The following is a 72,089-nucleotide window of genomic DNA, read 5'->3' as shown; positions in this document are numbered from 1 at the left end:
CCTCAGGTCCAGGCCCTGGGATCCAGGCCGTGTCGAGCTCCCTGCTCAGGGGAGGAGCGCCTGCCTCTCCCTCTGCCTGGGTCTGTCGCTCTGCCTGCTTGGGAGCTCTATCTCTCTGCCCAAGAAGTGAGTGAATTTGTTACAAAACCAATAAACAAGTTAATGAAAAGGAAACGTAAAGGAAGATATTTTATGAGTTGTGCAACGGACTACGATGGGAGGGGGAACAAAACCAAACGAGTGCCAGCATACGTTGACACACGACAATACCATCGTCATGCTGCTTCAGGTAACACAATTAGAGGCTTTTATCGAATTGATATCTAAATAGATCATTTTTCTGGCCCAGTTTTGGAAACCTTTCTTAATGAGGCTATGAAAATATGTACCTTTTAGAAATTATGTTTTGAATAGGTTAAAATATTATATATGAAAAATGAAAAGTACCAGAATAGTGGGAACAAATTTAAAGTAAAAGTTGTATCTGTGAAGTAGCAGTGGTTGTCCTCTCGTCTATTTTTTTGGGGGGGGGGTGCTGGCTTTCTGGGCGAGGTGCCTGCTGCGTGGGTTTTCAAATTATGATGTTCCTAGAGTTATGTCCTCCTGCCCCCATCAAGGATGGGGGCTCTGAGGAAACCAGTTTTTCAGGCTTTTGTTCTCTGGAGGTTTTTCTTGTTTGCTTGTTCGTTTGTTTTCTCTCCCCTTGGTGGCTCTTGATGGTTTTTGGAGGTTTAGAGGAAAGCAAACTGCACCCAGACCTCCCTCTCAGAGAGAAGCCTCAGTGTTCCCCTCTGGGTGCTCCAGAGCATATAAATTCCCCCTCGGCTGCTGGCAGGGCATGTTTCCAGTCATGGTCTCTAGGGTCACAGGAACTCCGCTTGAACCCAAACCTCAAGAAATACTAGCCGCAGCTGTCTGGGCAGTTCCAGGCTGCCAGAGAGGTCCCAAGCAGAGATAGCGCACTGAGATTTTCACACTGGCCGGGCTGGGAGTGCTCAGACTTTCCAGGGTCTGAGAGAGCACCAGCTGGCGCCAGCCCGCATCTCTCTCAGGGGAGGGTGTAGGGGGCGACTTAGACTCTGGTTGCGCATCATGAGCGTGGAGAGTGCAAAAGGCTGTGGTTCTGCCTGCTGGCTGGCGAGGCTCCCTCACCCTCATGGGTGCTGCCACCCAGACACTTTCAGGCTCCCGGTGGCTCAGGGACCAAGACCTGGCTGCTTCGCTGTACTCTGTCTGGCTCAGCACCTGTGGTGGCGTCTTGGGTTGGCTGGCTTAAGCCCTTGTCCCTATCCGCCTGATTCCCCCAATTTCCCCCTACGATCTTTGCTCTTTTTGAGTGCTTTCAACCAGACTCCAAGTTAATGCTGGTCCCCAGACACAGGGCACTCTCCTATTGGGGTATTACTTTCCAATGGGTCGCTTCTGGTGCCTCCCTCCCCCTTTTGTTTATCTTCTGATATCAGTCCGATGTTCCCACTCTGCTTTACCTTCCCACTGGCATCTTCTGCCCCCGTAGAGATCCAGACGTGTATAATTCTAATCTCAGGCTGATCTCATGGGTGATCAGAGTCCTTTGCTATGGTAATCAGCTCACTTTAGGGGACAGTTTGAAATGGCGCCTCCTCCTACTTCTCCACCATCTTGTCTCCCCTAGAATTATCTAGTGATATATTTTTAAAGAGCTAGTGTGAAGAGTGTGGTTTTTTTTTTTTACATTTTTTCACCCTTCTTTTTACATTTATATTTTAGTTTTATTTTCATTCAAGTTAGCTAACATACACTGTATTGTTAATTAGGGGGTAGAATTTAGTGATTCATGAGTTCTATATAGCACCCAGTGTTCATGACATCAAAGTCCCTCCTTAATGCCCATCAGCCAATTACCCCATCCCCCAACCCACTTCCCCTCCAGCAACCCTCAGTATATACCCTATTTAGTTAAGAGTCTCTCATGGTTTATCTTTCTCTCTGTTTTTAGCCTGTTTTATTTTTCTTTCCCTTCCCCTTTATTCATGAGTTTTGTATATTAAATTGCACATAGGAGTGAAATACTAGGGTATTTGTCTTTCTCTAAGTGCCTTATTTCACTTAGCATGATATCCTCTAATTCCATCCACACTGTTGCAAGGGAAAATATTTCCATTTTTTGTTTGTTTGTTTGTTTGTTTGTTTGGGTTTTGTTGTTGTTGTTGTTGTTGTTGGCTGAGTAACATTCCATTGAGTATGTATACCAAGTCTTCTTGATTCATTCATCAGTGAATGGATATCAAGGCTCTTTCCATGGTTTGGCTTTTGTGGACGTTGCTGGAGTAACATTGGGGGCATGTGCCTCTTCTAGTCACTATATTTATACCCTCTGGATAAATACCTAGTAGTGAAGGGCTGGGTCATAGGGTAGTTCTATTTTTATCTTTCTGAGGAACCTCTGTACTATTCCCAGAGTGGCTGCACCAGTTTACATTCCCACCAGCAGTGTAAGAGGGTTCCCCTTTCTCTGCATCCTTACTAACATAGGTTCTTTCCTGAGCTGTTCATTTGAGCAATCTGATTGGTGTGGGGTGGTATCTCATGATGGTTTTGATCTGTGTTACTCTGATGAAGAGTGATGTTGAGGATTTTTTTTTTCCATGTGTCTGTAAGCCATTTATGTGTTCTTTGCAGATTTTTCTGTTCATTTCTTCTGGCAATTTCTTGATTGGGCTTTTTTGGGGGTTGATTATTGAGTTTGATGAGTTCTTCTTAGATTTTGGAGGCTAGACCCTTATTGAGGTCAGTTGCAAATGTCTTCTTTAATTATGTATTCTGCCTTTCAGTTTTGTTGATTGCTTCTTTTGCTGTGCAAAAGCTTTTTTTCCTGATGAAGTCCCAGTGGTTCGTGTTGGGTTTTGTTTCCCTTGCCTCTGGCAAGAAGTTGTATTGGCCAAGGTCAAACACGTTGTTGCTTGTGTTTTACTCTAGGATTTTGATGGATTCCTTCCTCACAGCTCTTTCATTCATTTTGAGTTTGTTTTCATGTATGGTGTAAGAAAGTGGTCCAGGTTCATGCTTCTGCCTGTGGCTGTCCAATTTTCACATCATTTGTTGAAGAGACTTTTTTTTCCCCATTGGATATTCATTCCCCTTTGTCAACGACTGGGAGACCATACAGTTGAGGGTCCATTCCTGGGTCTTCCAATATGCTCCATGGATATAGGTGTCTGCTTTTGTGTGAGTACGATACTGTCCTGGTAATTACATCTTTGAAATACAGCCTGAAGTCTGGAATTGTGATGCTTCCCATTTTCATTCTTCTTGTCAACATTCTGTTGGCCTCTTGGATTGTTTTTGGTTTTACACAAATTTTAGGATTGTTTGTTCCAGTTCTCTGAAAGATGTTGAGGGTATTTTGATAGAGATTGCATTGAATATGTAAATTTTTTTGTGTAGCGTAGATATTTTAATAAAATTTAATAAAATTTAATAAAATTTGTTCTAATTCTAATTCTAAATTCCATGAGCATGGAATATTTTTCCATTCTTTGGTGTCTCCCTCAACTTCTTTCATAAGAGTTCAATAATTTTCAGAATACAGGTCTTTTACCTCTTTGGTCAGGGTCAATCCTGGGTATCATATGTTTTTTCATGAAATTGTAAGTGGAATCAGTTCCTTGATTTCTCTTTTTTCTGGCTCATGGTTAGTGTACAGATATGCAACTGACTTCTGAAAATTGGTTTTATATCCTGGGACTTGCTGAATTACTTTATAGGTTTTTAGCAATTTTGGGGTGGAGTCTTTTGGATTTTCTACATAGAATAGCTTGTCAACTGCAAAGAGGAAGAAAACTGACTTATTTGTTGCCATTTTGGGTGCATTTATTTATTTTTGTTCTCTGATTGCTTAGGGTAGGATTTCCGGTACCATGTTTCACAATAGTGGTGAGAGTGGACATCCTTGTTGTGTTACTGGCCGTAGGGGAAAAAAAATCTCACATTTATTCTAATGAGGATGGTATTTGTGTGGTCTTTCATGATATTGAAGCATTTTCTTCTTTCCCTACATGGCAGGTTGTTTTTATCAAGAAAAGGTACTGTATTTTGTCAAATGCTTTCTCTGTATCTGTTGAGGGGTCATATGGTTCTTATGTTGTATCACACTGGTTGATTTACAGATGTGGAACCACCCCTCCATCCCAGGAACAAATCCACCCTTGGCTGTGGTGAATAATCCTTTTAATGTACTTTTAGATCCTGTTAACTGTTTTCTTGGGGAACAGGTTTCCATCCATGTTCATCAGCGATATTGGTCTGAAATTCTCCCTTATGGTGGGGTAAATGTCTGGTTTTGGGATCAAGATAATGCTGCCCTTCTAGAATGAATTTGGAACTTTTCCTTCCATTTCTATTTTTCCAGAACAGTTTCAGAAAGATAGCTATTAATTCTTCTTTAAATATTTGCTAGAATTCCCCTGGGAAGCCATCAGGGCCAAGACTGGTTTGTTGGGATGTTTTTTATTCCATTTCTTTGCTGATTGTGGGTCTGTTTTGGTTTTCTGTTTCTTCCTGTTTCAGTTTTGGTAGTTTATAGATTTCTAAAAAGGCATTGATTTCCTACAGATTGCCTAATTTCTTGGCATTTAATTGCACATAATATTTTCTTGTTTGTTCCATGTTGGTAGATAGCTCTCCTTTTTCATTCAAGATTTTATTTATTTGGGTCTTTCTCTTTCAATTTTGAGAAGTCTGCCTAGGGTTTCATCCATCTTATTCATTCTTTCAAAAAACCAGCTCTTAGTTTCATTGATCTGTTCTACTTTTTAAAAAAAATTCTGTTTCATTGATTTGCACTCTAATCTTTATTATTTCTCTTCACCTGCTGGATTTAGGTTTTATTTGTTGTTCTTTCCTCGGGTACTTTACGTTTAAGGTTAGGTTGTGTATTTGAGAATATAATTTGTTTCTTGAGAAAGGCTTTTATTGTCATTACTTCCCCCTTGGGACCACCTTTGCTGCATCCCAAAGACTCGGAGTTGTCCTACATTCATTTTCATTTGCTTCCATGTAATTTTAAATTCTTGTTTAATTTCCTGAGTCTCCATTCATTCTACAGTAGGATGTTCTTTATCTTCCACAGTTGTGGTCCTTCCACATTTTTTCTTGTAATTAACTTCAAGATTCATAGTACTGTGGTCTAAAAATATTCATGTTATGATGTCAATATTTTGGTACTTGTGAGACCTAATTTCTCAGCTAGTATGTGATCTCTTCTGGAGAATGTTCCATGTAACCTCCCAAAGTATGTTTTTTCTGATGTTTTCAGAGGCAGTGCTCTGCATATCTCCGTGAAGTCCATCTGGTCCAGTGTGTCATTCAAAGCCCATGTTTCCTTGTTGATCTTCTGCGTAGATGATCTGTCCATTGCTGTGAGTGGGTTCTTAAAGTCCTCTTGTATTACTGTATTCTTATCAAGGAGTTTCTTTAATTTTGTAATTCATTGGTGTGTATATTTGGCGGCTCCCAAGTTAGGGGCATACATGTTTACAATCGTTAGATCTTTTCATTGGGTACGTCCTTTTTATTATGTTATAGTGTCTTTCTTCATCAGTTATAGTAGCCTTCAGTTTAAAATCTATTGTGTCTAATATAGAAGGATGGATCCTCCAGCATCCCTTACATGCCCATTAGCATAATAAATGATTCTCCATGCCTTCAATTTCAATCTCGACGTGTCCTTGCCTCTGCAGTGAGTCTCTAGTAAGCAGGATATTGATGGTTCTTGTTTTTCTTTTAATCCATGTTTATACACTATATCTTTTGATTGGGGCATTGAGTCCATTTGCACTCAGAGTGTTATTGAAAGGTATGAATTCAGTGCCATTGTATTACCAGTAAAGTTGCTGTTTCTGTAGATTGTCTCTGTTCCTTTGTGGATTTTTGTTACCTTTGGGCTCTCTCTACACTCAGAGGATCCCCAAAAATGTTTCTTTCAGGGTTGGTTTAGTGTTCACAGTCCTTAAGTTTTGTTTGCCCTGGAAAACTCTTTATCTCTCCTTCTACTCTGAATGACAGGCTCCCTGGACTATGTATTCTTGGCTGCACAAATTACCCATTTTGCACATTGAATATATCATGCATTCCTTTCTGGCCTTCCCGATGTCTGTGGACAGGGGTGCTGCCACCCTTATGTATCTACCCTTGGTGGTTAAGTTTCTCTTGTCCTGAGCTGCTATCAGGATTTTCTCTTTATCACTGCACTTTGAAAGCTTGACTCTTACATGTCAAGATGTTGACATATTTTTATTGATTCTGAGAGGAGTTCTCTGTACCTCCTGGGCTTGAGTACATGTTTCCTTCTGCTAGGTGGGAAAGTCCTCAGCTCCAATTTGTTGAAATCAACCTTTCCCCCTTCTGTCCCTCTTGTCATCTTCTGGTACCTCTATTATCTGGATATTATTTCACTTTATGGAAGTGCTGAGTTCTCAGAATCTCCCTTGGTGATCCAGTAGTTTTCTTTCTCCCTTTTTTAGCTTCCTTATTTTCCATTATTTTATCTTCTATATCACTGACTTCCTCTTCTGCCTCATTCACAATCCTTCCCATAGTCTTCATTTGGGACTGAATCTCTGTAATAGCATTTTTAATTTAAGTCCGTCTAGATTTGTGTTCTTTTATTTCTACAGTGAAGGATTCTCTGTTGTCTTCTATGCTTTTATTAGCCTGTCTAGTATCTTTTGAATCATTGTTTTAAGTTCTAGTTCAGATATTTGAATTATATCCATAGTGATACAATCCCTGGTAGTGAGTACTACCTCCAGTTCTTTAATTTCAGGTGAATTTCTCCATCTCATTATTGTGTTCAGAAAAGAAAAGAAGAAAGAAAAAATAAAATATAACGAGATGAATAAAACTAAATAAAATTTTTAAAGGACTAAAAATTATTAGAAACAGATGAAAAAGAAGGAAAAAACCTGAAAAAATAAATAAAAGACTAAAAAATAAAAATACAAAGAATGCTACCTCGTGTTTTCCCTTAAAGTTGAAGCTTTGCAGCCCTCTATGATCAATAAACTTGAGAGGAGTGAGGCATTTGTGATGGTCTTCTGGGGGAGGGGTCTGTGGCACTGATTCTCAGGTGTGCTTCAGCTGAAGCAAATGCACCTCTCCTAAACAGAGACAGACCTCCAGGTAATCCACCCTGGATTCCAGTATGTGGCCCTCTATTACTCCCTGAAGACTTACAGCACCAATGGGTGGGATGAATATGGCTTCACCCTGCTCTCTACCCAGAAGCTGAAAATTTGCCCCCCAACTCTTCAGTGAGCTCTCACAGGAAAGCAACCCATCAGTCTTATCTCCTTGGTTTCTGTCAGAACTCTGTGTTCACCCAGCCAGTGACAAAGCATTTTTATCTCAGGCATGCAACTGAATTCCAACTCCAATTTCTATGGGTTTCTGTGGCAGAGTCATGCTGTACCTCCCAGAAGTTAGAGGTCTTGCCATGCTTCTGCCTTTTTTTTTTTTTTTTGGTGGACTCCTCCCAGGAATGTGGCCGCCCAACTGTGCTGTGATTTGAAGTTTAGGACTACATAGAGTAAAAAGCCAGCACCTAGCCTCACGGTTTTCAGCCACCTTTCCCCAACTGATATCTGAGGACTCTGAAGCATTCAGGCCCCAGCTGTTCTCGTGACCCCCAGGATCCTCATGCTGCCACACCTGGGATTCTACCCTGCTTCACCACCTTTAATCCAGGGACATCCCCCACAGTAGTAAACTTAAAAGTTTCAGTTGTGTACTTTTTTGTTGATAAAACTTTGTGGTAGCCTCCTTAGCCCAAGCTCCTCCCCTCTGCTGTATCCACACCTGTATCACGCACACAACTTATTTCCACCCATGCCACCCAAACTCTGAAGCTGATACATGCATCTCAGTAGGAGATGGAGGTAACTCTTGAACTGGATCAGGATCTTGTTCTGGGGCTGGTGCTGTAGCTTCATGAAGAGAAAGTATCCACACCATGATTGACTTTTTGTGTCCTTATAAATAAAGGAAACGTTTCCCATCACTCAATATTGTCTGAGCCCATAAAGGAATCCCTGGGAGGTCTCTCCTGATAGCTGGTCATGGGCACAGGGATCTGAGTTTACTCATTACTCCCAGCCTACCACAGTTGGTGGAGACTTGCTCTGTTTGGCCCAAGCTGTTCCAGTCCATATAAGGCAACCCTTGTCCTCCTCACCTCAGCAACTCTCTGGTTATCCTCCCCCTGCAACACCCCCTTTCTTGTGTTCTTTTCTCTCTAATAAATAAAATCCTAAAAAAAAATAAAGATTGAGCATAAAGGTGTATATTTAGGCCTTCAAAACCCGAATGGAAACAACCTCCTATGTGTACTCGTCATCTTTCCCGTAGTGCTGGTGGTGTCAGAGGTGCAAGACAACCCATGGAGTGAGAAGGCCCATGGTGGAGGAACTTTTGGTTCCTGAAAGACCACATGAAGGAGCTTTGTCTCCAAACTGAAGATCCACTCAGCACTGTCCTGTGGGGAAATCTATGGTAATAGATTTCTGGGGAGTTATTTGGTAATTCAGCATAACATAATATACCTACACCATGTTGAAATCAACAAGTAAACATTGTTACCGGCCTAGAACCTATAAAATATGACCAGAGAAGCACTCGGCTTCCTCAGCCAGTAGGGCATGTGGTACTTGATCTCAGGGTCATGAGTTTGAGCCCAACATGGAACATAGAGTTTCCTTAGGGCAGGGGGAAAAAAGGTCTTACACATGATGAGAATCAAATAGTCTTCGGCAATAGAGCTGGTCAAGGCGGGCTGGATCCTCTAGGCTGTTCATTTAGCCACTGGGCCCTGAGCACTCAGATGGTGCCAGTGTTTACCAGGCAACCAGTTTCTCTCTCTAGGGGCTCAGGGTCTAGAGGGGAAGATGGAAAAACATGAACCAAAAAGGTGAATGAAAAGAGCATTTGCCCCATAAGGAAAGAGCAAGGGACTATAACTGGGTCCTGAGCTCCACCAGGTGAGGGGTGTGAGAAGACTGTGCTGAGATGAGATTGAGAATTCCTGTGGCAGGAAAAGAAGGAGATAGCCCTGCATGAATCAGAGTATATTTAGCCTGGCAGAGGGCACCATGGTGCAGAGGATTGGAAACAATATGACATTCCTGCAGTGGAGTTAGAAATAAGGGGATTGGCAGAAGCTGAAGAGAGGAGCAGAGAGGAAGGGGAGGAGGGCCAAGGCCTGGGGCAGGTGGACAGTATCAGTACCCTGCTCCTAGTTCTGTGTGACCACATTACCCCACACTCAGTGGCTTAACCAACAAAAAATTTCACACAGTCTTAGAGGATCAGGAATCCATGAGTGCCCAGCTAGAGGCTCCTGCCAGAGCTTCTCAGTACTTTGGGGTTGTTGAAAACACCAAGGCACGACCTGACTCACTGAGAACCTGAGCTCACTCAGGGTTGTTGGCGAGATTCAGTCCGTCTCAAAGGCCTGAGTTCTTCTGTCTCTTGTTGCCCTCACTGGGATGTAACGTGCACATGTCTGGGTCATGGTTCAACATAGGGGCTTGTACTCCTGAGTGAAGATCTGAGAGAGAATAGGGGTCAGAATCAGCATGGGGCTGTGCAATTAGCTTTTATAACTAAATCTCAGAAGGGGCTTGTGGGTCATGTAGCCATGTTCTGTGGAATGGTAGGAATCACTAAGTCCAGACCACACTCCAGGTGACTAGGTTACACAAAGATGTATAAACAGGATATGGGATTTCCCGGAACTACTGAGAGGAGAAGGTGAAGATCTCAACAGGGTTAGGGCATTTCCCAGAATGGTTAGAAGGCTGAAACAGGCATGAACCCAGCTCTTTGAGTGTCCTCAAAGTAGGGACCCTGGATGCATGTAGCCATTCACCGGAGGGCTCTGGGAAAAGTTGTGTTGAATGAAGTGGCTACAGACATGGAGATGGTATAAGGGTGAGTGTGAGCCTTGATATACAAGGTAGGAGGCATTCCAGCGAGTTCTTGTCTGAGGGGCAGCCCAGCTCATGGCAACACACTGAGTGGAACCCTATCCACATCACACCCAATGGAAAGAAGTTAATGGTTCGCAGTACAGAGTATGCAGTCTCTAGGCATAGGGGTGAATTTTGAACTTCAGAGGCCAAGGCTCCCATTCCTTCTTGCTTTTAAAATTAGAAAGTATATGATCTTGGGAAGCTATTATCCACTCCTCTGCAGGTGAGGCTGCCATCTTCTGGGACTCCAGAATTTGAGCACTGATGAACACATGTGTACACACATGACAGAGGGTGTGTGTGCGCACACGCACACACACACACATCAGTAGGAACTCTAGAGTGAGATCTGACCAATAGCAGACCCAGGGAAGATAAGAAGAGGAAGAAAATATGGTTGGAGCTATTTCTTACACGTGACACCATTCCTCCATTATCACAGATACTATCCCACAAATGCCTATGGACATCTGGAGGAAGTACGTGCTAGAAGCTTCTGTATTGTACAGACAAGATGCAGACCACCCCTGACAGGGATAATGTCTTATCCAGGGACACAAACAGGTAAGATTGGGGAGCTGTTCCTGAAGACACGTGTGTTTCCAAGCTGGGGCCCTGGCTGCTCCCAGACCTTCCTTAGGGGCCTGTGGAGAAGGGTGTGTTGGTGTCACTGTGTACAGATCTGGCCTTGCATGCAGAATGGGGATGAGCAGATGGAAACCCTGAGCACCGTTTGGTGTCAATCCAGGAGTGGACTTGGGTAGGTGATCTCAGGCAGTGAAGTTACTTCCTTGACTGCAGACCCCAACAGAATTTGGAACCCCCGCAAACAGTCTTCCACATTCTAGTGTAGTACGGTTACTTGGCTAGAGACATCCAATATTGAAAGATATTCTCCTGCTGTTTGCCTACTTCCCAGGACTCTATCTCCCAGAAGACCCAGGGGAATGACTTTTTCACATGCTGCAGATATTGGCTCAAACTTCATGGGCAAAGCCTCAGGGCATTTGGCAGGAGGTTCGATAAGGTAATACAGAACAGCTTATGCTAGGCTAAGCCACACCTCTGAGCCATCCCAGGGCAGCCTCGTCCTCTCCTCTGAAATTTCTGGCAAAGAGAGATATGTGGGGTTCCTGCCACTGGGATGGAGGGGGTTGCAAGATAGTGGATACCCTGGTGATCCCTTTATGTTCACACCAGTGTCATCGTGGGCAGGGTGGAAAGGATTCCTGAGGTGCATCTTACCTCTTTCAGAGCTCATCCAAGGCCCTGAAGCTGTGTCACATTTCTCTTCTTGGTGGATCTGTGTGCATACTGGGGTGTGGTGTGTCTGGAATGGAGTGCCCTGGGTCTGAGGACCAGCAAAGGCAGCCAGATAGGGTTCTGAGGCCTCTTGCCTGGTTGCTGGGCACTGTCTTTACAGAGCTCCACACAGGAGATTGGGCAGGAGCTGAATGTTGAGATCCTCTGCTCTACCTCCTTGAAGGACAAAAGGTGCCCCCAAATGCCAACAGAGTCCAGCGCTGGCTCAGGGTGAGTGCAGGTGCTGGGGACATCCATCCCGCAGGGTCCCAGTGGAGCAGAAAGGGACCCACGTCCCAGAAGCCAGCCTAGTACTGCTGTGGGCTCCGTCCTACAGTCCTGAACCCGCATGAATCTGCATCACCATCTCCTTTTCAAACCTTCCCTCATTGCCCTGCCCCTACCTTGGCCAGATGTAGAGTCAGTGTCCACATATTTGTAATAGTACCAGAAAAGAGACTTTAAACTATGTCTCACGCCATTTACCTAGAATCCTTGTGCTCCCAGGTGTCCCCACGGACCTGACAGTCCTCCCCAAGTTCTGCAAGTCTTGCACATGATCATAGTGAGTTGGGAGACTTTTACCCAAAAGGACGTGTTGCCAATGGTTCTATGTCTCTTGCTCTGCCTTTTGGTTTTGAGGAAACACATTCTTGGGCCCCCTCCAGGGTCAGGATCAGGGGCTTCATTCTGCTGCACAACATTCCAGAAGGCCAGTCATTTGTCACAGCGACTGAGCCCTTCACTGATGCAGGACTTTGATGGGATTCTCTTTTGTTGCTAACTCATAGTGCTGCACTAAACATCGTACATGCCCTAATATCCTGAGCTGTCTCACTTAAGAAAATGTCTCTGTGTTCTCATCTCAAGAATGGAATCGATTATCAGAAACCACAAGATTAATACTATTCATGCAGGAGGTTGTTATTAATACTCAGTTCCCAATCTGACCTGAGATACTATCAAGGTCAGACTTCACCGACTTCAACTCTTTGTATGTCTACCAAGAAAGGTTTTTCTTTTTCCTTAAAGATTTGTTAATTGATTGATTGGTTGACTTATTTGAGAGAGGCAGGGGGGAGTGGGGAGAAGCAGAGGGGGAGACAGTATCCTCAAGCCAACTCTTCCCCTAAGTACACAGCCCTACAAGGAGCTCCATCTCAAGAAATTGAGATGATGACCTGAGCCAAAACCATGACTCCTAGGATTAAGCCAAGGAACCACCCAGTCACCTGATTGTTTTTATGACTGTGGGACCTCTTGTCCCACCTCTTGCCATAAGCCACAGGCATCTTGGGGTTTCGATCTGTGCTCCAACCCCTAACCCTCCTGGTGGCTACAGAACTGACTCGTGTCTCTTCTGTTTCACATCAGGCGAAATATGGATTACTGATGAGGAGGAGTGAGACCTGTGTGCTATGGACAAACCGGGCCGACCTGCTAAAGAATCAGATACAACATCTGATGCCTAATTTCCTAGGAAGAGACCTCAGCTATACCTCCATGTTCCTGGGCACATAACGAGCCATTGCCACTACCCAGGAGGTGTTGGACTTCCTCTTTGCAAGGTGAGCACCCTGTCCCTAACGGCCCAGTTGGATTTGGCCACCACTTCCTGTGAGTCATGGAAATGTCCCCAAACTTCCTGAGCCTCAGTTTGCCCCTCTGACTGGGCCAGAGTTATGTTAGGGACTCACGAAGTCTTGAAAGGAAAGTGCACCTGGGTGCTTGGGTCTGTGCAAAGGTCTGCTAGAGAGCCTGTGGTTGTACTCATTTATTGTTGTCCTGCTTGCCATGATGAAGCCTCTGCCACATCCCTATCACTATGATCTTGAGTTGGGCTGTTTTGCCATTTGAAGGAGATCCGAGACTCATTTGGGGTCTGTGTCTGGGTGAAAGCTAGGATCCCCGGGGTTCAGAGGTGTTCCAAGACCCACTCAGATACCTGTGACGGGCTAGTTGGGGCTCTTTCATTCAGCAAGTATTCAGGAAGCCCCACTAGGTGCAGGTGCTTCTCTAGGACTTGACTGCGATCCCTGGGCAGAGCAGACGGCAGCCCAGGTCTCCGGAGTAGTCAGGAGTCAGACAGTGATATTGGGCACAATGAGAGGTAGCATCCACAGGACATTTCATGTAAAGCCCCCTGGCCTCCTCTAGATATGGGTGCATTTCCTCTAGCTGTGATGAAGTGGGCAGAGCCCAGGAGCAGTGAAACATGAGTGATCTTCGTCTGGCACAGGAGGGCCTTCCCTCTCCACCAGAGCAGCAAGGGGACTGTGAGTTGGAGGGATTCTTGGACCCTCATCACACACATCTGTGATTCCTCCTTAAGAGTGAAGGTCTGAGAGTTTCTTCTGGAGAAAGGAAGGGCCTGCGGGAGCTGTGGGTATAAGTACTGTGGGAGAGCAGAGGGGAAGGGAGGACAGCTTTAGCCCCTAAGAGAGTCATTCCCCATCACCGCGCCCTCCCACCTGTGTCTCTATCCAAATCCTGGGACCTAGAAGAGGGTCTGCGGAACCAGCACACTCAGCAATATGTTGGAACCTGGTCACTGGGTGCTCAGAGGGTGCTCAGAAGACCCAGTGAGAGGATAGGCACCAGATATTCCAAACCCTGTGGGAGATTAGTGTCAGTGGAACGAGACCCACTCATGACACCCAGTGAATAAGGAAGCACATGGGCACAGGAGGTAACTTTTGAAGCAGTGGGAGGGCACAGGGAAGGCCTGGCTAGAGACAGAACCCCTTTGCTCCCTCCTTGGTTGGATCTTCAGAGAGCAGTAGCGTGTGCAATCAAGGTAATTAAGAGGCCAGACACCACCGCTTCCTGGACAAATGCAGTTTAGTTCAAGTGGCAAGTGCACAAGGAGACAGACTGAGGAGTGTGTCCAGATCTGCCATGAAGGACAGAAATGGTCCCACCATTCGTCAAGATCTCCCACTCATTGAGGCTCTTGCCAGCCTGTTGTCTGTAACCAGGCCTGTCTCAGGCAGGATTGCCAGATCACATGTAGACAAGGAATAGGACTGGTCTCTGATGGAAGCTGGATGCCCAATGACCCAGGTTCCCACAGGGTTCCCTGGGATATTCATTTGGGAGGGTGCCCTGTCCTCTGATTCCTCTTCCTAACAGTCTATCCCCGGGGCCATCTCCTCCATCTTGAACACATGGCTAGAAAAATATCCTGAACATCTTTACAGCCCCCAGATTTTCCCAGCCCGAATATGCTGCTGGCATACATGGGGCTCTATGCCAGGCTCAGACCTGGAGCACCGTGCCCAGCTTCTGCTCACACAGTTGCAACACTTTGAGCCCACGGAGCCAGAATCTGTGGGTGAGAGGGACTGGTGGTGACTGATGTGGCCTGAGGAGGGGGCAGGGTGGGCCACACTGAGCAAGCCTCCGTAGAGTGCAGTCGGGCGGAGAGCAGTAAATAGTCTCAGATCCCGGTCCCGGTGGTCTTCAGTCACCCCAGTCCCAGCAGCCACTGCTTTTCTCTCTGTCTTCGGTACTTTACTTCATCTGGGATTTTCATGTGCCTGGTATCCTACGTTATGGCCTTCTCTGTCTGGCTACAGAACATAGGAAAGATACAAAAATCTTTTTTTTTTCAATTTCTTACTAAAAAAGCATTTTATTACACCTAATGTTTCTGAAACAGCAATGATCATGGGAAGCCCCAAAATGAACTACTTTCATTATCTGGAATTGTGTTCCCTTTCATAAGGACACCTTGAAAAGCAGAAACCAGGGAAATGTCTGGGTCCATGAGACACCTTTAAATTATTTCATTTTCCTGCATAGGCCATGTTTAAACTATTTTAGTGGGCATATTATAAAAATATTAACATTACATCTTAAATCTTCCCATTTTTTACTAACAAGTCAGGAAATAAAGTAAATAGATCTTTAGGTTTAGGCAGACAATATTTATGTAGTAAAATAATGATTTAAATATGAATAAATGAAGACACGTTACTTCTTCCATGAAATAATCACCCATAATGGATGGTGTCCAGTTTCCGTGCTTTTCACTCTGGATTTAGTGTGTGCTTGTTTGCACACACGTGTGTGTGCAAAGACGGGGGAGGGGCGGCAGGGAGAGTTTAGGGTCGGGCTCTGGTTCTACCTGATGTCCCTACAGTGGATAAGCACGGTCGCTGCTGTCCCCTGGGACATTCTCAGTGACAGCGCTCAGAGCACCATCTGTTGAACAACCGAGCCATTTCCAATTATTTGACTCACATCATTAAAGTAAAAAGTACATCTGTGTCACAAATCTCTGTTCTTTATATTTGATTCCTGTAAGCACCATTGCTGGAACACACTTCAACCACATTTTTGGAGGACATGCTGCAGGCTCCTCGATCTACGCTCTCTTTATCCAGCGGCAGCCTTCCTCGGGAAAGGAGGAATCTGGAGCTATAGATGAGATCTGAAACCACAAGGAGGAGGAGCCAGCAGTGAGTCCATCGGTAGTGGGAGTGACCATAGAGCAGGGAAGAGCTTTTCCACACCCCCCTCATGTGTCATCCCCCACAAGCATCCCTGCCCCGTGTCCTGGAACACACACCACCCAGGCCCTGTCCAGTGATACACTCCAGCCACTCCAGCCCCTTGTGTTCTTTAACTCAGACTCTAACTTGAGCAACCACACCCTGCTCCAGGCCAGCAGAGGAGTGCAGAGCAGGTCACTCCTATCAGGTTGCTCCCTGTATTTCCTGGCTGGACCACATCCTCTGAGGGAAGAACCTCTAAGGACAGCGCAGGTCAGTGAGTTAGACTTGTGTTCATCCAGATGTAGTTTTAGGGGCAACAACAAAAGCCACTTGAAACTGTGTGAACAAGAGAGGCCCTTACAAAGCACATTGGCTGCTCATGGACTGCAGGATGGAGAGAACATCTACCAAGGGTTTTGGCACTGGATATAGTTTGTCCACAGCCCTCGGGCTCCCCTAGCCATGGCCCTGTACCCCTGCCTGCCCCAACCTCGGTATCCCTCAAATTCAGCTTGTGTGAGAGAGGAGGCTGTGCTTCCAGCTCAAGACACCATGTGAGAAGAAGGGGCGGATCCGTCTCCTCCCACAATGTTGGGTAAGGGGCGTCCACGTAATCCGAAGCTGCTGGGGAGGCCATGGTAGTAATCCCTGTCTCCTCTGCCACAAGATGGAGCTAACCAGGCACAGAAGGTACATCTTCAGAGAGAGGACATCTGGGGCTCTCCCTGCAGGAAGAGAGAGAAACACCAGTGAATGGGGACTCAGTGAGAAAGGAGAGCTCTGAGCACTAGGGGAAGGGCTGCCATGGGCTGGGGCACTGCGCTACTGGTCAGGGGCACAGGCTCTGTGTAGGTTTGTAGGGAGTGGTCAGGCTTCCTCCTACCAACAGGTCCATCAGAAACCAATCCACCTCCAGAAAATACTTTCAACTCTGACCATCAAAAGGTTCTGGTATCCTGGCAAGCAAGGAAGCCTAAGATGCTATGTACCAACGATTATACGATACAGTGAGATAGGAGACAGTCGTGACGGAAGTGAGGGCAGCTCATTTGCCTGCTTTGGAGGGAAAGAGCACCATAACAAGGCACCCCAGCATTTGTTCCAAAAACAGATGACAATTTAGGAAGCTCCAGACTGACAGTCTCCAACCAAGTATTGTCCATGTCCAGGGCACAAGCTCTGGGTGAGATCCTTACCCGGAGCTGGCCTGGGTCTGATGGATGAGGACCAGTGTTGTGGGATCCCAGCTGAGGGACAGGTCACCCATACTGGAGGGGATGAAGGCTTTCTGGAAAGACAGTTGAGTCAGGGGAAGTCAGGCTTGCCAGGCAGAAGGGACAGAGTAAGGTAGAGGCCCAGAGCCCACGGCAGCAGTGGGCTCACAGTGGGTAATCTAAGCAGGTAGAGCTAGGGATGACTGAGGGTAAAAGAGAGTCCACTTGATCTGACGCTGTAATAGAGGCCATCATCAGTCATTCCTGTCTTCTCTGCCATAACACAGAGCTAACCAGGCACAGAAGGTACATCTTCAGAGAGAGGACATCTGGGGCTCTCTCTGCAGGTAGAGAGAGAAACACCAGTGAATGGGGACTCAGTGAGAAAGGAGAGCTCTGAGCACTAGGGGAAGGGCTGCCATGGGCTGGGGCACTGCCCTATTGGTCAGGGACACCGGCTTTGTGTTGGTTTGTAGGGAGTGGCCAGGCTTCATCCTACAGATAGGTCCAACAAAAACCAAAATGACGTCCATAAAATACTTTCAACTCCAACTACAAAAAGGCTCTGGGACCCAGGCAGCCAAGGAGGCCCAAGATGCTATGTACCAGTGATTACACGGTGGGGGAAAAGTGAGACAGTCATGATGGAACTGAGGGCAGCTCATTTCCCTGCTTTGGGGAGAAAGAGCCCCATCACAAGGCACCCCAATACTTGTTCCAAAAACAGGTGACAGCTGAGGGGGCTCCTGCCTGCCAGTCTCCACAGTGAGGATTGTCCATGTTCCGGACACAAGCTCTGGGTGACATCCGGTCCCAGGGCTGGCCTGGGTCTGATGGATGAGCCCCAGTGTGTGGGATCCCATACTGGAGGGGATGAAGGCTTTCTGGAAGTACAACTGAGTCAGGGGAGCCTGGATTGGCAGGCTGAAGGGACACAGTAAGGCAGAAGCCCAGAGCCCATGACAGGAGTGTGCTCCCAGTGGGCTAATTTTAACAGGTAAAGCTAAGGATTACTGAGTATCTTTTGAGAGCATGAATCACGTCAGTCAATCCCCCTAACAATTCCATGAGGAAAGTAGAAATGCTGCCTGTTTGATGAAGAAGGAAACCAAGGTTTTAAGAAACTGCTCCTTTCCATGCTCTACATTGAGACACAGGCAGGATTTGAACCCAGGGCTTCCAGTGTTATGGGCCTGACCTCACAAGAAGGTTCCATCCAGATGCTTCAGAAGAGACTTCTCAACTCTGAGGTTACATGAGCCTTTGTACCCAGGGAGAAACCTCCTCCTACCCAGACAAAGGCTGGCTGGTACTGGGAGAGTCCTCAGTGCCAAGGCACAGCATTGTCAGACAACAGACCCAGGACAAGCCCCAGTCAGACGTGGCGCCACTGCCCCTTGAATTCGGTGAGGACACCAGGCCTGTGGATCTTTCTGCACCTCCGAGTTCCAGGAATGAGTTGTGCATGAACACAGAGTCCAACGGCAGAGAGATGGCAGTTCTAGCCCCCCACTCAGCCTCTTTGTCGCTGGGTGACCCCAAGCAGGGCTCTGAAGCTACAGACCCCATCCCTAAATTGGAGAATGTAATGGGCACTGCCAAGTGGGATGTAGAAAGAAATGAGTCGTGCAGTTCCTGCCTGGTGCCTGGGAGCATGTGTGGAGCCCAGAGGGAAGGCATTCGTGTCAGCGACCAGTTTACCCAGGCACCTGCTCTTCCACTTGTCGGTTCTGGCGTCGTCATAAGAAACAGATGCCGAAGCTGAGGTCGGGAAGATTTCTTCTTAGGTGTTCTTCTCTGAGGTTTATCACTTTAGCTCTTAAATTTACATTGTGACCCATTTGGGGTTCATTTTGTGTCTCCTCTGAGGGCAGGGTCCATGGACCTTCATTCAGTCATTTATAATTTTATGTATTTGTATGTGTAAGAAGGGACTGGTCAATAGACTTGCAAGAATTTGTAGAATAATATTTATTCTATCCTTGAAGAAATTCGCTGAGATTGTGAAGAAGTCCAAAAGGAGGTTAACTTGTATCTTGTGTGGAGGTGGAGCAGTGTCCTTGTTAAGAGCACACACCCACCTCTGGTGGCCACAGGAGACATTGCAGGAGTTCCCTGATGTGTCTGCAAAACAAGCCACAGTCAATGTTGGGCATCTTCAAGGATTCACAGAGAGATCCAAACAGTTCTGTAAAATTCAATGTTTTGGAGGGTGTCTTCTAGGAAATCTGTGAAAAAAGTGCACTATTTCGAGAAATATTTTCTGAGAAGCCGAGTCAGGCCTTGGGTTCCAGGATAGAAAGTAGGGAGAATGGTGGATGCTTCCCAAGACGCAGAGGGTGTACGGTGGGGTAGTGTGGGAGATAACTGGTCTACACCACAGCTCTGTATATCCAGTTGAAAGAAAGCAGTAAAAGAAAACAAGCCATATTTATGGATTCCTGTGCTTACATTAACCATAAAATATTTTAGAAAAATTGAAAACTATCACTCAGCATATCTGTATTCTCTTTTCTCAGTTAGATGACATCAACTTATATTCCCAGCTTATTTTTTACTTATTAGGAGAAGATGATGTCATATATTGAGCCCTTAATGACTCTATAAAAACCCTTGCAGAACTAACAGATGGATTAAGTCTTAAACTTAAGAATACAGATTTAATATGCAAAAATGAGTTTCATCTCTATACACGAGTAACATGCTATCAAGGACAGAAATTAGGAAAATAGTTTGTAATTGATAATCATTCAAAAGAATAAGATACATAGGAATTATTTTCACCCAGAGGTGAAAGACCTGCATACTGAAAACTTAAATCATTAATGAAAGAATTTGAAAAAGCCAGAATTAAGTCTGAAGACACCCCATGCTAATGGATCCCTAGAATATATGGAATCCAAAGGTCCACACTGTGTAAAGCAATCTAACTATTCAGTGCAAACCCCATCAAGATCTAATGGCATTTTCAGAAATAAAACCAATAATCCTACAAAGTGAATGATACCACAGAAGGCCCTGAATAGACAAAGCCATCTGGAGAAAGAACAAAACTGGAGGCATCATGCTTTCAGAGTAGAAAATCTAGCAAAAATCCCGCACATATGTAGTCAATTAATTTAGAACAAAATCTCCAAGAATATAAAATAGGGAAGCAACAGTCTCCACCAAAAGTGGCTTTGGAAATACTGGGCAACCTCAAGTAAAGCAATGCAACTGAATGTCTGTCCCACCTGATCCACAACAACAAAATCACAACGTGGCAAGGACTTCAACAAAACAGCTACACCCATGAAATACGTAGCTGAAAATGGGGCAGAATGTTATTAACACCCCTGATTTTTTATAATAAATTCCATGAACAAAATTTGAACTCCAGATTCTGAGATCAAGAGTCAGATGCTGTGCTAACTGAGCCAGCCAAGAATCTATTAAAACAATGGGGCACAGAGCTGTCAGCAGAAATCTATTCATTCATCCCCCTTAACACATTTTTTTTTTTGAAGAACGTTTCTTGAGTTCCTTCTTGACACTGATTTTTGGATTTGACATCGGAAGCAAAAGCTAGAATGAAAAATAAAATGGGACTGCATCAAACTAAAAGCCTTCTGTACAGCAAAGGAAATCTCAGTCATCAACACACTGAAGACAACACACTGAAATACTGAAGAGAAGAAAATATTTGCAAACTACCTAACTGTTAAATGTCTCATATCCAAAATATTGAAGAACTCATATCATCAGGGAAATGCAAATCAAAGCCCAAAATGATGTCACCTGTCACCTGTCAGGATGACTAGTATCCAGAAGACCAAACAAGGAGGTTTGCCAAGATGTGGAGGAAAGGGAACTGTGCTCTGTTGGTGGGACTGTAAGTGGGTGCAGCCACTGTGGAAAACAGCATCAATTTTTCTAAAAAAAAAAAAAATTCAAAATAGGGGCACCTGGCTGACGCAGTCAGAAGAGTGAAAGACTCTTGGTGTCAGGGTCATGAGGTTGAGCCCCACATTGGGGATAGAGAGTACTTTAAAAATGGATATAGAACAACCATATCATCCAGCAATTCCCTTACATATTAGAATGAATCCAAGTTTTCTCTCTTCTAAAATGAAGGTGTATATGGGTGCCTGGGTGGCTCAGTCGTTAAGCATCTGCCCTCAGCTCAAGTCATAATCCTAGGGTCCTGGGATCGAGTCAACATCGGGCTCCCTGCTCAGTGGAGAGTCTGCTTCTCCCTCTCCCACTCTCCCTGCTTGTGCTCTCTCTTTCTCTCTCTCTTTCTGTCTCTCGCTGTGTGTGTCTCTCTGTCAAATAAATAAATTAAATATTTAAAAAAATAAAATGAAGGCATATAGTTTTATGTGCCCCACTGTTTCATTCCGCACTGAGAGTCTCTATACCTTTGAAGTAGACTGTGAAGGGCCCTGGCCACCAAGGCTCAGATAAACTGCCCTCCAGAACTCTACTCAAACCCCGAGAAGTTAGCTCTCAGTCTATTCCCCTTGTACCCACACCTCTGTCCTCCCCAGTCTTTCAAGACCCAGCCCACCACCCCCTGGGAACTTGACAAAGGCTTGTGGTTTGGCTGACCCAGGACTTGCTGAGTCAGCACTGCCCCAAAGCTATGTCCTGAGCTTCTCCCTACAAACATGCCTGGGTCACAGGAACTTACTAACTACTTAGCAGAATGCTTTCACAAGCACAGGTCCCCAACCTGTATACTTGCTGATCAGGGAGCATGTTCCGGCCATTGCTGTCCCACTGTATCCAACGAGCCATCAGGTGTTCTGTGCAAATTTCTTCCACGCTTGTCCCTCAAGCAGCCGAGTCAGATGCACATGATCACCAAAATCTTGCCGGCTTTAAGTCTCCTGCTACTCATGCAGATATTTCCTTCCCACCTCAGCAGTATCTGGAAGTGAGGACACTACCAGGTCTTATGTTGCCTGATTTCAAGCTTTACTACAAAGCTGTGAACACCAAGACAGCATGGTACTGGCACAAAAACAGACACATAGACCAGTGGGACAGAGGAGAGAGCCCAGATGTGGGCGCAAAATTCTATTGTCAAATAATCTTTGACAAAACATGAAAAAATATCCAGTGGAAAAAAAGTCTCTTCAATAAATGGTACTGGGAAAATTGGACAGCTATATATAGAAGAATGAAGCTTGACCATCCTCTTACACCATACACAAAGATAGACTCAAAATGGATAAAAGACCTCAACGTGAGGCAGGAATCTATCAAAATCCTAGAGAAAATAGGCAGTAAGCTCTTCGACATCATCCACAGCAACTTCTTTCAAGACATGTCTCCAAAGGCAAAGGAAACAAAAGCAAAAATGAACTTTTGGAAAAGAAAAAATGAAAAGATGGGATTGGGAGGGAGACAAACCATAAAAGACTCAATCTCAAGAAACAGACTGAGGGTTGCGGGGGGAGGGGGGACGGGAGAGGGTGGTGGGGAAATGGACATTGGGGAGGGTATGTGCTATGATGAGTGCTGTGAAATGTGTAAACCTGACGATTCACAGACCTGTACCCCTGGGGATAAAAAAAATGAACTTTTGGGACTTCATCAAGATCAAAAGCTTCTGCACAGCAAAGCTTCTGCATAGCAAACAGTCAATAAAACAAAGAGGTAACCCACGGAATGGGAGAAGATATTTGAAAATGACAGTAGAGACAAAGGCTGTTATCCAAGATCTCTAAAGAACTCCTCAAACTCAACACCAAAAAAGCAGATAATCTCGTCAAAAAATGAGCAGAAGACAGGAACAGACACTTCTCCAAAGAAGACATACAAATGGCTAACAGACACATGAAAAAATGTTCATCAACATTACCATCAGGGAGATTCAAATCAAAACCACTTTGAGATACCACCTTATACCAGTTAGAATGGCCAAAGTTAACAGCACAGGAAACAACAAGTGTTGGAGAGGATACGGAGAAAGGGGAATCTTTTTCCAGGGTCCTGTCCCTCGAGATCTCCAATTGGGGAACCCTGAGTCACACCTCACAAGTGCACCTTCCACCCAGGCAGAAACAATGCCTTTTGGAGCTGTGGGAAAGCCTCAGATCGAGAGAAACCTTTGTGACCCAACAGGGCCATATCCAAACTCTGGCACCACGGTGGGTCAAAAGTCGGAGGCTGACGCCCAACCACAACTCCTCCCTCAACTCTGCTCCGGGAAAGCTCCCCTGCGCCGGGGCCCCCGGGTGGGCCCCGTCGTCTCCACAAGTTTTCCAGGTGGCCGAGGCATGCCCCGAGCAAGAAAGCGCTCTAGGCCACAGGGGACAGGGCCGTCAGAAGGGCTGCCAAATGCTGGCCAATTCTCACGAGTTTTCTGTCCAAATCGATGTCAATTTGGGCAGAAAGCTCCTAAGAATTGGCCAGAAAACCCTGGCAAACTCACTTCATGTGACGCATGTCTGCCTGGCCCAGGATCCCGAGTTGTCCAGGCTTGAACCCTGCCAGAAAGCCCTCTGTGAGTCAGGTGGAGGCGAGGCCAATGCCTCCTGTTCCTCAGCCTCCAGGGGTCCCCTCCCTGGCGCTGGCAGATGGGGCCTGCCATGCCCCTAGGCCCAGGCCTGAACCCTCGCCTGGTTTTTCAGTCTTCCTTTTCCAGGGCCCTGTCCCTCGAGCCCTCCAATTGGGGAGCCCCAAGTCCCACGCCATGAGTCCACCTGCCACCGAGCCAGAAATGGTGCCTTTCAGAGCTGCAGAAAACCCTCAGAGCGAGAGAAATCTTCATGCCCCCACTGAGGACATCCCCGAACTACAGTGCCACAGCGGGCTGGAAAGTTGGAGGCTGACACCCGGCCAAAACCCCTCCGACAACTCTGCTCTGGGAAAGCTCCACTGCGCCAGGGCTCCCAGGTGGGCCGCGTTGTTTCGGTGCATTTTCCCAATGGCCGAGGCAGGCACCAAGCAAGAAAGCACTCTAGGCCATGGGGGACAGGGTGGTCCAAAGGGCCGCCCAACACCGGCCAATCCTCACGAGCTTTCTGCCCAATTAACGCCGGCCAATCCTCACGAGCTTGCTGCCCAAATCAATTGGGCAGCAAGCTCGTGAGGATTGGCCGGCGTTGGGCAGCCATTGGGACTGCACTGTCCCCTGTGGTCTAGAGCGCTTTCTAGCTCGGTGCATGTCGCAGCCATCTGGAAAACATGCTGAGAACACGCTGCCCACCCGAGGGCCCCTGCGCAGGGGAGCTTTCCGGGAGCACAGTTGAGGGAGGGAGTGTGGCCGGGTGTCAGCCTCTAACTTTTTGGCCCAGTGTGGCACCAATGGTTGGAGATGGCCTCAGTGGGGACATGAAAGTTTCTGAGGGTATTCCACAGCTCTGAAAGGAACCATCTCCTCCTGGATGACATGTGGACCCACAGGGTGTGACTCGGCGTTCCTCAATTGGAGGTCTCGATGGACAGGACCCTGGAAAAGGAAGGCTGCAAATCTAAGTGAGGGTGAGCCCAGGCCACATCTGCCTGTGCCAGGGAGGGTGCCCCAGGAGGCTGAGTAGCAGGAGGCGGTGTCCTCACCAGTTCCTGACTCACTGAGGGCTTTCTCACAGGTTTCCAGCCGGTGGAACTCCGGAGGCCGGGGCAGGCCCAGGGGGCAGTGCTGCACACTTGCAGCACATGAAGAGTGTTTGCCGGGTGTTTTCTAGCCAATTCACAGGAGCTTTCTGCCCAAATCCTTCTCTCTTCACAGATGACATGATGAGAGGTAAGGTGTTTAACGATCCTGACTGTGCAGAAAAATGAGACTGTTAATCCACCGTGGAGGAAATGGAGGGCATGTCTGTAGTATAAGAGATTCCTTTGAACTACCAAGCCCTGGGACGAAAGTCAGTGAAAAACGAAAGCTGCCCAATCCAGGCAGGACTACTGGTAGTCCAGAAAACTCAGGAATGAAGGGTTGGGTCACTCCACCAGATAAAGAATCATGACCAGGTGAGGTGCTTGATCACAGCAAATGTAATGTAGAATGAGCAGCCGAAGTAGCAGGTAGAATACCAGCTATGACCCTGTGACCAGTTACAGAAACAAGGACTCTAATTCTTTTTTTCGTAAGATTTTGTTCGTTTGTTTCTTTGTTCAGAGTGGAAGTGGGGGGTGAGACGGAGGCAGAGGGAGAGAGAATCTCCAGAGATTCCATGCTGAGCACAGAGTCCTATGTGGTGCTCAATCTCCCGACACTGACATCATGACCTGGGCCAAAACCAAGAGTCGGATGCTTACCCAACTCAGCGACCCGGGCATTCCAGGACTCTAATTCTTATGAGTATTTCTTCCTTATTTTGTTATGAGTATTTTTGTGTTGATCCATCTGTTTTCTTCCTTCTCGTGGTCCCTTATCAGAGAACATACGATGCATGGAGTTTGCACCATAGCATTGAAGTTACAGGTTATCAGGGAGAAGAGGACTTTGTATCCTCTGCTAGCGAATGTATTAGTGCATTTTAAGTTGTATGTAAGACAGTTGCGTCATGATAGACAGAAGTATAACCTTGTTATTGTCTTTATTTGGAGATTAAGCATGACTTGAAGAGACGTGTATGGGTCCTAAATTGACAAGGGTTAATTGTGATGGTTAATTCTATGTGCCAACTTGTGTAGGCCAGAGGATCCAGATAGTTGATCAAATACATGTCTGGATGTAACGGCCAAGGTATTTTTTTATATGTGATTTTCACTTAAATTTTGAAAAAAAGCAGATTATGCTCCATAACGTGTGTGGGCCTCATCTAATCAGTTGAAGGTCTTAAGAGAAAAGATTGGGGTCCCCAAGTGTGAAGGAGTTCTGCCTCCAGGCAGGGATCAGACTCAAATTGCCACATCAGCTTGGTCTGCCACCAATCTTCAGAATTCAAACATGCCAGCTTTCACAGTCAGCAAATTCTTTAAAATAAATCTCTCTCTCTCTGTCTGTCTCTCTCTTTTGCTCTCTCAGAGAACACACACACACACACACACACACACACATTCTAGAACCCTACTACAGAAGGTACTTCACATTTGTAATTAAGAAAATGATGAATAAAGAATGGGAGATGGGCATCATATTTACTCAGAAATTATTGGCATGTGCCTTGGTTATTAATTATAAAAATTCTAACAGAAGTCTCTAGTAAACTCTCAACAAGCACCTTCAAAGAAAGTATAGAAAAGGACTAGGCTATATACCAAAACCCAGAAAAAACAAAAAACAAAATGAAAATCCAGTAACTGCATGAAGTAGTAGGCAAAGTGATCGTAAGAATAAAATTAATCAAATAAGAAACATACACAACTGCAACTAAGAAGGGACATATAACCAGATATCAACAAAACATGAGCATGGGGTTTGCTTCTCCTGGAGGCAAGGGAGCCAGGATGCTGGGTTTCTCCAAATTCTGAGCAGGCCAGTCTGGGTTTGATCCTCCGGCAGAGAGCTACCTGCTGAAGAGCTCAGCCGTGGTTTTCTCTCCTTCAGAGAATTGCTGATGGACCATCTGTCACACACTCAGCCTGAGCCTGAGCATAAAGAAAGGCAGCGTCAGCCACAACTGTGATTCTTAAGAATGACTCTCACCCCCAAGCTAGTGCAGTATCCTCTCACGGAGAAGCACCTTGTTAGGAAGTTCGGAAGCCAGGCGACTCACACTGGAATTCACACCGGGCCAGGGTGCATGGCTCTGGGGTCAGCCGTTCCCAGGATGGATTGGGAGATCTGACTAGCTCCCTGATCAGTGTAAGAAGTGGGTCAGATTGAGCAGGGTGGAGATGCGTATCAAAGAGATAAACGTGGACACCCGTGGCTGGCTGATACTCAACCTGGATGGCTCAGTGGGTTAAGGGCCTGACTCCTGATTTCAGCTCAGGTCAGGATCTCGGGGTTAGCTTGGCTAACCAGCACTAGCAGGGAGTCGGCTGGAGATTCTCTCTCTCTCTCTCTCCGCTCCTCCCCCGTGTTGCGCTTTCTATCACCCTCTCCCAAATAAATATATAAATCCTTTTTTAAAGAAAGAATGATAAGAAAGGCTGCAGAGTTAAACAAAGTGAAAGGCCAGTGAGTCATCATGACATCTCAGATTTTGAAACGATAATGAAGAAAGTCGAGAACAACCCATCCTCCAAAACATGCCAAACTCCAGGGGGAAAGAAAAAAATCTGTCGCCTTTAAAAAAATGTACCCTTGGAAAATATTTCCAAGGACATCTTCTGTTACCCACTCATTGGGTTTCTTCTGAATATTTATGGCACAGGTATGGAACGAATGCCGTTACATAGAGCATGGACATGAAAACAGGCAGGAGCCATGAACCCGGCACCAGAGAATGCATTGCTAAGGCAATGTCTGGCGCTTCAGGATTTCTTGTCAATTTGGCTGTGACTGTGATGGTGTCTGTGGGGGTGCTGTCTCCTTATGGACACGGCTCAGGGGCCAAGCCATGGACTACAGCTTCTCTTCCCGGGTCTGTTTAGAGAGAGGGCCAGAGCTCAGAATTGTTAAGTAAATTGCACATTTGTATTAAAGCAATAATCTTTGAAGAGCTTAAATACGGTTTTCCATTTTGGATGTTATGTACCACCTGAAGGGACAGTCCGCACTTAGCATCGTGGGAAACCTGGGGGTGACCCATGGGTTTATGCTGTTGAATAAAGCTGCAGAACCTCTGGGAACTTCAGAGAAGCACACATTTGCTCCAAATAATTTTTTTAAGTGAAACTGTATTAGGAACTAGTTTCAGTCCATTTCTGGCTCACATTGGCCATTTTAAAAAAGGGGTAGAGGGAATGTAGCCACAGCACGGATTTATCCATTTCCACACCAGACCTGGGGAAACTCACGCTCTGCATTCTGTGTTCTTGAGAGAAGGACGAGCACCGCTGTGATCCACAAAGCGTGACCACACAGCATTCCCATACTTTCATGTACGGCACAGGTGGAAACACACGTGGCCAGCCAGTCGGGCAAGTGACTGTAGCTGGGGTCACTGGGGCCAGGGAGTTAGTCTGAGTCAAGTCTGCCCACGGAAGTGCATTTTAAAGGAAACTTGCTGTGATGGGGTGTAAACAACGGCAGAGAGAGGAGCCCTGGCGACTTCCAGCTCCTGCCCTTTACAAATACCAGTGACTATCTCACTGTCAGGGAAGAGCCATGCATCATTTGTTTTCTTGTAAATGGCAGAATCAGAATCTACAACTGCCTTGATGTAATAGAAAAGGTCTTATCAACTTGACATTCAGCACGATCCAATGTCCTAGGACAGCCTCCTTCAGGTTCACTTGAACTTGCTTGGACTTCTGAGGATCCAAGGAGCTAATTAGTACCATTTCATAAAAATTTCCTAATGGGGGGTCAGGGCTTGGATGGTTAAGTGTCTGCCTCTGTCTGATCTTCAGATCCTGGGACCCAGCCCTGTGTCGGAATCCCAGCTCAGTGGGAAGTCTGTTTCTCCCTCCCCCTCTGCCTGTCCCCTGTTTGTACTCTCTGTCTCTGTCTCTGTCTCTCAATTGAATAAATAAAATCTTAAAAAAAAATCTCCCAACATCATATCTAGGGAGGGACTGTCACTTCCTTGTCAGTTAAAGATGACAATAACCCAAATTGTTGAAACTTTGGTGCATATCCCGCTCTGATCCTGGGATAATTTGGTAGGTTGTCTTCATCATGTTGATGGTTTCCTTTTCTGTGCGCCATACTTTTCAGTGCTCTGAGAACATGCACGTGAGCCCATTTTTAAAATTTAATAGCTCCTCCTGGAATATTCTGGAGTGGATGACCACCACTCACACCTCACCAGCACATATGAGAGCACCCGTGATCCTGCTCCTTCCCCAGCATCACTTTTTAGCTTAGCCAATCTGATGATTGAAATGCGTTATCATATCCTCCAATGTGTGCAGTTCACTCTGTCGATGGAAGACTCAGGTAAGAGGCAAAGTGGTTGCAACTTCACTAATCCTAGAAAGCTAAAAGGCTAGAGAGCATATGAAGCAGAAGCATCCTCTGTGTAGTGAAAGGGGCCACAAAAATCCTTCAGGTCTCACTGAACTGGCTTTACTTACAAAAATATTTATATTGGAAGCTAAACTCCTTCTCTAGATACTAACATAAGTATTAAGAAGGTTTCACTATAAGACTGGGAGAAATGCAGAACCATTTGGAAGTTAGTGTCTTTTTCAGGGAATGTTCTATAATCTGGGGCTTGTGTGTCTCCAGCCCAGGGTTTGGGCAGGACCTCAACTGACCTTCCCGGATTTGAATAGATGACACAGAGACACAGGTGTGCTCAGTGCTACAACCTGGGCTGTTGAGTGAGCACTCCCAGGTAAAACATTTCTCAAACCTTGGCATTCATCACAGAAAAGGCAGGGTGGTACACCCTGTGTTCTATCATTGGAGATTTTATAATGTATCAGATGAAGCACAAGGAGGAGGAAAACAGGAGTGGAATCCATCTCTGTGAGCATCAGTGTCCTTATGAGGCATGTAATAGTGCACTTCAGATGTCTGCCCAGCGTAAATACATGGAAACATTGTGCTTTTCTTACAAAAAGATACATATTACACCTAAATGTGTAGATCAGTGCTTATAACCAAACACGCAAAATGCTCCAAACATGAAAGTCCCATCTACATTTCTCCAAAAGCTGCTATGTATCTCAAATGTTTACTTCCCCCCATGTTTTATTTATGAAGAGCTCCTTTTTGTCCATCACTTGGCAAGCTCAGGGCTTGTTAGCCTGAAAGTCCCTGTCCTAAATTCAAATGCATTTTCACCTCCTTTTCTTTGATTTAATAAAATCCATCCACAAGGGTGAGGCCTGGTCTGATCTGTTTTCTGTCGAGTCACGGTCACCTTGCTCCACGAGCCCGGGTGGTGGGCCAGCCAGACCCAGGCCCTGCTGCCTGGCACAGTCAGAATGCAGCCCACTAACAGCCGCAGCCCAATACCTGCATTTACTGCTGAAAATCTCCAGCCGGGAGGAAGCGAGCACCATCCACTAAGAATCAAAGGTCTGCATTTTGTTCTTTTAGGTTTCGGAACCATCAGAAAGTGACCTTAGTTGGATTCAGCTTGTCATAAACGGGGCAGTGGGGAGGTTTCAAAACTGAAAGTCACGCTGGGATCTTTAAGGTCTTGGCAACAAAGACCCCTGCAGGGGACAAAACATCTTACAATCGGTTTTTCTCCTCCCTTCCTGTTGGTCATTTTATTTTTGCTATGTCTAATTTTATTTCCAAAAGGGTTGTTTACATGATAGTGTATCTTAGTGTTTAAAAGCTACATGCTGACATTTATGAATTACATAGAAGATGTAAGGACTAAGGAAAAGAAACCCGTACACATCCCAACCGTTCTAAGAAATGTGGTATCATCCACATCTTTGGAGTCGTCTGTACATCCCTCCCCCTGTCCATCAGTCCTGTTCGCTATTCTCTGTGTTTACTTTACATTTTTACCAAAGTAAGTGCATCGCTAAATCGTATTTGATTTCGTATGGTTTTGAAACTAGAACAAATGCAACCATCCTGCACCATTTTTCTGCAAGTCGCTTTTGTCTCTCCTCGGTAGCATGTCTACGTAATTCACACTTACGATGTTTCACTGTAGTTCACCGTAACTTGAGCATGATACTGCAGAGAACATACCTTCCACTCCATGGGACTGGGTTGGTCCCCGTTTTTTACTACTACAAAATGGCGGGGTTTCTCTAGCTCTAGCAGCAGAATCACTCTTTCAAAAGGCCTGCTCTCTTCAGCCTGGCCCAGGTCATGGTGAAGCATTTTCAAAAGCGGTGGCTCTAACAGCCCTACCACAGTTAGAGCCCATGGGCACAGGCGTGACATCATCACACAGGCAGCTTTCCATGATGTCAGCAAGACACTCCATACCCAAAACATTCTCAGAACTGACGCTACTTTCTAGACACCAATGTGAATGTTGAGAAACTTGGGCTCTCGCGTAGCAATTCGCTGCAAGCCTGGGAGAAATGTGGACTCATTTGGAAGTCCTTACCTACTTCCTTAGTGTTAGGGTCCGTGATCAAAGGAACGGGACTGATGCAAAGCGAAAGTCAAGCAAAGCTTGATTTTGCGCCAGCATCAGAAACCAACCCGGCCGGTAGGGGCCGTCTCTTACGAAGAGGTGACCACGATGACCCCCGTGAGGCCGCTCGCCGGACGAGGCCGCTCCCAACGAGGAAGAGGCGACGACGACGAGGACGACTACGAGGACGACAGCCCGATGACGCAGACTCTGCTCCCCATGACGCTGCTCCCGGCGAGGCTACTCTGGACAAGGCTGCTCTAAAGACGATGCCACTGTGGACGAGGCTGATCTGGACGAGAATGCTCCAGAGGAGGCTGCTGCCGACGAGGCTGCTTCCCAGACGAGGCCACTCTCGGAGGGAGGCTGCTCTGGCAAGGCCCCTCCCCGGAGGGGAGGCTGCTCTGGCAAGGCCACTCCCCGACGACTCTTACAGCTCCTGCTGACAGCTCTTACTGCTCCGGCGAGACTGCGAGACTGCCTCTACTAGCCTCGCAAACCAACTTTTATAGAGGCACTTTTAGCCGGGCTAGACACAGGTAGCCAATGAGATTGCAATACACAGAGAAAACTGCACAGTCATGCTAGATCTGCCACACACACACAAAAACTGCTAGGTTACACACGGGCCCCCAATCGAATTTCAATTTACCCTAGTAGACATATGCGTGCCCCTCTGATTGGATGTCTTCACCTGGCCTGACCCGCCCTTGTATCTAGGCTTTGCAAGGAAGTTCCTCTGGGAGGGGCAGGGTCAACCTAAGTTCACTGCAACAATATGGCTCCCTCTGCTGAAGTAAGCCCTTACAATGACGAACGGGACGAAGACCACGATGCTCCCGCCGACCATGACGACGCTCCGAGGACTACCCTACCACGGCTATCCTGACGGCTCTCCCTGACTAACGGCTCTCCCTGACTAGTGGCTCTCCCTGAGTAGCTCCTCCTCCTCCTCCTACTCCTCCCCCTACCCTCCCCACCCAGCCTCACAAACTGACCTGTATAGAGGTGGCCGAGCCCGGCCCACACACAGGCAACCAATGGGACTTCAGCCCACCACAGCAAATATATGCGTGCCCCACTGATTGGCCGTCTCCATCCGGCCTGGCCCGCCCCTACATCCGGGGCCCGCAACTAATTCCAGGCCCCTGCACTTAGCTTTGTAAATTTTGAATAATCATTAATTTTCTAAGTCCCTTTAGCTGAAGTTAGTGAAGGTTAATTGAAACAAAACATCTTAAGATGTTTTCAAAATGCACATGGCTAAAGAAGCACAAAAGAAATTTGAGTTTCTTTTGTACTAGGGTGATGCAAGGCAAGAACATATGATGTGGGGAGACTGGAGCTGCAGACAGAGGACAAAAGTTCCTGGGATTAACCAAAATTTCAAGGACAACTCCAGATTTTTAAAAGCTATGAAACTGATGGAGCACAACTGGAGAGCTCAAGGGGAACAGGTATTCTCTGAGCTCCACGCAGGATGAAAGGCAAATTGACGAAGGGTCTGTCTCTAGCACGGTGAGCGGGTAGGAGTGTCAGGCCTGGGAGGGTGGAGGGGTGACAGAGCTCCAGGGCTGGCGGTGGAGAGGGGATGTGGTCCGGCTACCTGCGTCCCTTACCTGTCCTCAAGGGCCCTTTGTGACCAGACCACAGCTCTGTGATGTGGGCGTGGGGCTTGTGTCTGCACATACACACCCAGGGCTCAGTTGCCTGAGGGCAGCAGTGCGATCGGTCACTGACTCTCAGGGCTCGGTTACCTGAGGGCAGCAGTGCGATTGGACACTAACTCTTTTCCGAGGGAAGAGATGGAGAACTATCTCTTCCCTCAGGAATTCCTTACTGATGGTTGGCTGAGCCCCAGTCCCACTATCTTGGCAGTTAATGGCATCCTTGCCTTTATATGTGGACTGGGGCTCGTCGCCTTCTTATTTTCCTATTTCCAGCCTGATCCATCCTCACCACCAGGCAAGAGACACAGGAAGAGCAGGAAGGTAAGGAACCCTCGGCCCAGACCCAGCAGAGTGTAATCCTATCATCTTTTCTATTATTCTTTCCACTTTTCCGAGTCACTGGGGAGACTCCTGAAGTAGGAAAGACTAGAACGGGTATTCTCAGGAGAGAGTAGACCACCATTCATCCAGGACAAGCCAGACCAGGCAAGGGTTAGAGGGACACGAGGATTTCTCCCCGAAGATCTTGGGCCGGAGTCCAGGTGTGGTGGAGGGGCCCAGGACAGCGTCCCAAGCACAGTGGCCAGTGGCCGAGGACCAGAGGTTAAGAGCTGCCTCTCTAGCGGAGGTCAGGCCCCTGAGCACTGGGTCACCTGCTGCTGGGGTGGGGGTCCGAGCCTCCCCGTGTTCTCTTTTATCTCAGTACCAACCGGAGCCATGGGGAAGGAGCAACAGAGGTAAGAAAAATCACACCCTGAAAGGTGAGCATCTGCCACTCACCCCTGCGTGCCCGTTACACTGTGCCCCCCGCTCTGAAGGCCCAGCCCCACTGTCTCCAGGACACCAGAGCCCGAGCCCATCCCTCAGGAAACAGAGCCCTGGGTGGGGGTTGGGGGCTCCGAGGAGGGAGAGCGAAACCGGAGGCTTCCCAGATTCTGCGCCAGAAGGAAGCCCTGAGGGGCTGGAAACCAGTATGGCTCAGCAGGGGCCCCAGGGCCTGGACTGGGGGCGGGACCTCCCACTCCCACTGTGGACAAGCTGTTCAACTGCGCTCAGATTCCTCTGGAGGCTACGCGGTCCTTCCTCCCCCAGCAAGGTCATGAACGGGGAAGCCCTTTGGAAAAGACAAAGCCATCCCCATCATGAATCCTGTCATCACCGTGCGGGCATGTGGCCTTGGACAGTGCTGTTTGGGGCTCCCGAGTCCAATCCCCCAAAGGTCTCCCCTAAGGGGACATTGTACCCAGCCTCCCGTAAGATCCCTGGACCCCGCCTTCTGCTGTGACCCGGTCTCCTGTTTCCAGGCTTCAGAGAATTTCTGAAGAAACTCCAAGAGGTTCAGGACCTGTTCTCCCTTCTGGAAAGGTAAAGAATCTGCCCCCTTCTCCCCTGGGTGGGCCCCCCCGAGTCTATGGTGGGACCCCTGGGCTGCAGGGAACAGCCTCTGGGGCTGTTCGGAGTGGGGCTGGGAGGAGCCGTGGGGACAGACTGTGACCAAAGCCCCGGGCTGAGGGACAGCAGGAGCATTGTGATGTGGGTGTGGGGCGTGGAGGGGCGTGGAGGGCCGTGGAGACGGCTCGCGGCCCCAACTGCTACAGCGGCCGCTCACGCCTCCTGTCTCCCACAGCCACCTGGAGAGGCTCTCTGACCAGGGGGGCTTTCACCACTTCTTACATCAAGCAGCCCCTGCGCAGGTGCGCCGAGTGGTGCCAGCTGGAGCCCGTCAGCCATGCAGGGAGCCTGTGGAAGATACTGCTCCCGCTGTGGCCCCATCACCTGCCCTAACTCCACTGACGGGGTCCCCTCGGCCTCTGGCCTCCACCCTGCCAGCAGGACCCATGACCTCCTCCTTTTCTGTTTGTCCACGCTCCTCCCTGAGTACTTCCTGGCTGGCAGAGCCTTTCCTCCCCCCGGATGGTTTTTCACACCAGCCCCTTGCTCTTCCCCCTTCCCCGCCATGTGTCCCTCCTTCGGAGGCCTCCCCTGGGCCTCTGACAGCCTCCTTGGCCCCAGAGCGGCCGGACTCTCCTTTGACTCTCCCTCAGTGTGACTCAAGGACACCCCCGCCGTGCCCCATCCCACAGAGCTCGGCTCCGCACACGCCTTGGTCCGCTGACAGGTCAGCGTCTCCTGTCCCAGCCGTCTCGGGCCTGGGCCGCTCACGCAGCCCCATTTCGGCCCTGTCCTGGTGGCGGGCGGCGGCCAATGCCTGGAACCTGTCCACCTCCACACGCCTGGAGTCCCATCAAGCGCCTCTGTCCCACGACCCACCAGAGGCCTTGTTCTGGGGAGACGCCGCACGCAGACAGAAGGAGACGAGGATCCCCCCTTCCACCAACCCGGACGTCCAGAAGCTTCTGGAGATACTCATTGCCAGGAGAAAAGAGCTGAAGTTTTGGAGGGAGAAGGAAAAGAAAGAAAGGTCAAAATACCAGCTGACTTCTTTCGGGAGAGCGTTCAAGTCTCCAGGTGACGGGCAGGACACCATGGGCTGCCCATCCTTCTGGAGCATGAGGGGCAAAGCAAAACAGCTACTCGGTCCTGAGAAGCCCCCACATCCCAAGATTCCAAGGGACAATTTGGAGCAGAAATGCAGCCAGCTCTTCTGGGGTCTCCCCTTTCTGCACAGCGAGTCCCTGGTGGCCACTGTCAGGGTGACCGATCCCCCACTGGAGTTCCCCTCTGTCATATTCAATGAGCGCTCTCATGCCTTGCCACTCCAGATGCAGGGCAACGTGGCTCCACGCCTCTCCCTGACCCAGGACTTACATGACCCTTCGGTCCGGCCCAAATCCTTGACCCAGAGATTGTCCCAGTCCCTGCCCCTGTCTCTGGCTCAGCCCCAGCCCCAGGCCCTGCCTCTGACTCAGCCCGAGCCCCTCCCTCTGGATCAGCCCCTGCCCCAGCCCCTGCCTCTGACCCAGCCCAAGCACCTCCCTCTGACTCAGCCCCAGCCCCTCCCTCTGGATCAGCCCCTGCCCCAGCCCCTGCCTCTGACCCAGCCCAAGCACCTCCCTCTGACTCAGCCCCAGCCCCTCCCTCTGGATCAGCCCCTACCCCAGCCCCTGCCTCTGACCCAGCCCAAGCACCTCCCTCTGACTCAGCCCCAGCCCCTCCCTCTGGATCAGCCCCTGCCCCAGCCCCTGCCTCTGACCCAGCCCAAGCACCTCCCTCTGACTCAGCCCCAGCCCCTCCCTCTGGATCAGCCCCTGCCCCAGCCCCTGCCTCTGACTCAGCCCAAGCACCTCCCTCTGACTCAGCCTCAGCCCCTCCCTCTGGATCAGCCCCAGCTCCCACCTCTAACTCAGCCCCAGACCCAGGCATGCCTTGCACGCTCTGTCCCAGTGGGACCCCCTTCTCTGCCACCCGAGATGGGGAGCTGCAAGGTGTCTTGCCCTGTAGCCCAGAAGACACCGTCTTACGTGTCAACTGCTGTTCAAAACCTGGAAGGTCGCTTTCTGGAGAAGCAACTAGAAAGCGGCAAGGTACCCCCTGTGGTGAAACGATCTCAGAAAGTCTTTAGCCCAGGTCCTCGCGACCTTCAGCAGGGTGGCCAGGCCCCCGAGGGCCATGGGTCAGGCTCTGTCCTTCCTGGAGAATTGATCGACTCTGAGCTCTGGGAGCAACCGGATTGGCACCTTTGGGAGAGGCTCATGAAGCAAGGAAGGGGCCCGTCCTGTAGGATCCAGCTATCCCTGAAGATACAGCCTCACCAAGAGTTCCAGAAGGTGCCCCAGGCACACAGCTGGCACAGTCCCACGCCCGAGTCTGAGTCTACAGATGGAAGCTGCCAGGCCACACAGAAGACTGGGTCCAGGTACCCAGGAAAAAGACTGGGCAAGGATTCAAGGTCCAGTGCAGGGTGGATCCAGAAAGACCCACACAGGGGCACAACGAGCGCTCCAGGGAAGGCTCCAGGAAGAAATCGTGAGGAGTCAGACACAGACCTGAAGCCCTCCACAAGCAGCACAGACGAGAAGCGTCCAGAGAACGACCTGAGAGCCCATTTCAGGAAGTTGGAGCAGTTCAGAGAGGGCCAGATGCCTTTCGATGTTCATCCTCCCAGGCTCGCTGCCCACGCCTGGGACCTTCCCGGTAAGCCAAGCCCTCATGGGAAACCTGGAAAGCCAGCGCGTTCCAAGTGTTGGGAACCCTCCCACGATTTCTCCATCCTCAGTCCATATGCTCAGCGGATGCTAGAAGCACACATCATAAGGCTCAGGGTGAAGCACCGGTGGGGCCTCCCCCTCAAGGCTCTCAAGACCATAAACCTCTTCAAGTTGAAGAAGGGCTTCCTCCTCTCCCAGTCCTTCCCATCCCACTCAGCCACCTGCATATCCAAGGCCGGCACGGGCACCAAGTTCGTGGGAAATCCTCCTCAGCCCTACCAAGGAGAGGTGATGAAAGAGTCTTACCCCACCTGGGGGGGTCCCCTCGGTGCTCCCCAGCCTACGTGTGAGGAAATCCAGCAGGCTCTGGAAGGGACCTCACCTGGCGGTGGTCCTCCGGCTGGACAGGGGACCAGGCCACCTTCTCGGACCTTCACATACAGCTTTGTGGGCAGAATCTGGCACGGTGAGACTGCCTCGAGGACTCTTATGAACAGCACCTTGGAGTCAAGTCCAAGTCCGGCAACGGCCACGAAGGAGCCAAGGAGGGCGAACGGGGGTCGGGCCTCAAGGGATGTGACCGTGCTAGAGCTCAACGTAGAGCCCCAGGATTTGAGTGCCGAAGAGCCCGGGGAGGCGGGGGAGGTCAAGGAGGCCCCTGCCTGGGGAGTCACCTTAGGACCCCGTGTGCTGGCCAACAACCAAGGCTTCTGTGACAAGCTGAGACGATCACGGTCTTCAGGGAAAAGCGACAGCCCCCTGCAGCCTACAAAGTTGGTCGCCCGAGACCCCGAAGAGCTACGCCTTGAGGCACGGCGCAAGGGATCGGAGCCCCGTAAGTTGATGGAGTCAGAGAACCGGCCTCGTGATGCCACCCCCACCGTGCTCCTTCAAGACTGTGAGACTGGGGTCCTCCTCCAAGACTGTGCGACTAAGAGTCTCCTCCAAGAATGTCAGTCCAACGTGTTCCTTGCTGCCGACATCTTGGCTTCTCAGGGATGTCTGTCTGGCTCCCAGAGCGGGTCCAGTGAAGACACATCTACTTCCCAGGTGCTGCATGGCCAAAGATCCCGTGGCCAGAGCCCCCACAGGCAGCCGGGACCCTTGGGACTGCGGCACCCATGTAAGAGCCTGAGCAGTTCACGTGCCCCCCCCGAGGAGAGAGAGAGCTCCGGGAGGTCCCCCTCGAGAGAGCCTGCCAAGGAATTGTCAGACATGAAGGTCCTCCAGAGCAGTGAGGTGAGCCGTCCCGTCCAGAGCAAGAAGTCAGCAGAGGCCTCGGGAAGCAAGGCCTGTGAGAACCTGCTGAAGAAGGAGGAGGCGCCCCGGGAGAACCACCTCGGGGGAAGGATGACGCACCTGCTCCAGTGGTTCCTTCCCAGTGGAGGCAAAGGCCTGGAAGATTCCCTTCAGAAGGGCAAGCCTCCGTCATCCCAGGGCCGGGGACAAGTCATGGGCAGGTCAGCCACGGACAGAGCTTCTGCCGAGGCTCAGGTGGTCGTGACGGCTGTGGCGCGGGTCCTGGAGGAGGAAATGGTGCCTCACCAGGGACTCAGGGTCCCGGAGGTCAGCTGGTGCAAAAAGGATCTCCAGGCTTCGGCAGACCCCAGTGTCTGCTACCACAGGGTCCTCTCCTACCAAGAGCAGAGGAGAGTGATGAGGGAGACAGCCAGTCCACAGGGCACCCCCAGGGGCCACAACTATGCCAACAAGACCGAGTGGATCGGGTGGCCCTTCCCCACCAGGGTGCCAGAGTGCCCAAGCAGACCCTGCCAGTACGGGTCCCCGGTGCCGGGCCCTTCAGGCCGCACCCTGCAGCCCCACTGCCCCAGGCACTGCCTCCTTCAAAGACACATCGCGCCTGGCCAGCCACTGGGTTCTTCCCACGCCTTTCCCGGGAGGACAACTTTCCTCCAAGAAAAAACGCAAACAGTGCAGGGAAAAACTTTTTTTTCCTCACATTAGCACATCTTCTATGGACTAATGGCTCTTCTGTGCCACAATTACTTTGCTTCCCCAAAATAAATGTGTGTGTGTGTGTTTTTCCCCCTCACGAGTGGTGCTGGCCTGTGTGTGTGCCCTGCTGCGGTGGGAGGGAAGGATGAGGGTCCGCTCTCCCCGAGGACGTGCTATGGCTTCCGGAACAAATGGGACCTTGGACAACGGGTTATCTTGGGGTCCATGCCCGCCCCCTTCCTCCCTCTCCTCCTGTTTCCGCGACAAGGTGAACAAGACCCAGACCGGGACCTCGCTCTGCCCATCCTCTCCTACTTTCCCTCCACCTGGGTCTTGTGTGGCTTTAGGGAGGGTTTGCCGAGGCAGAAATCCCGCTCAGGCTTCAGGAAGACAGAATCCTAGGTGAGAGTAGGGCCTGCAGTTGGGAGACACAAGGCTGGCCCTGAGGTCAGAGGTGAGAAATCCGGCCCCCCCGCCAAGTCTCCTGCAGGGAATAGAGGATGGCCACCCCAGGAGCCTTCTCACCCCAGGGAATCCCATCTTAGCTCCGTGTTCCCCTCTTCTCACACTCGGAGCAGCAAGGGACAAACTCGCTCCCGGCGCTGAGGGTGTATGGGGGGGTGCCACAGAGACCCCCAGGGACAAGCGTGCCCAGCCCCAGGGCACTGAAGGAGCCTGCTCACCAGCACCCCCTTCCCCTTCTGGGGGATGGAGGGGGTGTGGCTGTGGGTGGGGGGGGTCCCTGCGCTTAGGGTGGGAGGCCAGGAAGGAGGCCAAGTGACAGGGTGTGCCCATGCCTGGTGTGACGACTGAAAACCTTTGGTGCCCCACTGCCACCCAAGGGCCCAGAGAGGAGAGTTAGAGGCCCTAGGACTGTCCCTGCAGGGTCTGCGCCCCACTCCAGCTGCCAATCCCAGGGGTAGGGGTTGGAGGGAGTGGGGTGGGGGTTGCACAGAAGCCACCTGAGCTCCCACACAGATGGCCAGGTGCCCAGAGGCAGCAAGGCCTTCAGGCAGAGAAGTTAACTTCTGCACAATTTGGTAAGCTTGTAGGACTGGGGGCCCCGGACAGACTTGTGGTCTGTGACCTTTTTGTACACGTGTGGCCCAAGGACGGCTCCCAGGGGACTGGTGGGGACTCAGAGGCCAAGGGACTGACCTGGCTCCCAGTCTTGGTTACCCAGAGCCCGGAGGGGCAGGAGGCCCTCAGATGGGGCTTCTCCCACCCCGGCTGGAAGGGACGTGTCCAGAAGGAGGGTGGAGTCTAGGACGGCCCACCACGCGTGTCCCGCTCCCAGCCCAACATTGTCTTCCGAGGCTCTGACGGAGACCCACACAGAGACCCTACCCAGAGACCTCTGACGGAGACCCCCACACAGACTCCACAGAGACCCCTCAGCACGACCCTACACAGAGATCTCTGTCAGAGACTCACAGGGGCAGGGTTTAGGTTTCTGCTTATCATGTTACCATTACTTATTCTCATCCACGTTGTAGACGGCAAGGCCTTCTCAGAAACACCCGGAGACCAAGCCCATCCTGTACTGAGAGACGCCCGGCAGCTGTTGCTGTTGGGCTGTGAGGAACACCATGGCAGGGGCCATGAACGCCCCGGTGCGAACGGGGGAGTGGGGAGGGCGCCCTGAGGGCAGGCATCCCGCACTGCCGACTCCTATGAGGAGGATCTCCTCCGGGGCACGTGCTGGGAGGAATCCACTTACTGACGGGAGGTTTTATCTACACATACTCCTCGGCTTTCCTACCAAAGAGGACTACTGAGTCATGGAAACACCAAGTAGGAATTCTCAGGGGAAACGCCAAGAAAGAAACATCGAGACTAGGGTGCTGAGTGACTGTCTGTCTTAAGTCAATCCTTCATCTGTCTCATGACTTCAACTACCCTGTCAGCACGCGGAGGGTTCGGACGGATGGGCTCAGAAGCCCCACAAACTTCGACTAAAAGAAAGACCCCATGACAAGATTTCACCAATGCTCAGGAGCTTAAAGGACAGCAGAGAGAGCCAAGATTCCACATCAGAAGAAGTCAGGGACATCTGGAGGAGGAAGGTACAGCTTAGCCCCTCACAGCCCTGCTTCATGTGGAAAGGAAGGCAGAAAATTCTGACCCTCCTTCCCATAAGCATCGAAAGACCATCCTTCCTTCATTCAAAATGGACCACCCCCCAAAAACAAACGAACGAAAACATAACAAACAAACAAAACATATCAACCAAATATTTAAAGAAGAGACAAAACCAATCCTCTTAAACATTTCCAGAAATATGAAGAGGAGAGAGAACTCCCTGACTCATTCAATGAGGCCTGCATTACTCCATAATCCTGGAGATTATGAAAAAAAAATAAAATAAAACAACTTCAAGAAAAAACAACTACCAGCCAACATCTCTGATTAAGACCAGTGCAAGAATGGTCAACAAAATACTCGCAAACTGAATTTGGTAGCATATGAAAAGGATTGTGCACCTTTACCAAGTGGGATTAATTCCTGGAATGCAAGAATGTGTCAATATACAAGAAAAAATCAGTGTCATAGGTCATATTATGAAAGGAAGGTAAGTCACATGATCATCTCAAGTGATGCTGAAAAAGCACTTGACCACATTCAGCACGTTTTCATGATAAAAGCACTCAACAGACTAGGAATAGAAGAAACTATGTCAACATAATAAGAGCCATATAGGAAAAACCCACAGTGAGCATCATACCCCACAGGGAAAGTTTACAAGCTTTCCCTCTAAGATCATGAAGGATTCAGGGTGCCAGATTTTGTCACTTCTACTAAACCTAATACTGGAAGTACAAGCCAGCACCATTAGGCTTGAAAGGGAATCCAAATTGGAAAGAAATAAATAAAATTATCTCTGTTTGCAGATGGCATGATCTTATATGTAGTAAACCCTAAAGATTCCAGGAATACAACAACACTTTTAGAACTAATTAATGATAGTTGATCAAAATCAACATACAGAAATCTGCTGCAATTCAATACCCCAACAATGAATAATTTAAAAAGGAAACTAAGAAAACAATTTCATGTATAACAGCATCAAAAAGAATAAAATACATTGGAACAATCCTAACCAAGAAGTAGTAGAGTTGTACACTGAAAACTATGAAAAGCTGCTGAAAGAAATGAAAGAATACACTTATAACTGGAAGGCCATACCATGTTCATGGTTTGGAAAACTTGATATATTTAAGATGTTAATGCTTCGCAATGTGATCCATAAATAATTTTCAACATAGGTGCCAGGATTACTCAACAGGGAAAGGACAGTTTTCCAACAAGCAAGTCTAGGGAAATTGGATAATAGTATGCAAAGGAATAAAAATGGACCTTCACCTTATACCGTACACAAAAATTAACTCAAAATGAATCAAAGTCCTCAGCATAAGACCTAGGGCTATAAAAATTCTTAGGGAAGAAAAACAGGACAAAAGCTTTAACACATGATTTCTTGGATAGGACACTAAAAGCACAGACAACATAAGGTAAAATAGATGAACTCAAATACATCAAAATTTGTCTCACAACTTTCACAATTCTTCTTTCCCCTAATGCCTCTCTACCAGGTTCTCTTCTCCCTTTTTCAAGGCCACCCACCCTCCCTCCCTTCTTCCCCTGCAGTACCTTTTTGTTCTTTGTATTCCTTCCTCCCTCCCCGTCTTTCCTTCTTTCGTTCTGTTCTGGTAGTCCCCATACAGCCCTTCAGGACTTTTTCGCCTAGTGTTCCGTGACTCATTCTGTCTGTAGAAGACCCAGGAGCTCACGGCGATACGTTCCCTATCAGAAAGGATGAAGGGATACCCGCACGGGGGCATCTCAAAGGTCTGCTTCTCTGCAAGTCAACGGGAGGCTTCAGGGTCATGAACCCTGGCCTTCCACACCACAGCTGGACATGGGCTACGCTAAGCATTCCCCACACTCTCCTGTCTTCCAAGACCCCGAGCATACGGGCTGTCCCACCAGAAATCGGAAGAGTTTCATTTCTCGGCTGAAATGGGCCTCAAGGCGAGCCACCGCCCGAGTGTCTGGAAAAGTCACTGCCTTCAACACGACTCACAGGTATATAGTCTTTGAAACGGAAACATCGAAAATTGAAGCAGCAGTTGACGTGGTGGGTGAGGCTACCATGTAGAGAGATCTATCTGAATTCGGGAAAGGCACACGGCACCCGACTACAAGCGGCTTGCAGAGGTAGACGCAGAGACCGTTCCTGAAGGAACGGGCTGCAATGCGTACGTTGAGGCGGGAAGGGAGGGACATGAGGGAGCAAGCCTTCCACAGCCCCTCCTGTTCTGGCCATGAGCAGAGGGTTCACACTGCCCAGGAACCCGGCCAATGCTGGGGCCCAGGAGGGAGATGTCTCACGTCCCTCACCTCGCTCCATGTGTGTTGCGTCCGGGGAAGACACACCTTGTATTTACTGACAATGTGGAAGAGCCTTCGGCCACGTGTCCCCGGTGCCAAGGACATCAGGGCTCGTGCATCCTGGATCGCACCACACACCTCTCCCCAGGGTGGGAGAGCCTTGACTCGGGGCTCTCCCCTCGCGAGACACGAGAGAACTCACCCTTCCGAGGAAAGGAGACATGACACGCATGGGGCAAACAATTGCAGGGCAGTGCTCACCTCGGTACACAGCAAGACCACCGGAGAGGCCCTTTAGGGAGGGAACGAAGGTGGGAGACCCTTCCTTCGGAGAGCTCTGCTCTCATTCACGCCCAGCACCTCCCACGGGGTAGAAGCCATGTGGTGGGACTGCTGCACGAGAGCTCGCAGCAACACGCATCCCTTCGAGGCCATGGGCACGTTCCCGCAGACAGAAACTGGTTGAATGCCACCTTCGGGGGAAAGCATTTAGTCCAGACACACCCTGAGCCAGCATCCGAGGATCCACACCGGCGGGAACCCCGACCGATGCGGTCAACGGGGGAGAGCCGTTCGATACAGCTCTCACGTTTGGAGACACCCGACAACTCAGAGCAGAGGAACCTGCGTCTGTCATCACTGGGCTCCCGCCTGGACCCAGAGCGCCCACCTTTCTCACCACCACAGAAACCACACAGGGGAGACACCGTGTCTCCCGTCACGGAGGCAGAGCCTTCTGCCAGAAGTGGGCCCCTTCCCAACACCACAGAACTCACACGGGGAGAACCACGAGCGCTGTAGCCTGGTGGGAGAAGCTTCAACTGGGGCTCGGGCCTGAGCTCCCGCTACCATCTCAGAGTGCGCGTCATCCCTCCCACGGGAGCGAAGGCGCAGGCACCTCCCGGGACCCCCTGCGTCATCGCGGCGGCTGAATGCCGGTGAGATCCATGTGGGAATCCCATTCCTCACGGAGCCAACACGGGAAGGCCCTGGGAGGATTCCCACACAAGAAAATCCTCCCGGTGTGATGAGGAAAGGAATGGGCTCAGGTATCCCTTCTTCCTTAGCCAGCAACGACACCCTCACGCCGAGGAATCCCTGATCCCAGCGCAACGCGGGGAAACCCGTCCCCGGACACTCCCATCCGAAAATCACTGGGCAAAGACCTCCCAAGGAATTTCTTAGGGTGACGCTGAGATACAAACTCAGACGCTGCAAACACATACAACTGGGTCCCGTGCTGAGGGATGCACAATGCGCTATTCCAGTAACCAATCGCTAGAAATCAAGCACATCTGCTCCGATCCATCAGTACTTGCACAAAGGCCAGGATCCCCGAACAGGCGTGGGGGGGGGGGTCTCACAACCGTGCACACTGTGCCAAGTAAGAACGGGGGACTTTTCCTTTACGAGCTCTCACAACTGACACGGGTACTGTCTCTTGGTAGGAAGTGGGATCCCAGGAAGAAACACTGCCTGGGATCCATGAGAACATCAACTGGAGGGTGAACTCAGAATCTCAGAGCACGAGGTGCTCGACGTCCGTTCACAAAAACACTGACCTATCGATGTATGTAGATCGCAAGGATGAATGGCCACAAGATTCATCAAACACATGGTTTGGGATCTACCTCTCATGTGTCCTTAATTCTACTAATATTATCCTCATAAATTAGAAACGACTTACAAATTAATTTCTTACTTAGAAATACTTGTATTCCTTTACTTATTTGAGATCAAGAGAGCTAGAGAGGGATCAAGAATAGTTGGGAGTCAGCTGGGGGGAAGAGGGAGAGGAAGCAGGCCTCCCACTGAGAACGGTACCCAATGCAGGGCCTGATCCCCCAGGATCCAGGGATCCTGACCTTAGTCAAAGGCAGATGCTTAACCAACTGTGTCACCCAGGGGCTTGCAAATTAATTTTATCTTTTACAGAGGTGCTGTTTTGGAAGAACTGTGTGTATCAGGACAGGAATAAAACTGGGCTGTTCAGAGTCAGGCAGTGAGCGCTACCTCCCCCTCTGAGAGGATATGGTAGCCAACTGCTTTTCTCTACCACCAAACATAGTTACTTATCTCTTGGCCTGAGAAGGTGTAAGACCACTGCCGATATGGAAATAGTCCTTAATTTAGAAGATCATAGAACAGGACGGGGTATGTACACTGCCTTCCATAAACACAAAGCACATCCAGGAATGCCTGTAGGGTTCTTTTAGTTAAGGGACCAACTCTTGATTTTGGCTCAGGTCCTGATCTCAGGGTTGTCAGATCGAGCCCGTGACATGTGTCATGCTCTGCACAGCATGTGGAGCCTGCTCTAGGGTCTCTCTCTCCCTCAGTCCCTCCACTTCCAAATCTGGCTACCAGGAGTTCCATGATGTCTATGCCAGACGAAAGGAGGAGCGTGTAGGACAAAACGTGACCCAGACGTCAATCACCACTGGCAACTAGTGACAAGAGACTAAATAAACTTCCCGCTGCTCCCAAAACCAAAGAGAAGACTTGCAGAAACCCTATTACAACTGCATTTCACATGACCATCTTAGCGATGCTTACTTCTCCTAGAATCTTCATATTAGAAACATGTTCTCACTCATCTACCCTGATTCTTCAGTGATACGGAATTCCTACAGGAAATGGGCATACACTCTACCTCCTCATGTCTTCTCTACTCTATGTGAGTGACCTTCTTACTGACTCTCTTGATTTTGGCTGAGGTGATGATCTCAGTGTTGTGAGATCGAGCCCTGTGTCATGCTCTGCAAAACATGTAGAGCCTGCCCAGTGTCTACTTCTCTCTCTCCCACCTCCCCCTCTTACAAAAAAAAAAAAAAAAGCATGTCCACTCAGAGATCCATTTGTAAAGATGCCCAATATTCTTTAGTTTACTGGCCCTAAAAAGAATGTGTTGGCAGAAAACACTATTTTGGAGAGAATTTCTATTTATAAGATAACCCTGCAGTAACTCAGGATTCTGCTAACAGACGCAACCTGGAGTTAAGATGTTTTGTATGGGGCAGGGACCTGCAGAACCTTCTCCATATGTGCCACCAAGTAATTTTCCCCAAGCAGCAAACTCTAGATATTCTGGTTAAGGGTACATCTCCAATTTAATCAACAATAAGAGGGCATCTTTCCCTCTGGAAGAAAGACAGAAGCCAGCAAAAAAGACACCCAAGTCAAGGCCTGAACCTCAACTCAGGCGGAAGGTTCCAAACCAAGACAACTTACTACTGTGATGTACATCCACCAGGGAGACGGCAGGGGTCACACTCCTGTACATGTTGCACTTGAATCTGCACTGAAGAGACAGAGGCCAGACCCTTTGGATGCTGCCCATGAGGCCATGTCCTCTGAGCCCTGAGGCACCACCTGTAAAAACAAGGAGAGCATTTAGTTGAGGTCTCAGGACCCGCACTCGGGAAGACACAATGTCACCCAAAACTGAAAGCGTGCCCCTCCCTTCCAGCAGAGAGCACAAGCTCAAAGATGCCCAAACCACAGGGCCCCGCGATCTGTGAAAGACAGCATTGCTGCTGGCAGACCTTCAAATCATACACACATGGTCAATTTGCTACCGGGAGTTCCTTGATATCTTTGCCAGACCCAAGCAGGAGGATATGGGCCAGGAGATGGCCCAGAGGTCCATCACCATGTGCAACTAGTGATAGGAGTCTAAATAAAGTTCCTGCTGCTCCCAGAACCAAAACAGAAAATCTGCATAAACCCTATTTCAACTGCATTTTGCATGACCGTCCTAGAGATGCTTACTTCTCCTGGAATCGTCTTTCACCTTTGACATGGTTCCCATTCACCTACTCCGTCACTTCAACGACACACAACTCCCATAGGAGATATGTATCTACTCTACCTCCTCAATGTCTTTTCTACTCTACGTGAGTGACTCTGTTAGTCTTGCTTCCTTTCTTTTTTCACAACTCTATTTGGCTGAAAGGAGCCTCCGGTCTTTCCTTTCTAAGGCATGCCTCTCATGGACCCTGGAACTCAAAAAAAAGAAATAAAAAAAGCAACAACTAATCACCACCCAGTATGAATATAACCTATACCTTGGAGATTGAAGTTGTTTCACTCCTGACCAGAGATTATGCTACTGACCCAAAGGGCAAGCCCTCCAACAACCAGCTTCTAGAGGATTCTGGGCCGATTTGGGGTATAGTTATGATAGGATTTTCCCAATCAGAAAACACTGCCAGCCTCCAAAGTGAGGTCCCCAAACCGGATTGTGAACTAAATAGATTCAGAGCTTCACGGGACCCATTGGAGGCACAGAAACACCTGGCGGTGGTGGCAGCGGATGCCAGTCCACATGGGTGATGGATTTCAGTTCAATGGATTTGGGATGGTTTCTTAGATGCAAGAAGGCAGCCACAAGCACACTTGGTTTCTTAGCATCTATTCTAACTAAGCCTGGCAGGCATAGTGACGGACCGTTCCATACAGATTTTGGAACCCTGCTGTGCTGAAACTTTTCATGAGGAATCTCTAGAGTGAACTTTCAGTAGTGCGTCCAGGCCAAAGCCAAGCGCAATACTCCCATCAGACTTGACTGCGATACCTGTCGATTTGGGTGGATTCCTCTTCTCAAGGTCCCCCAAATATCCTGAGGTTCCCATACCTTCCAACAAGTAACATTCCCTACTCATCTGGCAAGGCTCCTCGGCACTGCGTCATCGAGGTGGGAAGCCGCTATTGCCAAGGGGCTCCACAAAGTCACCCTTAATTCCTGAAAATTGTCTGGTCGTTATCCGAGTCTATACACGTTACTCTCAAATTGGACATTTCACTCAATCTCTTGGTAAAATAACCAATGTTTCCAGCGGTGTCCTGTTACAAGAAAAAGGCGCTTGTGCTGAACTTACGCCAATAATCCTAAGTACCTTGGAAGAAAGAATTCTCCCTGAGAGTTCCTGAACGATGGAGGGTTCAGGGAGGGAGAGAAGTTAAATGCTCCCATTTGTTCACACAGAAATGTTTCATCACATTTCTGTAGATCATGGATATTTTCAGGTACCGTTTCCCTCGATCTGGAAGAAGAAACATTAAAGAACCAGCAAGGTTTCAAACAAGAGTCACAAAGGTAGACTCACGATCCTCAGCTCACTCAGTCCCCGCTTATTAATTCTTGTTTGGCTTGAATGCAGCTTTTCCATGAGTTCTGCAAATCCGTACCCAGGTGAGTTTGAGAATTTTCACAATCAGACACTAAGACCCCACAAGATACATCACCGTGTACAGTCACAGGCATTTAATGGCAAAGTAGGGAGGAAGGACCTGCGGACACACGCTTAATGAGATGTATTTTCACCAAACACAGAAGGCAAGACATCACCATGGAAGCAGAGAGGCCACAAGACCTGCATCCTGGTCGCCAGGGCATGGCGTGTCCATGAGTTTCCACATCTCCAAGCCAAACACGCTCATGTCTTCTGAGCTAAGGGTTCTGCTTCTAGAATTTTCTCCCAAGGCAAAAACCAGAGGGGTTGTAAAGGATTTGCAGCGGCGTTTATGGAGGCTTCCTGGATGATGGTGAAGCCCTGCAGCTCACCGCCTTGCCCCAGGCCCACAAACCTGTTCAGTGCCCCCTTTGCATCCACCATGGTCAGGCAGGTCTAGCCCTTCCTACCCCGGTTGCACAGCACACCCTCTCCTGGTGTCCACCAGGCCGCTCGGCCTCTGTGTTCCATGTCCTCGATGGATCTCTTTGGAAGAAGGTAACCCACATAGGGGAGGAAGGAGCAAATATACTCCTTCCCACCCTTTCTCCCTCCTGGCACCCATCCAAGGTTTGTGCAGGGGGAACAGAGCTGCAGAGACGTGCAGATGGGGCTCTTCTTCTGTGGCGCTTCCAAGAATCCCCTTGCACAGATCCTAAGCCTTAGCGCTTAGCAGACTATTTTGGTCTCTACCCCCACTGCCCACCCCAGCCACGGGGCAGCATTCCACCTGCCAGCCTCCTCAGAAAGAACTCCCGCCCCCTAGCTAGCTGCCCTCCGTCCAACGCCCAGGTGCTGACCTAGCCATTCGAAAGGAGACTGGATGAGGAGACACCCCCACCGCACCCAGGTGCCTGAGTGCGCGCCACACCACACCGTCTACTTCAGGGTTGTGGTGATGGCAGACTTCCCGCTGTGTGCTTTTTGCCCTGAGACATGCCAACCCTCCAGTGCAGCACAGAGCAGAGCCGGGCTTCAGCCCCCCGGCGACCTGGCTGGCTGATGCGGCTGCCTGAGCCTGCCTGCCTCCCTCCCTGGCTCCAGTCCTTCCCTATGAGCATCTGCTGGGCCCTGCGACTCTGGCTCTGCCCCAGGTGCCGTGGGCCCTGGGCGCAGGCCGTCTAAAGGCAGTGGAGGGGCTGCAGACTCCAGCCGGCCGGCCCTGTGCTCCCCTCAACCCAACCACCGTGGTGACCAACGTGGGCCCAGGTGCCGGTTCGGACTGCAGCCCCCGCCTTCCTGCTCAAACACAGGGGGCTCCTCGGAAGCAACGCACGTCGGCCCCAGATAACCTGCCCCTTAGCCCCCACCCCGCCGGCCTGAATAACCCCTCGAGACAGAAGCCCCAGACGCCAACACAACCTCCACTCCAGGCAGCGCATTTCACTCGTCCTCACGTCTCGCAAAGGCTGTCTGATGGTTCCCGAAAAACGCGGCTAACTTAGGGCCCGGGGGCTGTCGTGAGGTTTGGAACCCTTCACCTCCCCAGATTTTGAAAGGTCATCTGACCCATTTGGCAGCGCTGGCCCGGAGACCACGCCCACTTCTCCTGCCAGCCTGGGACTCTGCCTGCAGAGGGAATTCCCATCACTGCTGGCCAGAGGCAGGACACTCTTAACTGCCCCAGCTGACCTGAGCAGGAGCCCCAGCGGAGGAGGGGACAAGGGACAGGGCCCTGGGCTCAGAGACGAGCCCACATGGCGCCCCACGAGACGTGACATCCCTCTGGGAGCCGCCACAGAAGGGGCAGCTATGACGACCACCTCAGGGGCTTCATCTGATCACAAAGGGCTATCAACAACGAGCCACGGGGCTTTCTCAGACCTGAGAAGGGGCTGTGACCAGCAGGTCAGGCTGACGTGGACACCGGGTTGCTGCGGGCCCACCTGCCACCGTGGGCCACCGAGCACAGACTTCTCGGCAGAGGCCAAGGTCGGCACGTGCCTGGATTCCCCAGGAGGCAGCGCCTCTCTCGGGCAGCACGTCCCGCGAAGCAGGAGGAGCCTCCAGGTGGGAAATAACCCCTCCGTTCTGAGGGCAAGACTGGAAGCATCTCTCTGTCCGTTGGGGTGGCCCAGCCCTCCACAGAGCTCCTCGTTCCCACCAGTGACCTGGAACCCACAGTCTCCCCTTCCCACGGTGCCCCGGAACCATGCTCTTCAACAGGGGCACCCTGCTAGGCCCCTGCGAGAGGCAGGACGGGACTCCCAGAGGGCAGGGGCATCCGGAGCGTACCGGCCTCCCTCACAAACACCTCCACGGCGCGCTAGATGGGCTCAGGCCGAGGCTCTTGGAGGCCGTCAGGATGACCCCAAAGTGCCGGTATTTCTTCACACCTTCACCTGGAAACAGACAGGGATCAGGGGGTCCGGAACCACCTCCCTCTCCTGGACCCGCACTGAGCTTCTGCGGGGAAAGCCCCGGGCACGCCCAGAGGGTCTGTGTGGAGCGGCGCCCTCCTCCTTCCCTGACCGGGCACGTGCATCCACCCAGCACAACAGCAGACCCACCCAGCCCCTCGGCGCTCAGGGTCAAGGGGGCAGCAGGCTCTCTCCCAGGGGAAGAGCAGAGGCGCCACAACACAACGTCATGGGTCTTGCCATCCCTCCAGAATCTCTCTGTGAGAACAGACGGGGAAAGACCCCAGCGTCGCAGCAAGAAACGCTCTCTTTGGACTCTGGAGTGCTTTAAATTTGTCATCGTCCAGTGCCTTCCACCTTGCCTTTCTCCTCGCAGTACTCCTGAACACGTCAGAAGCAGCGTTCCTCCAAGAACGCAAGTCAGCCATCAGGTCTACCCAGAAAGGAGACCCTAAGTACCATCCAGATGGGACGGACGGCCGTCCTCAAACCTTCTTCTCAGCGGGACGCAGTCTGAAGACTCAGCTAGCTCGGATGATCCGGGAACTAGCAAACTGCCACCTTCCAGGGGCAGAAGGGACCCGCAGCACGTGGCCAGCCACCCAGACCGTGAGAGGGGATGGTAGGAAATCACACTCGGATCACTGCTGTTTTCCTGTTAGAAAGATGGCAGAAGGGACATGGGCGAGAATTCTCAAGGAAGATTCCTAACGATGGAAGCTTTGCTCAGAGAGCCGCTCTGAAACGCGAGTGTCAAGGCCCATCAGGAAGGAAACCCTAGGCACACCTCCTGTTTCAAGTGTCCGAGCACCGTGACCTTTTGACTGCCGGCCCATGGACCTGCTCAGATCCACCACCACCTGGTCCACATCCTTCTACTCCGGACTCAAAGAGAGACGACGCAACGCCTGTCAGCTGCCAGCACTCATCCTCATCCTCGCAAAACACGTGCCTGTGCTTTTCCGTCACGAGCCTGTACTCCCTGCTCAAAATCGGGAGCACACCGGATTTCTCTCCACTCGGTGTCTCCCAGACGGCTGTCCCGAATTCCCCAAACAGAAGGGTCCCGGCTTCTTTTTGCTTTCCTTTCCCAGCACCCACTTCTTGACTGACACGAAGATGTCCCAAAGCGAAGGGCCACGGTAGGCTATTTGTACATCATCAGGTGAGGGCAAACATCAGAGGAAACGTTCAAATGCCAAAGTCCACCTCACCTTAAATTCAGATTCCGGAAATCGATGGGTTTCCGATTCAGGCTTTTTGGAAAATTTCTTTCCAAAGAACCTGCCCCGGCTGTCGGAAATAAAATGTCTATTTTGGGGGTGCCTGGGGGGCTCGGTGGGTTAAAGCCTCTGCCTTCGCCTCAGGTCATGATCCCAGGGTCTTGGGATCGAGCCCCACATTGGGCTCTCTGCTCCGCAGGGACCCTGCTTCCTCCTCTCTCTCTGCCGGCCTCTGCCTACTTGTCATCTCTGTCGAATAGAGAAGTCAAATCTTTAAAAAGAAAAAAAAAAGTCCCTTTGGACAGAACGTCAGAAACCCATCCAACTTCCTCCATCGTCGTCTCTCAGGTACTCTAAATAGCTGTACCTGTCTTCACACCACCACCACCAAGGAAACCCTCGCCAAGTCGTAAACGCCAATTCATTGTTATCCGACATTGGCCAAAATGACAGAGATGACTTGATATTATTCAAAACTTAACTTCTTAAAGGTACGTATTTTCATAGCCTCATTAAGAAAGGTTTCCAAAACTGGGCCAGAAAAATGATCTATTTAGATATCAATTCGATAAAAGCCTCTAATTGTGTTACCTGAAGCAGCATGACGATGGTATTGTCGTGTGTCAACGTATGCTGGCACTCGTTTGGTTTTGTTCCCCCTCCCATCGTAGTCCGTTGCACAACTCATAAAATATCTTCCTTTACGTTTCCTTTTCATTAACTTGTTCATTGGTTTTGTAACAAATTCACTCACTTCTTGGGCAGAGAGATAGAGCTCCCAAGCAGGCAGAGCGACAGACCCAGGCAGAGGGAGAGGCAGGCGCTCCTCCCCTGAGCAGGGAGCTCCACACGGCCTGGATCCCAGGGCCTGGACCTGAGGCGAAGGCAACTGCTTAAGCGACTGAGGAACCCAGGTGCCCCAGGCAGAAACTATTTTAAAGAAATCACGTCACATTTGCTGCCTGCAAATGCCTATATCCCCTGGCTTGTTGCCAAGGAGTTCTGAATGGTCACTTTCCAAGAGGCCACACGGCAGTGGCCAGGCCCGCAGGGACTTACAATGGATGTGGCCCCCTGCAGGACAGACAGATGTTTGCATCCTCAGCTCCTGGCTCCGGCAGTCCGCCCCACAGACAATATTAGGAACTGTCACCCTTGGCTCCGAGGGGCTCCTGGAAGGAACACAGGGAATTCCTGGGGAGGGCAGCCCCGCAGGAAGCGTTTTTTTTTTGTTTGTTTGTTTTTATACATATTTTCCTTATTCGACACAGCAGGCATGACTTGGGTGTGGGGCAGAGGGAGAAGCACTCCCCCTGAGCAGGGAGCCTGATGCTAGGTTTGATCCCGGACTCCAAGGGCGGGACCTGAGCCGATGGCCAATACTTAACCCACTGAGCCACCCGAGAACGCCTAGAGAGACTTTGTGAAGCAATCTCGTATAAATCGGAGTTTTCCAGAGGAGCAGATAAAAAAAGGAACCTTGAAGTCTCCCATGTGCCCTCAGGAGTATCCTTCTTTTAATGTCCAAAAAGGCAGGTAGTTAACGTACAGTGCAGTATTGCGTTCTGCAGTAGAATTCGGGGATTCAACACTTCTCTCCACCGCTCAGAGCTGGTCACGACAAGTGCCTTCTTCAATGCCCATCACCCATCGACCCCTCTCCAACCCACTTCCCTCCATGACCCCACACTGTGCAGGGATGCCTTCCCTCTGAGAGTTCCGTCACGAGCCATCGCCACGGTGACCTGATGACACGCCCCCATCCTTCCGTTTCAACTGTCACTCTGTGAGCCGAGCCCCTTGCAGTTTGGTGAACGGGTGTAAAGGTCCCCACGATGGGAAATCTCAACTGCTGTTGTACGGGTATGTGCCTGTCGATGTTCTCAGTTCTCTTCTCCCAAGCGGGCTGCCCCCCTTGTACACAGACCGGCTTCTTCTCTCTGGCTGTTCCTTTCCACCCTCTGATTTCTCCTCCCGGTTCGATGCCTGGATTTGTTCGTTTGTCTGGGTTATTTCATTGGGATTTCTCGGGGAACCTGCCTTCCGTAAATCGCTTCTACGTTCAGAAAACCGTACCACTTCTGAATGCTCCTTGGACTCAATCACTCGGGACACCGTGACGGCACCCTAACGTCTAGGCCGGAGGGCGGGGAAACGGGGCCCAGAGGGTTCTCGCGAACACTCTCGGGTAGGCGTGGCTGCTCAGTGGGATGTGAACCCAGGCCATCAGGCGTGCGCACGGCGCTCTGCTGCCTTTCTGTCAGGTCTCTCCTCAATACGAGCCGCTGCCCACAGAACCTGTGGGTGTGGGAGGGGGCGGAGGTCAGAGCACAGCACACCGCGACCTCTTCCGAAGGCCCACCTGGAGGGAGGAATGCCTGCGGGGCAGCTGGCGAGTAGGGGCGGGAGACGGTTGGACTACAAGGAAAGAATGTCCAATCCCCCTCTGGGCTTCTCACAACAAGATGCCGACACTGCTCTCTCTTTCTATGCGTCTCCCAGCCATCTGTGAGGAGCTTCTCCCCGAGGATGTGGAGCCGCCCACAACCGCGCCGGCCCCTCCACGGCCACCCAAGAAGAAGGTCCGGTTCTCCCTCCAGGATCAGGTCTACACCATCGGGGACACCGACGAAGGTACCTTGGACACTGACTCATTACGTTGACTGCAGACGCATTCTCGCATTCAGTAGCACAGACACAACCGAAGCTTTTTAAACTGCTGAGACACATTTTCCTCCCATTTCGCTGGTAGCCGTTTCCCTCTATGCCGTCCGTCCCCATTAAGTCCACAAGTCACGAGGAAATTCTCATCCAAACTGGCTCCAAGGGGCACAGGGGAAACGCGTCTACTAGCTGAAGGCACGGATCGTAGGTCTTTCTGGAACACACAGGCCCACAGAGGTCTCTCCAGGAAACAGGGTTCTTAGATGTGTAGGAAGGAACAGGCTATGTCTCCCACCAGGAACGCTGAACACAAAAATGGAACAGAACACGACAGGAGGCTTCACGATCTCCCCCCCTCCACTTCCGCCCACGAGCCACACCTTACACGGGTGTGTGCTACGTACCTTCCAAGGAACACAATGACCTCACCACGTTTGGGGAACTCAAGCACCCAGTACATCCCATGGGGTGACCATTCTACAAACTGGGCCGATGCATTCGGTGACGTCTTCTCACTCGGGAAACAGACAGAAATCGGCACGCTAACGTCTCACACAGCTGGGTTCCCAATAGCCACAGACAGGCACAGCCCCCAAATCCATCACGGCAGGAAAGGACACATTCAATGGCATCCGTACACATCCTGGAGCGCTCCTCAGGCATACGAGGAAACAAAGGTTTCCAGTATTTGAGGACACAGAGGTACCTTGGAAACCTGACACACAGTTTGAAAGCAAGCACACAAGGAAAGAGGCACGTGACGCGATCCCAGGCTTTGAGGACCCTAGAGTAGGGACATTCGTCGACCCAGAACCCGGAAGGGACGGTGCAGGGAGGAAAGGGGGAGGGCCGGTCATGTCGACACGGGTACAGAGGTTCCATGAGATAGGAGGGCAACGTTCTTCCCCGCAGACGGCAGCGCCGTCTACAAAGCATCAGAGAGGTGAGCAGTGTCACTGAACGTACACGTACGAACGGATACCACCGTCCACGGCACTTAGATTCCGTCCCCGAAAAACCCACTACTCCAAGGCAATAGAGGACCGATAGGGTCTCAGCAGAGATGCAGGGAAGACAGCTGAACAGGCCCCATGACCAGGCGAAGAAGCAGCAAGCTGGCTTGGCTTCGCAGTGGGCAGGAGGGCTCAGGGGACTGCGCCCTGAAACCCGGTGTGCCTGGAGCGTTTCCCAGACGGACGCTGAGGAGTACCCGCTGGTGACGTCCCCTCCGTTTGAAAACCGAGGCCCCGTTTCCCTTTTCCATCCTGCTCCCCTCCTCCGTGTTTCTACGGACACCAAGGACGTGGGCCCAGCGGCACGTCAGGCCTCGCTTGGCCACTCTTCACATCCGTTCCCTCTGGCCCCGCATCCACATCCAGCACACTTCACTCCCCGAGTCATTCCTCAGTAGCGCAGCCAATGTCCTGACGGCTCCTCTCTGTTCTCCTAGACCCTGTGGAGGGCCGGTCCAAGGACCTTCCGAGGGGCTGGACGGAGGGAGGCGCCCCAGCTCGCCCTCAGGTAAGCTCGCCTCTCTTTCTCAGAGACAGAAATGGTCCTTCCTTGATTTCTTCCATCAACGGAGTCTGATGAACGTCGGGCACTTTACCTCCCAGGGGAAGGGGGCAGCGGTCTCCCCTTGTGGAGGAATGCCGGGTCCGACCTCTTACGCACACTGGACCCAAAAAGGGTGATGACACGGGACAGCCTCCGTTACAGACTCCATGGGGTCAAACACCTTCTTCCGCAGGAACGGTTTCTCCTTGAGAGAGAACGTTCTGCCTGTTGATCCGAATGGACTCCGGAGATCTGCCACGAACAGCTCCAGCAGCATTCAAACTGTCCTCTTTCACTCGGGTGGGGGGACATGGACTCCACCACGGGACCTCAGCCAGTTCGCTGCCCGAAGTCCTCCCCAAACCAAAGAGCTGGCCCAACAGTGGACAGGAGGCTGGGATCCTCACTGTGTTTCCTTTTCCCCGATCGCAGGTAGACGCTGGGAGGAACGACAGCTGTACGTATTTAAGACCATCGGGCTCTGGGAGGAAATCTAGAGTACAAAGAAGGCCGCCCCCGATTCTGGGTTCCAACAAGGAATGGGGGTGAGGGATACTGACCGAGACTGTCCAGTGAGGCACGGTCACCACGTCGTACAGGGCCTGGAAGAACTCGTACATAGGGGAGGGGTGATTCGTCTGCACGTCGGATGAAGGCCTGTGTGCGTGGGTGCTCGGGGGTGTGTCTCTCTGTGTGTGTGTGTCCATGTGTCATGCTTGTGAACACGAATGTGTGCCTTTCTTAGGAAATCTTTCTCACCCTTCCATCACAATCAAAGTGTCACCCTTTCAAAAACACTCTCATCACCCTGGCACACTTTACATACACCTTCCCCTGCTCACCACAGCTGTACCCGGAGGACGTTTCCCTTTGCTTTCCTGAGACGGCCATGGTGAGGAGATGAAGGATCCAAACCCTTGACCTCCTACGTGGAAAGCCAAGATTTGAGCTCAGGTTTCAATCTGAAAGTCGCTCTGGCCGACGCACCTGTGTTAGTCCCTCAGCCAGGGCGTCATGATGTACCCTAGGTGCTAGCTAGCAAAGGGCCACCAGCATCTGTGCACACAGCCTAAAACCTCGATTCTATGATGGTCCCCGATAGGACCCAACCTGACACACTGGCTTCTAAGGTCACAGAAGCCAGGGCAAGGACAGAGGATTATAGCCTGGTCCCTGGAGTCAAGGGCACAGAGAAAAGCCACATCCTCGGGCTCAAGCCCACATGGCTGGAAAGGGTGTGGACCCGTGGAGGACAGAACAGGGCAACGTCGGTCATAGCTGGTCTCTGGGTACACACCACCGGTGGCAGAAAAGCATCGGGGAGGGAATCCACTGTACTCGATAAGATTTCCGTAAGCCTCAGGAAGGTTCAGATTCTCTAAGCACACGCTCACACACCACTGGCCAATAGGAAATCAAGGTCAAGCTTGGTTGGAAGCTTTGGCCCCAACACCCCCGGGGCCAATCTCCTGCAAAGCCGGCCTACACGCTGTCAGCACACACTCCAACACTCCTCAGTGTAAGGAACTTCCCACTGGTCCCAACACCTGGGAGGCTTTGGACAGCCACTGTCTTCATGGGAAACACGCACGCGCCCACACACACACACACACACACACACAAGGGACAGCTCAAGAATGGTGGACGGAATCTATCAGACTCCTTGACGGTGCCGGCTGTTTACGGAAGCTACGGTGTCAGTGTTCTCCAGCGTTGTACGTGGGATTTTCTGACGACAAATGAGGCGTGAAGCAAACTAACAGGCTTCTTTGCTGAGGGGTGAATTCAGCCCGGCAAGCTTGGCTGCTTTGGATGCCGTGCAAAATCTCACAGACACGTGATGCATATAGTCACAGCATATGGGGGTCTTGGGCTGATTTCCAAAAAGCAGCCTGGGACACCTTAGTGGCACGTCAGTCAGGAGAGGTTATGGGACTCGGTCCTCACCCAGAAGCCAGGGTGGGGTTCTCATGTATTGGACCGACTGTTTGGCTTTCATCGGGCTCGCTTTCGCTAGAAAGACAAAAACCCTCTTCGCGTGTCCACCCTGCTCCTCTCCAGTCCCTTCCTCTCGGCACCAAGGACAAGGCCCGGCGGCGGTGCCACCCGTACCTCCTACGCACCCACACGCACACACTCGCCTCCTGTCCTCATCCATCCAAACTCCCTGCCTACTTCCTGAGCAGCCACACCAGTGTCCTCACAGTGGCTCTGTATCCTCCCAGCTCCCGCGGAGGACCCGATGGCAGTGCTACCCATTTGGAGCGCCGAGGAAGAAACTCCGACTCTCCCTCAGGTAAACTCCTTTTTCCTCGAGATTTTGTTTATGGGAAAGACAGGAAGACAGAGAAGGAGAGAGAGAGAGACAGAGAGCGCACGAGAGCGCAAGCAGGGGGAGTAGCAGAGGGAGAGGAAGAAGCAGGCTCCCCTTTCGAGCCGGGTGCCCGATGGGGGCCTCCGTCCCAGGACCCTAGGCTCAGGTCCTGAGCCGCCCGGTCACCTCGGTAAAGCCATTTTGTGCTCCTGAGGGACAACCAGTGTTTGAGTTCTCTTTCCACGAACGTCGGAGCATGGACATGCCCGAGGGGAGAGACAACGGCCTTGGTGCTGAGAGCCGGCAGTGAGTTCGTGCCATTCACGGACACCGTATGGAGACGGGCACTGAGAAACCAACACCACCACTCCTTGGGCACTGGACGGTCGTCAGCATTTTCCACCAGGTCGTTCTGTCTATGGGAAATGGCTTTGGAATGAGTTGCTGAAGAAAATGGACTTGGGAGATTTGACATTCCGAGCCGGGGCCTTGTCTGCAGGTCATTTTCTCCGTCTCTGGATCATAAACGCAATGACTGCATCCCGCCTAGCTGGCATACGACACCAAGGGCACAGGGATGTGTGCACGTGCTGTGCACAGGGTGCTGGGATCCTCACTGGCTTTCCCTTTCTCCCAACTGCAGGAGCCGGCAACCGGATATGTGCCATATACCTGGTCTCCCGTCACTCCCTTCAGGGAGACAGATCTAGCTGAAGAACAAGGTAGGGCTTTCTCTCCTCCTCTGGTCTGGAGAGCGTCCCCCATTCTGAGCTCCTCCTGGGAACGGAGGCTGGGGCGGACTGAACAAGCGGAGTGTCCTGTAGAAAACCAGGACCCTGTGCTACAATCCCTGCAAACCAGTAGGTCATTCAGGCGGTGTGCCTGGTGCGTCTCAGGGTCGGGGCTCGGTCTTGTGGGGGTCGATGCGACGGCACCGGGCACGTGGGTGTGTTGAGTGCGTGCCTTTCGTCAGAAGACATCTCCCACTCACTGGAGTCGAGGGCACGGGTCAAAGTGTCAAAGCCAAACCTCCTCCATCCCCGCTGGGCCCACCCCCCGAGGACACCACATTCCCCGCTGACCACAGCTCCACCTGGAGGGTTGCTTAGGATTCCCTTTCCTCAGACAGGGATGGGCAGAAAGGAAGGAGCCCCCATCTGTCCTAGCTGGGGACGTTGCTCAGACAGGGTAGAAGCACAAAGCAATCAGAAGCTACTTGAGTCTCCCAACCCATCATCACCAGCCTTACAAAAACGCTCACACCTTGAATGCACAGAGGGAAGGCTCACTGGCAAATGCCAACTGCCAGGAAAGCTTCCTCATGAGCTTGGGGCCCGATCACACTTCCTGACAATCTGCTACACGGCCAGGTTAGAGAGTGCCCTTCTCTCGCCTGGCCTCCGCTCTCTCATCAACTTGACGGTTCCTGATGGGGGGGGAGGGGTGTCCCGGGAAACTGGGTGCCGCGGACTCGAAGGACACGCCCACACGCCACAGGAAAGGGAGACTGGGAAGAATCAGCACTCTGTGGATGGGGACTCTGTGGGAATGCACAGAAGTCAGAACGTCGAAATCCTGTGTCTTTGGTTTTCCTGACCAGGCAGGACTCAGGAACAAATAGAAACCTCTAGGGTACTTGTGCTTGCATTGAATGCAACCCTGCCACACAGTGTTCTTCTGAAGAAATACAATCTCCTCGGAAGAGGTGAGAGAGAGGTAGGAGCGGCACAGGTCGGTCCTGGCCACGAAACGGTCTTGACGATGACCACGACACAGTCTCCGGTTGCAGGAACTTGCCTGTCAGTACAACGGAGCGTGCATCTTAGCGTTTGCCCTCTTTCGGACGCAAGAGCTCACCCTGATGCCATTCCCTGCAGCCCAAGTTCAGAGTCAACGTTTCTCTCTCCGTTCCTGCTCCTTGCCCTGACCTCTCTCGATGCAGCAGCAGCTTGCTCAGTCCATACCCCTGTAACCCAACGTCGCCACACACTCCCGTGCACGCCCACGCCACGCTAAACTCCCGGAGCGCTTCCTGCCGAGCCCCGCCGGTGGACTGACCGTTCTGTGTGTGTCTCCCTAGCCTCGCCGGACGGACAGGCGCGTGAACGTTCGACAGGAACGACGGAGGAAGATGCCCCCTTTTTCACCAGGGTGGTACGTTGGCCTTTCTTTGTGGGAGACACAAAAGTCTTCTGGCTTTTTTAATCAAGGTCCCATACAAAAATCTCAGCATGCACAACTGACAGGGTAGGGAGAAGTTGGAGTGAGAATGTGTTACCAAAGGACACCTCATCCCGAAGGCATTGCGGGGGGGGTGGGGGGGTGGGGGGCGGGGACAACCACAGAAGGTCACCGACCATCTGGAGGGCAGGGAGCTTTGGGACGGGGAGCACCTATTCCTCCTTGCCACCTGTTTTGTCCAGGGGGACCCGGAACGGGGAACCTGTAGGAAGACTGGGCGCATTGGTCAGGACTCATTTTGCTCTCTTCGTACTTTGGGGCTCACGGGCCTCTAGCACCCTTCCCCGTCTGGTTTTCTCCCATCCCCCAGGGAACAAAAGAGCCACGCAAACAGGACAAAGCCTGATTTGATGCTCATACTGTTTTCTTTTCTGAAATCACAGGTGTCCCTGCTGGAAGGGGACGGCGGTAAGTACTCTGTACTCTAGAGTCACTCCCTTGTGTGCAACCACCTGGAAAAGGGGAAAGGTGGGGCTGCCTCGCAGGCTCCACGATGAGAACCACCCTGATTCCAGGTCCTGCGGGACGGAGAAGCAGGGTCGGAGTAACAGAACGGGATTTCCTGGGGAAAGACCCGTGGCCTCACGGCCCTGTCCCCGGAAACGACTCCGCTGCTCTTAGGTGGTGCAGGTCTCGGTGCAGGCAGTAGGTGTGCCCTGGAGATGGACCGTTTCACAGCTGCTCCAGGCCCTGTAGCTCCAAGAGGAGGCAGAGTTTCTATTCACGTCCCTGCTCCTCTCCAGGACCTTTCCTCCTCCATCCAGGAAGGGCCAACTGCAGCTCAGTCCATACTGAGGAGCTCCCCACCTCCACTCACTTGGCCGCACGTGCACGCCAAGCAAAGCTCCCTGAGCGATTCCCGAAGGGCCCCGTCGGGGTCCCGACACCCTCTGTGTGTATCTACCTAGATCCCCTGGCTAGCCTGTGCGATGGCCTGGACGTGGACAGCACAGAGGGAGAGGACCCATTGTTCACCAAGCTGGTAAGTGAGCCTTTCTTCAGGTGAGGTACAGCATCCCTTGTTTCTCTCATGCTCGAAATCAGATCCCAACACCTCAGCACGTACAAGGTCCTTGGTGGGGAGATTACTGAGGGAGCGCCTGTTACCCATGGACACCCCAATCCCAAGACCCTGCAGGAAACAGCAGGTTCGGTTACACTCCACAGGGTCGTGAGCTTTTTCACGGGGACTACTGACACCGCCTTGCCACCCAGTGGACCCAGGGCATGCAATCTCTAGGTGGATTCCATATCACTGCCCATGACCCTGCCCCTCACCAAGGGAACAAAAGAGCTGTGCCCACAGGACGAGGCATGACTTGATGGTCATCATGTTTTCTTTTCTGAAATCGCAGGTGGCCCTGCTGGAAAGGAAGAGTGGTAAGTATGCTGTCCTCTAGAGTCACTCATTGGTTTGGAGCAACCTGGACCATGGGCAAGGTGGGGCTTCCTTGCAGGCTCCATCTTGAGGGCCACCCAGAATCCAGATCCCGCTGCCACGAGACGAAGGGTCATGTTCGGGACCGAGACCCCAGGACTCGTGACCCTGCCCCCGGAAGCTACCGTGCTGTTCTTAGGTGCTGTAGCATTGGGTGCTGGGCAGGAGGTGTGTTTCCACGGGAATGCATGCGCTGTGATGCTCAGGGTCGGTGTAGTGTGTCAGGTGGGTGACTGCTATGTTCTCGAACGTGTCTCGTCCCCTCGACATGGCGATGAATGGTGTCCACCTTCTCAGGGACGTTTCCCATCACCGTCACGTCACGAACGTCCATTCACGTGAAAACTCTTCAACACCTACGACTGAAAGAGGTGTTCGTTCCTTGCACTTTACACATCAATTCCCCTAGAAAACAAATCCCGTTGCTAACTAGGAAGGGGGGGTGGGTCTGTGCCCCAAAGACACAAGTGTGTCTTCTCCAAGCCCTGTTACTGAATCAGTGTCCACGGGTCTCTCCCGTCAAGGTAGGTCTCGGGCAGGAATGGTCACAGTGCCACTTCACTCACACACACGTCTCTGCATCGGAGGCCCCACGGTGCGTCTTCCCAACCTCATCGGAAGCACTGCGTGCTGCGACACACTCCTCCCTTCTGCCGGCCGCTTCCCGGGGCAGCCTCGTGCAACAGCCCGTTCGGGGAGGACCCTGACGACGGAGCAGTGGCCAGGAACAGATGGGGCCAATTCACTCCATGTTTCTCCACGGAGATCTCCCATTTCCCTGCAGATACTGTGTCTAAGAAGGCGACTGGCCTTCTCCCAGGGGAAAGCACACACCCACCACTGGTCCTAGCTGGGGCTCTCGGAGGTGGGCCCACAAGGTGTCTCATCGAAGGGGGAATGAGGTCGTCTTCAGGGACTGAGCATCACCGGGGGGACCTGGGCCCCCTCCGTGCAGGAACGAAGGGTGCTCTGTGCGTTGCAACGTGGCGAAAGAGAACCTCAAACCTCAACGGGTGTGACAGGACAATCACCGCACGTTTCGCGGGCATCTGCCCGTGCAAGAGGGCCTCGTCTGATTCGGAAGGGTTGGGCCGATAGCCAAGTGCAGGGAGTTCAGTGCCTGGGAATGGAAACAGAGCCAAATCAGGGTTTCAGGGTTCTTTGGCAGCAAACAGGACTTCCTCTCGTGAGAAACGCGTCTTTGGACAGAACCTGATTTTCCGACATCTCTTGTCCTCACTCGCATGTGCCGCGTCCACGGGAGTGAGTACCTTGCGCCGCTCTCTGAGGACACTCAACAGGCTTTGGGGGGGAGTTGCACCGTTCTGCATCCCACGAATTGCATACAAAGTCTCCAATTCCCTGCATCCTTCCAGCATGGGTTTGGGGTTTGAGTTCCTGGGTTGGGTCCTCGCTACCCTAACAGACAATGCCACAGCTCCGCGTCCTTTGGATCTGCATCGCCCTCACGATGCCTCACGTCGAGCATCTTTTCAGACGACGTCTGTTTGACCGGCCGAGTCATTCGTTCCCTTCGCGGCACAGACTACTGCAGCCTTTTTCTCGGTTCTTTCGGCGGGTGAAATCCCGGTCTACCTTTGCTTGGTTGGTTTTCTTTGTTGTTCTTCGTTTTCGTCAGTGAGCACACCTGTCCTGAAATAAGGACTGCAAACGGTGTCTCCAGTCTGTGGGCTGCCTTTTCATTCTGTTCGCTGCGTCAGAAGAGGATGCTTTTTCTAGGCGGTCCTCCTGTCAAGCATCGTGATGCCACCATGAGCGCCTTTCTTTGGGCATTTCTACTTCGCTCCCGGGTGCCCCTGCCTATTTGTATGCCAGCACCATCCTGCTGGCTCAGGGGAGGGATCCACGGTATTGGAAGGTCAGCTCCTAGGGACCCACCACCTACTTCTTCACATTCAGAGACGTTCTGGCTCGTTGTGTTCCTTTGGGGTTCCATTACCTATTCTAGCAGCTTCTCTGTTCCGAGAACATCACATTGAGCTTTGGGTCAGCGCTGCACGGAATCTGTTCCCCATTCATTCTAGGAACTGGGGCTTCGCCTTAATCTCTTAGGGTCCAAAGACCTCCAGCAGTGCCTGGTGGGTGGGCGTGAGCCCGGGAACGTCTTCCCTATCAACGGCCCTGTCGGGCCAGCCACGGACGCCCGAGACACACGCGGGAGACCGGGCCTTGTCTCTCGCTCCTGGTGGGTTTCTAGTGCTGAGCGATCCAGGAAAGAGTCTGGCTAGTATCCATGGTGCACAGTCACTTATGATCTCAATGTAGTCCACGGAAATCGCCAAGGACACGAAAACGTCCGGTTGCTCACTCCCGCTAGCCACACGTCAAGAGTCCCATAACGACGGGAGGTTTAGGTGGTGGCATGGGAGGGGACAGCGGTCATGGGCACGCAGAACGGACACTGAGGTGACTGCTGCAGCATCCTGGTCTCATCAGAAGGGATGAAACTCCAATCCCCGTCTCCTCCAAGGGCTCCGGCTCCACCAGCCCCGTGAACCTCTGACGGGGCAGCAAAAGGGTCAGGCAGATGCCGCACGGCCCAGAGACATCCCAGCGCACCTGGGATGAAGGGGTGAGGCAGTGTCCCTCCTAACAGCCTTGCTCCTCTTTCAGTTCTGACAGATCTGCGTGTTGAGAGCTGCGACGACTCCGACAGTGAGGACGAAGCCTCTTCTTCAGGTAGGGAACGGCACAGAGGACGGGAACAGTGGGACAGGGCTCCCGGGAACATGGGGTGGCCCCTGCCGCTCTGGAGAGTGAAGCAGGTCGGTAACAAACCACCAAGGAAAGGGGTGCTTTGGCAACAGGCAGGATTTGCTCGTTTCACGGTTTCTGAACGAAAAGAAGAGACACTGTGTCCACGGGCCTTTCGGGTAGGATGGGTTTGTCATCACCACTCGACTCCTTGCGCGGCAACTTGAACGATCTTTCCCGTCAAAGCTGCCCGTGCCTCCCTTGGCCGTTGCCACGTGTCAAAGCTTGGTCTCTTGGCTCATGGCCTCTCGGGAATGCTGCACAAGAGATTCTGGATCTTTCTCGGCACGGGCCCAGACCTGGTCATGCTCAGGACTTGGCGGCCCCAACCACCCTCTCCTGGGCAAGAGAAGCAGGACACTGCGTTCGGGTGTGAGCCAGGAGGTGGAAGACAGGTCTAAACTCTCTCCCTCATGCCCTCCACGACCAACCCGTCCTGGTCCTCTCCAAGCTGCTGGACCTTCCAGGGGACTCCCAGAGCTGCACAACTGCAAGCGTACTTCCCCTGGCTTCACTACCCAGGCTCCCGTGCCCCGTAGCTTCGGCCAGCCTCCACGCCCCAGCCGAATCTGACCTGCGGACGTGTCCCCAAGGGAAGGACGCCCCCATGCAGCCGCCCTCGAGACGCCCTGTCGCGGGCCCGGGTACCCCAGGCCTGTGTGAAGGGGCTGCTGGACCTGCTTCACCCACTGGCTGCCCCGGGTCCACTCTACCCCTCACCAGCTGTCGTCGAGGCATAGCACGGAGCCTCTCGGGAGCAGGGCCAGGGAGTCACGGCTCCTCTCACAAACCCACCTCTCCGGCACACAGCCCTGGCCACGCTCCCCACTCCCGAGGCATGCCCCAACGGCAAACGTTCCTCAGGCCTGCCCAGGGCCCTACACACACCCCTACCCCGTCCGTTCCCTGCAAGCCTCCGCAGGAGCACGGGCAGGAATCCTGGGTTTCAGGGACCAACCACCCCGCTGGACATTTTCCAGGGCTGCCCCGAACAGCTGAGGGCGCCTGGAGAATTTCCTGTGCGCCCGTCTCCACTCAACCTCTGTAACCCTTAAGGAAACAGAGGGCGTCAGATTAGCCTGAACCACGTCCCTGGGAAGGTCATCTCAGTCCCTGGGCAGACATGGGCCGTGGGGAGGTGGTGGGCCATCTCTCCCTGCACTTCCCCCAGCAATCCCAGAACCATGACGGCTGCTCCCAGCACACAGGGATCAGGGGCTTGATTCCGGGGGAGCCAGGATATCTCCTCTCTTTCCTTGGCTGCCCCCTCTGGGACAACAATAGGACTGGGGGAGCTTGGCAGGGGGGAAGGACACGGAGCATCTCCAGGGGAGGAGGAGGAGGAGGAAGGGGAGCAGGGAGGGACAGCAACAAGGACCGACGAAGGCCAAGTCCCCCAGAGGCCGTCTTAGGGACAGTGACGGCCTCCGGGGGGGAGAGGGTCACACAGACGGGCTTCCGGGGCTTGGAGAGAAGCGGAGGTGCGAAGAGCAGGCGGGCAACCAGAGACCCACCTGCACCCTGTGGACATCAAGCGACCGAGGCCAGGGAGGACTCAGAGCTAGGGACCCACCCCACGGAGGGCAGAGCCCAGCGTCCCCAGAGCAACAGGCCAGAGGTCGTCAGCTGCACTAACTGCCCTTTGTCCTCTCTCTCGGCCACGCCAGCATCCTCGCTGCTCTCTGACCCGGAGGAGGAGTCCACGGAAGACGACGATTCCGACGGAACGAGCCACACTGCGCCTGTAAGGCCCTTCCACCTCTATCTCTTGGGCTTCCTCTCTCCTCTGTCCATAGCGCCTCCTCCCAGCTCCTTCCCCTTTCCCTGCTTTGAGGACACCCACCCTGGAGGCCCTAGTCTCCGCCAGGCACTCAGGCTTCGCGTCGGGACTGCTGCATGAAATCCCTGGGCAGCCCTCCTCACCCTCTTCCGAGCACCACCCTGACCCCTCGCCGCTGCGTCTGGGAAGCAGTCCCGGGCAGCAGAGCAGGGAGGAGGGCCGCGAGTCGGCAGGGCACGGCTCACCCTGCTGGAGGGGCCTCAGCAAGGGAGGCTGGGCCTGGGTGTCCCCACCTGGCTCTCTGCGGCCGGGGAATCTGTGCTCATGTCCCGTTCTGCTCTTGCTCTCAGCTCTCAAGAAGCTTCCCTTCTGTGGACTTGGCAGAGACAACAAGGGAAGCAGAAGAAGAGGAGGACTTGGGAACGGGGTGAGTTGGGCAGGAAAAGGGGCAGGCGGACATGGACACGTGTTCCCCTCGTTGCCCCGACTTTGCTGTGGGCAGCTCGGGAATCCACACAAAACCCGGGGCGCTGCCCTACCCTCTGACCGCAACGAGGGGAGGAGAGGTAGGTCCCAGCCCCTGCAGGCACGAGGAAGCCCAGAGAACATCCCACGGAGAACCTCCACCTGATCCGTGCGCCTCCCTGCGGTGGCTGGGCGCTGTCGTCCAGGAGCTACTGATCTCGGAGGGAGGGCACTGGCTGCCTGGAGGGACTGGACCCCAGGCAGCCCAAGCACGGTGCTCTTCTGCCTCAGGGCTCCACGCCCCATTGAGCGCCTCGCACTGCACCACCCAAGCCTTGCCCTCCCACCCTGCAAAAGTCAGCAGACGGCTTGCTCCCGAGCGGCACTAGTCGGGAAGAGACCGAGGCGGGGTGGCCTCCTCTCCCACTTCACGCACCTGAGAACTGAGCAAACAAGACAGGCCCCCGGGCTCGCAGGAGCAGGACAGCTCACCCCTCCCGGCGCTGCATCCCTGTGGGCACGGAGTCGGCCCCGGTCTCCAGCTGAGTCATGTCTGCCGGCCACTCCCGTGGGATCGGACCCACACCTCCAGTCCCCGAGCCTCCAAGACGCCTCGTCGGAGGTAGCGGGTCCCCTCGTGGCACCATTTCGCTATGTGAGTTGCATATTCTAGAGACTCTCCTCGAGCCCTCTGGCGGCAGGGAAGACCCACCAGGGAAAGGCCACCCGGCCTGCTCCCACCTCGCCCACCACGGGCCCACAGCCGGTGGACTGTGCAAACTCACGTCCCGTGGGCGTCGGGAGCACGTCGTCTCTGCCACGCCACCTGCGACACTCGTGTGGGCAAAGGCTTCTCCCACAGAGAAGGGCATGTCGAGGGCTCTCAGAGAGGCTGGGGAAGGGCACAGCCCAGCAGGAGGGGGACCCCGCCGTCACGGAGGAGGACGGTCAGGGAAGGGGCCTGAGTGACCCTGGCAGTGGAGCCTTCATTCAGCCCCAGGGGGCCCATGGGAAACTTCCCTTTCTTCAGGTCACACATGGGGCCTACAGGCAGATCTCGACCTCAACACCTCAGAAGGTAAGACCTGCCCCAGGCCACACGCCACTTGCTATCTCACACCACTCCTCCTGTTCTCTCCACAGCTGTGCCACAGGACAGTCTGCCCACGACCCCGAGGCACCAGAGTCTCCGGGGCTGCTCAGAAAAAGGGAGCCAGGAGGGCCCTGGGGCACCACTTGCGGCTCCGATTTGGGCCCGGACGAGAATTCGGCGTGAACATACGAGGAAACACGCCTGCGGGATCGGCTCTCTTACACCTGAACTCCGTAGGCCAAAGAGAAGACTTCTGGGCAGCCCACCAGAAGACGACGAGGCAAGGCAAGAGGACCCTCGCCCACCCGAGGACGACACAAGAGGACCCTCTGGGTCGGCCGCCACACCCAGAGTTGGCTGCCCAGGTCCTGCTGAGGACTGACTCTCGGAGCACGAGGCTACCATCTGGGTCTACAACAGGCCGTTGTCTGGTGAGACTGGGCCCACCTGGGACTGGGCGGGACAGCAGCCTTCCCGTCGTCTCCCCTGTCGGCCGCAGGGGCTGCTCCTCCTCCCGCTGTCCCCTCCAGTCCCCAGCAACCATGCAGAGCATGACACGGGCGGGATGAAGCGGCACTGCCAGGGCCCCTTGACCACCCTGCCATCGACTCGAGGGGCAGCGGCCACCCCTGCTGGATTCCCCTAGGGGGCCGCCCCTGAACCGCCCCTGTCGCTTCCACGCACACGACCGTGACCAATGCTGGGCTCGACACTGGCAGCGGCCCCACAGAACGGGCCCCGCTCAGCCTGGGTGTTTGGCAGCAGCAGTCGGTGTAGGGAGGAGAGGCTGTCCCTCACCTGAGCTCCAACTCCGCAGCACCCAGACACCACGGCAGAGGAACCGGGGCCCCAAGCACCACGCTGCACCTCGCGGAAAACTTGGGCCTCAAGGACGGCAACGCTACACATCTAGGACGTACAGGAATGGGACCCAACATTCCTTTGGCAGCACGTGAAAGCGTGGCACGTTTCACTCTACCTGAGCCCTCCGAGTCCAAAGGTCTCGGGAAGCACTTCATCTCCCATGGCAACCCTCACCATCTCCCGATGTTCCATAAGACTCTCTTCTGCTTGGAACGGGGCATCCCTGGAAACATGGGTGATCTGACCAAGGCTTGGATGGGACTGTCCTATGGAGACAGCTAGGCAGAGACCCAGACGGGACCAAAGGCCTTTCAGGGCCTGAGGCTGCCTTTCGGAACGCCAGCGGCCATCAAGCCCCTCGGGAAGGCTGGCCTGACCCCTTGCCTCCAGACGACCCACCGCCTCACCAGGAGCAGATAGGGTGTCACTTCCTGGCAGGTGCAGGGACCTCAGGATCTATCAGGCACCTCAGGAAAAGGAACCTGCCCAAATCCACAGGTATGGCAGGCACGTCTGATGGCAAGCCCTTCCCTTGGCTTCTGGCCTAGAGAGACGACGGTTACAGATTCCTCGGAAAAGTCCCAGGGATGCAGATTCTAAGCCGTCACTCGGGATCGATCACTAGGCTTGCTGAGCTCAAGTCGGGAACTGGGCCACGTGGGTTAAAGCGGGGCTTGCTCGCCAAGGACATGAGCCCTGCGTTGGCTATCTCTGGAGGGGAGTGTTCTCTGGAAGAGGAAAAGTACGTTTCAAGAACGCGCCTTTGTGGACGCTCACGTCTCACTCTGGTGGCCTTTCCGTAGGTGTTGCTCAACTAAGCCAGACGACCTGAGCTCACCTTCAGAAACATTTCCACATTAGCTCGTGGACAGGCAGTCCCCTTGCTTCTTATTCTGTGCGCATAATACCGAGACCCCACGGGCTCAGGGTTCCTTCCGCAACTGGAACATGCCATTGATTCCCCCACGACTGTAGAACTCAACGAGCACCTAGACCAACTGGATGGGGCTGGGGTGAGGAACTCTTTCCCTCAAAGCCAGAGAACATACACCACTCCACAGCGTTCTCTGGGGACTTACAGAGCCAATCAAGGACCCCGCTCTCTAACCGGAGTGGAGGGTGCACTTGGGGTGCCCTGATCTCCCGGACAAGTTTGCTCCCACTTACCAGCGACTCCTCCTAACGAGGATCTGCCGGCGCGACCTCCAATCCAAAGGGCTTCCTGGAATGGTTTCTTCCCTCCCAGTCCTACTGATGCAAGAAGCCCCCCCTATTCAGGTACGATGGCAAACAAAGGCTTCGGCTAAGCATCCAACGGCCCTCCTGGGAAAAGGAACCTCCCAGTTGCTACGGGGATGGCCCCTGACTCTAAGGACTTGGCATCAGCTCCAGAGCGTCACAGAGAACAAAGGCCGCCGAACCATGACGGGAGGCCGATTTATCAAGTACCACCTTACGCTCCCAGATACGCCCGAACTAACCCCCGAACGCAGCCCAACTTGAAACCCAGCGACCCTCAGGCCTGCACCCGACCCCTCCACGCCCATGGCTCCTAACTCCGGAAAGGGTCTTAGGTCCACCCGACTGAAGATGCCCCTCCCAAAGTGCAGAGGACAGGTGCTTTAGCAACGGCAACAGTTTCATGGAAAGGGGGTAAGAAGAACCAGGGACGCTGTCATCAGTCGAACTCAGACCGCTGAGGCCAAAGCCTGTCAGCAAACATGGCTGCCCCCACAGCAGAGATCCTAGGGCCCACCCGTTGGTTCTAATTGGCAAAAAATTCACCCAAGTATTTATCCGGGCTCCGACAGGCCTTCCCCGTCCTCTTCGCCCGTGAAGCAATTGACAGAAAAGGCTCTTCTTCCCAAGCCATAACCCGCCAACCCAATATGGGCCTGAAACGGCCCTCCCAGCCCGAGGGAGGAGCCCTTGAAAGCCTGACTGCGGTTCAAGGAGACTCGGGATTAGATAAGGGCCCCTAGCTGGGACCCAATGGCCATGAAGCTCGAACCTGGGCCCATGGCTTCCCCAAGCTCCGGAGGCCACCGGACACTTGGGGTGGGCCAAAGGCACGGCCGCCTTAGGAGAACCATCCCCGACCCAGCCGACCTTCCCCCTTTCAAACAACGGTGCACGTGGGCTCCGTTCCACTGACGTGGCCACCGAGCATCCATCTTTGCCCCTCTTTGGGAATGGAGGACGTCGTGGGGCATGGGGAACACCTTACCCAGTCCACAGTCAAGGCCCTACGTGTCACCCCAAACAGGATTTCTCAATGAGATACGGGAATGATCCCAACGCACAGAGCTGTGCTACAAAACACAAAGGCTTCGGATGTTGTCACTGCTGCACAAGGTGGAGCCTGGGCCCGTCGAAACACACAATGCTGGGCGTACATTCCTCACGATCACAAAGAGACTTCTGGGTTCCTAACACACACACACACAGACAGACACCACTGCTCCAATCCGCACTTCCAAGGATCCCTCTCTTTAAGGACTGGCTCAACTCTTGGCCTGGGGGAGGGTTCTCACCCACTATCAAAGGACCCTTCACGGGTCTCTCTTCTTCTAACCCTGTTGTGTTGTTTCCCACCCCCCGCCCCGTCTCTGCAGGTGGTGCCAGGAACCCTTCACTGCAGGAACGTTCAGAGGACAGATGGTCCTTTCCGCTCAGGAAGATCCAGTCACAACTTCTCCCCTGCACTCCGCGGCCTCTTCCTTTTACAGCTCTGACAACAGAGGCCTCCCCCAGCTGACCAGGAATGACCCACGGGTAGGGACAGCTCTACGCCCCTATTCAGCAGGAAGAAGTTACAGAAGATGAGACCATCCTCCTTCAACGACCTTAACCACGCAAGGCTCTACACTGGTCAGGGGCACAC

The sequence above is a fragment of the Martes martes genome, assembly GCF_963455335.1.
Source record: "Martes martes genome assembly, chromosome: 14".
NCBI lineage: Eukaryota > Metazoa > Chordata > Mammalia > Carnivora > Mustelidae > Martes > Martes martes.
Note: the sequence above shows the minus strand (reverse complement) of the source record.